We start from the raw sequence: 72,089 nt of genomic DNA, 5'->3' as shown, positions 1-72,089 counted from the left end.
GAATCCAAATACAATCAAGACTTTAGAGCTAACCTTCAATTTACAGGAAAACTGTGGGATAGAGGAACATGTTAAATGACATCATAAATAAGGAAAAAAGACAAATCTAAACCTTTTTTCCCCCCAGTAAAACTGTTGATGAAAAAAAAAAAATTAGAACAACCAAGAAGTATAACAATTGAATGTAATATGTGAGCATTGTTTAGATTCTGATTTCAACCACTATAAAAAGACATTTTGAGACAACTACAGAAATCTAAATACCAGATGGGTATTAGATAACACCAAAGAATTACTAATAATTTTGTTAGGTATGATTATAGTGTGGTAGTTTTGTCAAAAAAAAATCCCTATTTTTAAAAGATGCATTTTTTTAGGTGTGCAATGATAAAATTCTGTGGTTTGCTTTATAATATTATATAAAATTTTTAAGCAAAGAGAAAAGTGATAGAGGAATCAAGTGTGGCAAAACCTAAGTGGTAGAATCTGAGAGTATGTATGTTCTCTACTTTTGTGTATGTTTAAACTTTTAAAATGAAAATATAAAAATATTTAAGCCGATTATGTCACTTGTCTGATTAAAACCTTACAATGGCTCCCCATTGCCTTCCTTGGATGAAATCCAAATTCCTTACAAAGATCTCTAGGTTTAGCACTTGCTTATCTCACTGGCCTCCTCTTTCATCCCCACCCCTTTCAGGATTTTTAAGCACCTGATGTTTTTCAGTACCATTGTCATAGAATTAATTCCAAATGGAAACCTTGGTGATGTAGTGATTAAGTTCTATGGCTGCTAACCAAAAGGTCAGCAGTTTGAATCCACCAGGCAGTCCTTGGAAACCTTATGGGGCAGTTCTACTCCGTCCTATAGGGCCACTAAGAGTTGGAATCGGCTCGACGGCAACGGGTTTGGTTTTTTTTTTCTTTTTAGGATGTTTTTCAGAGGTAGCAAGTTCTCTCTCTTCTTCAGCCCTTCCTGCATGTTGCCCCTCCCCCTTTTTCCTGGCTAATTTCGACTTGTCCTTCAGATCTTAACTCTGATGTCATTTCTGGGAAGCCTTTGCTGAGCTCCCAGGAAAATGTTATCATCATCATCTTCTTCATTGATAATATTTTTTATTGAGCACTTACCACGTATGAGGGACTGGGTTAAGCATTTTGCCTGCTTTATTGTTTTTAATCATCACAATAACCAATTTGTTTGCCATCTTCTCTTTGCAAATGAAGAAACAAGTACAGGGAAGTTGAATAAACATATCCGTGATCCCACAACTAGTAGACTGGAAAACTGAGATTTGAACCCAAGGAGGCCGATTCCAACATTCATCCCTTTAACCCCTTGGTATTGCTTTCTCTCGTATACTCTGAAATAAATACGGTGAGTAGTACGTGGTAGGTGCTGAGGAACTTTTGCAACATGGATGTTGATAACTGGGTTTTCATTATCTTTTCATAGTTTCTTCATCTTCTCACTAATTCTCTTGTAAATAGTCACTCTCCCGTTGGTATTCCAGTGCTATCATGATGACCATAAGTATGCTCTGAAAAGGAGCATTACAAACACAGAGGAAAGATGACGTGCAATGCCAAGTTCTCTCTTCAGCACAGCCTTTCTTTGTGACTACTTGGTTCTCTCACTTATTACTGCTCTTAACATTCTGTAATGTAATTCTTCGTTTATACAATTGCCTCATGTCTAGTCTATGAGCTATGAGAGGTCAGGGACTCTATCTTACGTATCTCTCAACCTCTGGTACTGAATACAGTGATTGACAAGCCTTGGGTGTCAAATGAATAAATGCACAATGGATACCATAGAACTCCTGTTTGTCCTTCAAAGGCTAGCTCAGATGTTGCCTCTGGAAAAAGCTTTTCTGCTGCCTTCCAAAGCGAATCACTCCCCTGTCTGTGCCATTCCTGTACCTGAGTACACACATTTCTAACCCCACTTATTTTGCACTGTACATCTTTTTGCTCATTTGCATCCCCTGCCAGACTGTGAGCTTTATGAATCAGAGACTGCACTTCATCCTCTTCTGTCTTACTTAGCAACATACCTGGCCCAGAGTAGGGGTGCAATACATTTTTGTTCAACATTTTTTAAAATGATCAAAATGCAAAGCTATCGTATTCTTGTATTGTCTTTAGCAGATATTGCAAATAAAGAAACGTATTACATTCTGGGCCTGAGGAAAGGATTTATGATGTGACTTCTCATGTGACTTAGGGAACGGGGACACTTGTTAGTAGGATAATGCTACCACCACCATTTCAAGTCTTCCTGTCACCTTCTGGCACTTGCTTTTGAGACACAAGCTAGTCATTGTCTCTTTGATCTTAACTGTTGCTTTTTAGATCTTAACTTAGATGTCATTTCATTTGCATTTATACTGCCTCTTTTCTGCTAAGGTTGCAGTATGCCACACAGCCATTAGTTTATCAGTTATTCTTTGAAAGATTTCTGCATGGGAAGTTTGATCACCATAACTGAGGAGATAATGTTGGAGAAAAGAAAAAAGCAAATGAATGTGGCATTGTGGAAACACTGGCAGCCCACATTTCCCTCCGAAACACAGACAAGCCATTTTCCTCTTTTGAGCCTCAATTTCCCTTTATATAAAATCATATCTCACTAGATGATCCCAAAAGACTTGCTATGCTCCAGAGTCTGCGATATCTTTACCTTAAAGAAGTCAGAGAAAAGGCAATAATAGGCTTCTGCAGCATGACTGGTCTTGTGCGTTATGAAGGGTATGCTTGGCAAAGGGTTCAACCCCTGGGAGAGATGGAACAGACAAGGAGCTGGCCCAGGACCTGATGCTGCAATTCATCCTCTTATCTCATGTAAGATGGACAGTAGTCTGGAGCAATGATTCCTAGTCATCCTAATACCATGGCCACCATGTAAAATAGAATACATGATGGGATAAATATAAATACAGCATAAATATAGGATCTGGATAGATAAAACAGAAATTTCCCTGGGTGGTGCAAGCAGGTTTTAATCAGCTGCTAACCTGAAGGTTGGCGGTTTGAAGCCACCTCATAGCACCATGGAAGAAAGGCCTGGCAATTGCTTTCATAAAGATTGTTGTTATGTGCCATCGGACCAATTCCAATCCATTGTAGCCCTATAGGACAGAGTAGAACTACCCCATAGGGTTTCCTAGGCTGTAAGCTTTATGGAAGCAGGTCTTTTCTTCCACAGAGTGGCTGGTGGTTTCAAACCACAGACCTTTTGATTAGCAGCCAAATGCTTAACCGCTGTGCCACTAGGCCCCTCCATAAAGATTAAAGCCATTCAAAACCCTGTGGAGAAAGGGCAATATGAACCAGGGACAATATCAGCCTGACACCAGAAAAACTAGATGGTGCCCGGCTACAACCGATGACTACTCTGACAGGGAACACAATAGAGAACCCCTGAGGGAGTAGGAGCGCAGTGGTATGCAGACCTCAAATTCTCTTAGGAAGACCAGACTTAATGGTCTGACCGAGACTAGAAGGACCCCGGTGGTCATGGTCCCCAGACCTTCTGTTAGCCCAAGACAGGAACCATTCCCAAAGTCAACTCTTCAGACAGGGATTGGACTGGACTATGGGATAGTAAATGATACTGGTGAAGAACAAGCTTCTTGGATTAAGTAGACACATGAGGCTATGTGGGCATCTTCTGTCTGGAGGGGAGATGAGAGGGCAGAGGGGGTCAGAAGCTGGCCGAATGGACACGAAAATAGAGAGAGACGGAAGAAGTGTGCTCTTTTATTAAGGAGGGAGCAACTAGGAGTATATAGCAAGGTGTATATAAATGTTTTGTATGAGAAACTGACTTGATTTGTAAAGTTAAAGCACAATAAAAATTAAAACAAAAAAACTCTATGGAGCAGTTCTACTCTGTAAGAGATGTGGTTGCCATGAGTCAGGATCAACTTGGCAGCAACGGGTTTGGTTTCGGGGTTTTTTAGATAGCAGGACAGTGAGTACAAGAGGCAATCTAAAATTCTACCCACCTATCCCGCCGCTGCTACAACCACCTTGTTGGCCCAGCATTCGAGGTCAGCCAACATGTGGCAGACAAGCCTCCCACTCCTGACACTCTTGTCCATAACAGACATGGCTAATGGATTACAGCACTCTTTTCATCTAAGGCCAGACTTGAAGTGTTTCTCAATACAGTGGTGCTCCAAACAGCAACCATTGATTGGAGTTGGCATGCAAGATGAAATCTATTTGCCATCCTGGGCTCAAATTTCTTCCTGATTCAAGCAAAAAAAGTAATAAAAAGAGTTTGTAATATAAACTGGACAAGGGATCTTGGGCAAATTACCTACTTTGGGTACTGATTTGTAGAAGGAGACTTCCTGGGGCCCCTTCATTAAAATATTCGGTGCTTTTCAAATTCTAGAGGTCTGCATCTCCTTTCGGGAAATGGGGCATGCCTACGCGAAACTACTACCCATAGCTCTAACTTCTTCATTACATATTAGTGTTCGGGGAACCTAGAGTATATCTAGGGACACATCCGACATGTCAAGTTAGGTGTCCATGTGGCTGCAGGCATCTTTTACTAGCCCTCCTAAACTTCCAGACAAGTTCTCCAGGGTCGGAACAATCAGATTAGGTTTAAGCGATGCTTGGTTGACAGTGTCAGAGAAAACCCGCAGGGCTGACATCTGTTAAGCAGTCATTGCTAGCATCATCCTTGGCAAGAGACTACTTTTTCTTGTCTTGTTTCAGCCTTAAATTGCTTTTGTTTGTCCTGGAGTCTAGATCAATAATCTCAATCTCAATCTCTCTCTCTAGTAGATATGAAATAAATCATTATTTATGGGGAGAGGAAAGTAGGGCAAATGGCAGAGCAGCAGACGGTAACAAACGAGGTGTGTTAGAATGCTAATAAAAAGAATAACGGCTAATGTTTATCAAATACTTTCTGTGTTTTGAGCAGGGTGTTATCATATTGAATCCTGACATATAAGATATGTACGATGATTAATCTCCATTTTTGAGATGAGAAAATTTAAATCTGGAGGGAGGGGTTAAATAATTTTTTTTTTTTCTGAAGTCATAAAGTGAGTCTACAGCAAAGCCAAGCCTACATGTAGCTTCTCTGGCATCTTTCACCACGACACACTATGTCTCCCAATCCAACACTTGTATGACTTATCTCAAACCACCTGTGATGGCTAATGTTATGTGTCAGCTTGGCTAGGCTATGGTTCTCAGTGGTTCGGAAGACATGATCTAATCACTTCCCATTTTGTTAGCTGATCTGAGCAGCCATTCCGTTGACAGCAGAGTTTCCTTGGGGGCAAGCCCTGCCTCCATTATATAAATGGATGTTCTGTAAAAGCTTGCTCTCTATTCTCAGCCCTAAACCCTTCTCATCACCTGACCTCTGGGACCATAAGTCTGCAGAAGCTCCTAGCCTCCTGCCTGACTTGCAGATTTTGGATTCGCCAACCTTTGCAGCCCCATGAGCCAGCAGAGGCCTCTAGCCTGCCACCTGACCTGCAGATTTTAGGTTCATCAACTCCTGCAACTGTGTGAGCCAGGAGAGGTCTTCAGCCTGTAGTCTGATTCATGGTTTTGGGACTTGACAGCCCCCACAATTGTGTGTGCCATTTCCTCACAATTGTGTGATCCATTTCCTGAAAGTAAATTTCTCTGTATATATCTATATATGCTTCACTGGTTTTGTGCTGCTAGAGAACTCAGACTAAGGCACCACCCTGAGTGCATTTGTCAAGTCTCTTACAGTATAAATAACAGATTGTCCATCATCAGGAAATAGCCCCTCTCCATCTATTGGCTCTGCTTTCGGCTCCCTTCCCCGGCAGTCTCTCCCTTCATGGGCAAGACAGCTACCACCAGTGCCAGGCTTACATCCTATTCCTTCAGAACCCCAATAGCAGAAGTGAGTCTCTATTTCCACAGTTCTGGTACAAACCTGGAGTTGTATCCTTTTGGTCTGGATTGCATCCAGTGCCCAACCCCAAGCCATCACCAAGGTCAACAAGAAGGAAATGACTTGATTGATCAGGCCTGGGTTAACTGCTCATTCCTGGAGTTAGTGGGAGAAAAACCCAACCAAACCACAGGGTCTGAGAGGTAGGAGAGGACATTCCTCAAACAAAACCCAAGTGCGGTATCCTGAAAAAAAGTAATAGATGTCCACTCACTAAACTTTTGTCTATGCAACATCCACAATATTTCTGAAGATCTAGCCATCTGGGCATGCTTGATATAGCAGTTGGAGTATTTGTCGTGGAACTTTTCCTGGTGTCTGAGCCTGGGCCCAGGTCCAGTGTGGTAATATTGTCATCCTGGGCAGCCTCTCCATTGTGCATCCTGTTGCGCCTCTAGCCAATGCTTCACAAAGGCTCCACAGCTTTCACAGGCAGAAGTAAGGGCAGCTTCTTTCCTCATTTTGTAAAAAATGCTGGACCTTTGCTCTCAGAAGTATTTAAGTAAAGTCTGGTCACTAGGCTAAGTGGTAGGAGGGGCTTTGACTTCCCCTGGGATCACTCACCCTTCAGATAAATTTCATCGTTCTTCAAATCCTGTTTTTAATTCAAAGCCGGCCTCCATTCACCTTCTCCACGAAGTCTTTTCTAGTCCTTTCGCATACTCAGAATCTCTTTTGCTGCTGGACTTTCTTTAAAAATGGTTTTTGGATGCTGACCCCAAATTCTCATAAAAAGACCAGACTTAATGGTCTGACTGAGACTGAAAGGACCCCATGGTCATGGCCCCCAGATCTTCTGCTGGCCCAAGACAGGAACCGTTCCTGAAGCCAACTCTTCAGACATGGATTGGACTGGACGATGGTTTGGAGAGGGATGCTGGTGAGGAGTGAGCTTCTTGGATCAGGTGGACACTTGAGACTATGTTGGTATCTCCTGCCTGGAGGGGAGATGAGAGGGTGGAGGGGGTTAGAAGCAGGTGAAATGGACACGAAAAGAGAGAGTGGAGGGAGAGAGCAGGCTGTCTCATTAGGGGGAGAGTAAATGGGAGTATGTAGCAAGGTGTATATAAGTTTTTATGTGAGAGACTGACTTGATTTGTAAACTTTCACTTAAAGCACAATAAAAATTAAAAAAAATGGTTTTCAAAATTTCAAAATGCTTGATATATGTAAAAGAGTACTAAGAGTGTATGTGCCGCTACCTATCATTTTGTTGTATTGTGGTGGCCTGCGCGTTGCTGTGACACTGAAAGCTATGCCACCAGTACCTCAAATACCAGTAGGGTCACCCATGATGGAAAGGTTTCAGCAGAGCTTCCAGACTAAGACAGGCTAGGAAGAAAGTCCTGGAGATCTACTTATGAAAATTAGCCAATGAAAACCCTATGGATCACAGCAGAACATTTTTCGACCCTCTTGCTTCAGATACATCATCAGAAATGATCAATTGATGGAGGGGAACATCACGTTTAGTTAAGTAGAGGGCCAGCTATGGTGTGGGAGATCTTCGGTGAGATGCATCAGCATAACAGCCACAATGATGAACTTGAACCCAACAGCAACTGCGAAGATGATGTAGTACTGGGCAATGTTTCGCTCTGTTGTATATAAAGTTGCCATGAGTCAGAGTCAACTAGACAGCAGGTAACAACAGCAATGTAATATATGTGTAAATTATAAAGCAAAATTATAAAACAAATACCCGTTAACTCACCACCTGACATAAGAACTTCCACTCTTGAAATGAGTTGTGTGTTCTCCACCAATTGTATTCTCCTCCCTCCCTTGGGCAACTACTATCCTGAATTTTTTCCCTATATGTTTCTTGCTTCTTAAAAAATAGTTAATCATAAATATATGCCTAATTAAATTTATAGTTTAGTTTTGATTGTGTTACTTTTAAAAATGCTATACGACTCGATGGCACTGGGTTATACTCCATTAGTCTTCTACAATTTTTTTTTTTTGCTCAAAAGTGTGTTTCTCAAATTCATTCATATTATTTTATGTAGCTATATAGTTCATTTATTTTCCACTGCTGCAGAACATTTCATGTGTAGATTTACAGCAATTTGTTTACCTGTTCTCTGAGAATGGATGTTTGCACTGTTTCTAGTTGTTGTTGAGAACAACAGAATGAAACACTGCCTGGTCCTGCACCATCCTCACAATCGTTGTTATGTTTGAGCCCATTGTTGCAGCCACTTTATCAATCCATCTCATTGGATTGACCCTCACTTTACCAAGCACGATGTCCTTCTCCAGGGATTGATCCCTCCTGATGACATGTCCAAAGTTTATGAGACGAAATCTCACCATTCTCACTTCTAAAGAGCATTCTGGTTGTACTTCTTCCAAGACAGATCTGTTCCTTCTTCTGACCATCTATGGTATGTTCAATATTCTTCACCAAGACCATAATTAGAAAGCATCAATTCGTCTTTGGTCTTCCTTATTCATTGTCCAGCTTTCCCATGCATATAAGGCTATTGAAAACACCATGGCTTGGGTCAAGTGCACCTTAGTCCTCAAAGTGACATCTTTGCTTTTCGACACTTTAAAGAAGTCTTTTGTGGCAGAATTGCCCAATGCAATGTGTCTTTTGATTTCTCGACTACTGCTTCCATGAGTGTTGATTGTGAATCCAAGTAAAACAAAATCCTTGACAATATCAATCTTTTCTCTGTTTATCATGATGTTGCTTATTAGTCCAGTTGTGAGAATTTTTTTTTTTATGTTGAGATGTAATTCTTTGATCTTCATCAGTAAGTGTTTCAAGTCTTCACTTTCAGTAAGCAAGGTTGTGTCATCTGCATAACACAGGTCGTTAATGAATCTTCCTCCAATCCTGATGCCCTGTTCTTCATATAGTCCAGTTTCTCAGATTATTTTCTCAGCATACAGATTGAATAAGTATGGTGAAAGATACAACCCTGACACACACCTTTCCTGACTTTAAACCCACAGTATCTTCTTGTTCCATTCGAACAACTGCCTCTTGGTCTATGTATAGGTTCCTCATGAGCACAATTAAGTATTCTGGAATCTCCATTCTTTGCAACGGTATCCGTAATTTGTTATGATCCACACTGTCCAATTCCTTTGCATAACCAATAAAACACAGGTAAACATCTTTCCAGTATTCTCTGCTTTCAGCCAGGATCCATCTGACATCAGCAATGATACCCCTGGCTTCACGTCCTCTTCTGAATCTAGCTAGAACTTCTGGTAGATTCATGTCGATGTACTGCTGCAACTGCTTTTGAAAGATCTTCAGAAAAATTTTACTGTGTGTGATATTAATGATGTTGTTTGATAATTTTCACATTCTGTTGGATCATCTTTCTTTGGAATAGGCATAAATATGGATCCCTTCCAGCTGATTGGCTAGGTAGCTGTCTTCCAAATTTCTTGGCATTGACCAGTGAGTCCTTCCAGTACAGCATCCTTTTGTTGAAACATCTCAATTGGTATTCCGTCAGTTCCTGGAGCCTTATTTTTTGCCAGCGTTTTCAGTGCAGCTTGGACCTCTTTCTCCAGTACCACAGGTTCTTGATAATATGCTACCTCCTGAAATGTTTGAACGTCAACCAATTCTTTTTGGTACAGTAGCTCTGTGTATTCTTTCTGTCTTCTTTTGATGCTTCCTGCATTTTTTAGTATTTTGCCTATAGAATCCTTCAGTATCGAAACTTGAGGCTTGAATTTTTCTTCAGTTCTTTCACCTTGAAAAATGCCCAGCTTGTTCTCCCTTTTTGGTTTTCTAACTCCAGGTCTTTGCACATGTCATTATAAAACTTTACTTTGTCTTCTTGAGCCACCCTTTGAAATCTTATCTTTTTAATAACCTCTTGCTTTCTTCATGTATGATGTCCTTGATGTCATTCCACAACTCATCTGGTCTTGGGTCATAAGTGTTCAATTCATCAAATCTATTCTTGAGATGGTCTCTAAATTCAGGTGGGACTCGTACTTTGGCTTTAACGGACTTGTTCTAATTTTCTTCCGCTTCAGCTTGAACTTGCATACGAGCAATTGATGGTCTGTTCCACAGTCAGCCTTGGCCTTGTTCTGATTGATGATATCGAGCTTTTCCATCATCTCTTTCCACAGATGTCGATTTGATTCTTGTGTATTCCACCTGGAAAGATCCAAGTGCACAGTCATCATTTATGTTGTTGAAAAAAGGTATTTGCAATGAAGAAGTCATTGATCTTTCAAAATTCTATCATAGGTTTCTTCGGCACCATTTCTATCACTAAGGCCACATTTTCAAACTATGGATCTTTCTTCATTTCCAGCTTTCCTGTTTCGATCACCAGTAATGATCATTGCATCCTAATTGCATGTTCAATTAATTTCAGACAGCAGAAGCTGGTAAAAATCTTCAATTTCTTCATATTTGGCCTTAGTGTTTGGTGCATAAGTTTGAATAATAGTCATATTAACTGGTCTTCCTTGTATGTGTATGGATATTATCCTATCACTGAGAGGGTTGTACTTCAGGATAGTTGTTGAAATGTTCTTTTTGACAAAGAATGCAATGCCATTCCTCTTCAATTTATCATTCCTGGCATAGTAGACCATATGATTGTTTGATTCAAAATGGCCAATACCAGTCCATTTCATCTCACTAATCCCTAAGATATTGATGTTTATGCCTTCTGTTTCATTTTTTTTAGAATTTCCAATTTTCCGAAAGTCATACTTTGTACAATTCTACATTCCAATTATTAATGGATGTTAGCAGCTGTTTCTTCTGATTTTGAATAGTGCCATAACAGCAAATGGCCCCGAAAGCTTGACTCCATTCGTGTCATTAAGGTCGATTCTACTTTGAGGAGGCAGCCCTTTCCCAGTGGTATTTTGAGTACATTCCAACCTGAGGTACCCATTTTCCAGTACTATATCTAGCAATGTTCCATTGCTATTCACAAGATTTTCACTGGCTAATTTTTTTTCAGAAGTAGACTGCCAGGTCCTTCTTCCTAGTCTGCCTTATTTGTAGTGTTTTGTTATTATAAACAGACGTGATGAACATTCCTGTACATGTCTTCTGGTGCACATGCGCAAGTGTTTCTCCAGCAGTGGAATCCCACGGTCATAGGCGATGTGAATATTCTTATTTACAAGATAATGCCAATGTGTTTTCGAAAGTAGTTATATCAATATTATTATTCCAGCACCAAGGATATAAGTGTTATCATTACTCTTATCATCACAAACATTTGATATTGTCATAAAACTTAATGTTTGCCCATCAAATGACTGTCAAATAGTATCTTACTCTGATCTTAATTTGGTATCTCTGATTACTAGACAGGTGGATCATTTTTTCATGTGTTTCTCCACCATTAATGTCTCTGCAAAATGCCTGCTCATATCTCTTAGCTATTTTTCTCTTAGCTTATTTGTTTGCTTGATGGTTTTCAAATAACTTGCAGGAGTTTTTTTATATTCAGGATACTAATCCTTTGTCAGATTATGTATTTGCAAATATCTTCTCCGAGTTTGTGTTTTATCTTTTCACTTTATAGTGAACATAAGTTAATTCTTGATTTTAATATACCAAATTTTGTGAATCATCTTGTTTATAATCAGTCCTTTTTGTAATTTTAAAATAAATCCTTTCCTACACTTTGATCATAAAGATAGTCTCTTGTAGAGCTTGTAAAGGTTTGCTTTTTCATATTTAAGTCTTTAATCTATTGGGGAACAGTTTTTGTATACAGTGTTAGGTAGGGGTCCAATTTCATTTTTCTCTGAGCTCAGTACAACTTATTTCTCATAGCTTCATTTCCTTAGTGGCATGCAATGCCAACTCTGACTTATAGTGGATATATAAATGCATGAGTTTGTGTGTATCACTAAGAATAGGATTGCAGTAGAGCTTTTAAAAGATATCCTTTATTTGATTAAGGAGATTTCCTTTCTATCTCTCATATGCTAAAAGCTTTTACTATGTGTGTGTGTGTATGGCTATGTCTCCATCTGTCTGTCTGTCTGTCTATCTACCTATCAGTCACCTATCTATCATCTACCTACCTACCTACCTGCCTACCTACCTATCTACCTACCTACCTATCTATATCCATCCATCCATCCATCCATCCATCCATCCATCCATCCATCCATCCATCCATCCATCCATCCATCCATCCATCCTATCTATCCATCCATCTATCTACCATCTATCTACCTATCATCTATATCCATGTTCAAGAGCTCTGTTTTCTTTTCCATTGGCCTAATTGTCTATCCCTGACATTTCCACCCTGTCAGAATAAGTAGAGTTTTAAAATAAATCTTGGTTATCTGCTGGCACAAATTATTTCTCTCTTCCTCTTTTTTCTTTCCTCTTTCACAACCTCCTCTTTCTTCAGGGTGGGCTATTCTTGATTCATTGTTCCTTCATACAAAATTTAAAAGCAGCTTGTCAAGCTCTTTAAAAAAAAAAAAAAGCCATTTACATTTTTATTGGAACTCTATTGAAATGAAAAACTAAGTTTTGGAGAACAGACATTTTTTATGATATTGATTCTTTCTATCCATTAACATGGCCTATCTTTCCATTTATTTAGTTCTTCTTTAATGTATTTTACCATTTATTTATTTTTCTTTAATATCTTTTAGTAGAGTTTATAATTTTCTCCACAAGATCTTGTAAATATTATTCGTGTGTGTATGTATCTATTTTGTATAATAAACACCATCTGTTTTTACTGGTGTTTAGAAATGCAATTGATTTTTACCTTTTGAACTCATGTCCAGCCACTTTTTAATCAAGTTTTATTCATGCTAGTAATTTTTTCTATAGATTATTTTGAGTCTTTTAGGTAATTGTATCATCTGTAAATAATAGTGATTTTTCTTTCTAATCCATATAACTCTTACGTTCTTTCTTTCCTTGTTTTACTGCATTGGTTAGACGTCCAGTCAACGTTGAATAGAAATTGTGATAATGGCAATCTGTGATGGATGCTATAATGTACCGCCCAGATACCTTTTCAAGAATGAAGAAGTCATTCCCACAGCCTCTGGGAGTGCTGCTGGAAGATGGTCCTTAGTTGTAAGGTTTTCTTCCTTCTCTTCTTCTTCTGTTTTTGAGACCACCTTTGTTGAAGAAAGCTTTTTTAAAATTTTTATTGTGCTTTAAGTGAAAGTTTACAAATCAAGTTAGTCTCTCATACAAAACATTTATATACACCTTGCTATATACTCCTAGTTGCTCTCCCCTTAATGAAAGAGCACACTCCTTCCCTCTCTATTTTCGTGTCCATTCGGCCAGCTTCTGACCCCCACTACCCTCTCATCTCCCCTCCAGACAGGAGATGCCTACATAGTCTCATGTGTCTACTTAATCCAAGAAGCTTACTCTTCACCAGTATCATTTCTTATCCCATAGTCCAGTCCAATCTCTGTCTGAAGAGTTGACTTTGGGAATGGTTCCTGTCTTGGGCTAACAGAAGGTCTGGGGACCATGACCTGTGGGGTCCTTCTAGTCTCAGTCAGACCATTGCTCTCCTCCTCCCTCAGAGGTTCTCTATTGTATTCCCTGTCAGAGCACTCATCGGTTATAGCCAGGCACCATTTAGTTCTTCTGGTCTCAGGCTGATGTAGACTCTGGTTTATGTGGCCCTTTCTGTCTCTTGGGTTCATAATTACCTTGTGTCTTTGGTGTTCTTCATTCTCCTTTGATCCAGGTGGGTTGAGACCAATTGATGCATCTTAGGTGGCTGCTTGCTAGTGTTTAAGACCCCAGACACCACTCTCCAAAGTGGGATGCAGAATGTTTTACCTTCCCACCAGCTGTGTATAAGTGTTCCTGTCTCTGCACAACCTCTCTAACTTTTATTATTTTGTATTTTTGGGATTAATGCCAGTCTCGTTGGAGTGAGATGGAATCTATCGTAGTTTTGATTTGCATTTCTCTAGTGGCTAATGATCCTGAGCATTTCCTCATGTATCTGTTAGCAGCCTGAATGTCTTCTTTAGTGAAGTTCCTGTTCCTATCCTTTGCCCATTTTTGAATGGGGTTATTTGTCTTTTTGTAGTTGAGTTTTGCAGTATCTTGTAGATTTTAGAGATCAGACATTGATCGGAAATGTCATAGCTAAAAACTTTTTCCCAGTCTGTAGGTAATCTTTTTACTATTTCGGTGAAGTTTTTGCATGAGCATAGGTGTTTGATTTTTAGGAGCTCCCAGTTATCTAGTTTCTTGAAGAAAACTTTTTCATTCAAGGTCTGCTCCTTCCAGGACCCATTCATATCCACTGACTGATCAGCATGAAGGTATAAAGATCTAGTCTCTTTGCTTCAATTGGTTACAGCTCTAAAGGTTCATCCTAGCTCCAGAGCTGTCTGTGAGATCGAATGAGGTCTTTGTTGGGATGGCTTCCCAGATCAAGTTCTCCATCTGCCCAAGACAGCTTTCTTCCACTTCCTTCCACATATGTTGGTCCCAAGAGCACTCCATAGTCAACATCTTGTACGCTAATCTCTATCTCAGAATGTGCTTCCTGTGGATAACAACCCAAGGCAGCATCTTTACTTGGACCTGATTTTCAAAAGAATGCTTTTAATGTCTCATAACTAAGAATAGGATTGCAGTAGAGTTTTTAATAGATATCTTTTATTTTATTAAGGAAATTTCCTTTCTATTTCTCATATGCTAAAAGTTTTTACTACGAGAGAGATTATTTTGTCCCCCTGAGATACATTTAGAAATTCTTTAAAGAGGATATGCTGGAGGTCAACTCTCTCAATTGATCTGAAATTTTTTAAATTTTACCTTCATTCTTGAAAGACAGTTTTTACACAATTTTAGGTTCATAGTTATTTTCTCTCAGCACTTTGAAGATATTTCCCATGTCATTTGACAGTCATTGTAGCTACTGAGAAATCAGCAACAGTCTATGTTGTGGATGACATGTATTTTCCCTCTGGTTGCTTTTAAGATATTTCCTTTGTCTTTTACTGTTCTTCTGTTTCATTATGGTGCATCTAGACTTGGGTTTATTTTTATCTTTCCTACTTAATATATGTCATGTTTTTTGTAGCCATGGATTCAGGTTGCTTATTAGTTCAGGAAAATTTTCAGCCATTATATCTATGAATAATCCTCTCCTCTCCTCTGTTATCTCTATTAGACAATGGAAACAATGACACTTTCTCATTCTATCCTCCATGTCTTTTAATCTCTTATATTTTCCATCTCCTTGTTTCTCTGTGTTGTGTTCTGGGTTATTTCCTCATCTCCATCCTCCAGTTTACTTATTCTCTTAAAGTCTATGTTTACTATGTTATTTAACTTTTATTTTGGATTAATAGCAATATTCATATTTATTATTTATAAAATTTTCTGAATTTTTCATATCAGTTGGCTCATTTTGAGGATTTTTAAAATATTTTATACATGTTGTTGTTGTTAGTTGTCACTGAGTTAGCTCTGACTCATGGCAACCTTATGTGTAACAGAATGAAACATTGCCTGACCCTGAACCATCTTCATGATCATTGGTATGCTCGAGTCCATTGTCGTAGCTATTATGTAGTGCCTTCCAACCTGGGTGGCTCAACTTTTAGCACTGTATCAGACAATATTCTGTTGTGATCCATAAAGTTTTCGTTGGCTAATTTTTGGAACTGTAAAAAAAAAAAAAAAATTTTTTTTTTTTTTTATCACCAGGCCTTTCTTTCTAGTTCTTCTTAGTCTGGATGCTCTGCTGAAACCTGTACACCAGGGAAGACCCTGCTGATATTTGAAAAACTGGTGGCGTAGCTTCTGGCATCACAGCAACACGAAAGCCACCACAGTACTACAAATTGACAGATGGGTGGTGGATTTTATACATAGTTGTTTCATAACTTGTGCCTGACAATTTTAAAGTCTGAAATCATTGGAGATCTAATCACGTTGCTTCATGATTTTACTGCTTTTCACTCATGGTGGCTTATTTCCTTGTGATTTTGGTAAGTTTTTTTTTAAATTGTGAGCTCATATTTGGTTAAACTTAATCAATGAGAATCCTGATGGTCTAAATTGAGAGTGCTTTCCTCCAGAGAGAATTTGTGTCTGCTTCTTCAGAAAGACAGGGGACACTACTGACCTGGAATTACTCCTGCCCCTCTTAAGGTTGCAGCTCAATAAATATGTCTCAACTTCAGCCTTCCCACCTTATAGGCCCAAGGCTCAGTCTCCTCATACTAGCTTTGTTGGTGACAGTTGCCCTCCAGGGAAATCCTTGCTTTTGAGGTCACTTACTACTCACCATTCCCTGAATTTCAGGTATCTCTTTTGTTTTATCTTGTTTTGCTTCTCTTGAATCAAAATGAATTTAAAAATGCATTAAGAAGTGCACTGGTAGCAATTTATCCAGAATTATTCTGGTTATTAAGTACTGCCACCTAACTTCAAACCCACCCTTTGTGAATGCTGGAGCAGAGACCCTGCAAACTCCATTTTGCTTTTCAGCTGCTCCCTATTAGGCTTTGCCAGTAGGTGGCACTGGAGGAAGACTGGAAGGGTAGAGCAGAGAGAAGGGACTTGATGCTTCTTGTTTACTTAACAAGGACTCCCTGTCAACAATACCTCAGCAACAGTCCTTCACCTTGGCAGCAGCAGGTAAATCTAATCTCCAGATTTTTTTCAGTAGTCCTATAACCAGCCTTATGGTTCTCTCCTGGAGGTCAGGGTACCAGCCCCACAAGGCTCCTCCTCCAAGTTCCTGAGCCACAGCCAGGCAGTACCCTCCTCATAGTTCTGACTCCCAGCTTCTGTTGCTCTTCCTTCATGCTTCTAAATCCTGATAAATCTGACCTTTGCCCTGTGATCTCCCAGCCCTATAGGTGATAGATACCTGCCTCCTATAGTTGCTCGCACTGTTACGTCAATGTTGCCTTTATTCTTTTTCAGTACTCCAACATCTGTTTAACTAATTCCTTATATGAAATTGTCTATTTTGAAATTTGCAGTGGGGTTTCTTTTTCCCCAACTGGACTCATTCTGATACATGGATCTGGCTGTAAACTAGTCAGAGGGCTGTGGTGGATTATCCATAGATGGATGCCAACAATTTCTCCCATTTCGATACACACATGACACTTGTCTCATCAAGAGGTGAACTGAATTTCTGCTTCCCTTCAATCCTGGCCAACTTCGTGAGTTGCTTTGACAAAAGGAATGCAGCAGAATTTACACCATGCCAGTTCCAGGTCTAGGCCCTAAGAAACCTGGAGCTTCTCTTTTTGCTGTCTTGTAAGCCCAGCTCCACCATTTAAGAAGTTTAGGTTAAATTGCTGGGGAGGCCGCCATGGTGAGAGGGAGAGGCCATTTTGGAAATTCTATACCCAGCTGAGCTCCCGGTTAAATGCAGCTGTATGAGTGACTCCAGACTACACCATGTGGAGCAGAAGAACTGCTCAGCTGAGCCCAGACAACCCATAAAATCATGGAAATAAAAAACTATTGCTGTTTCTCTTTGTTAAATTTTGAGATGGTGTGTTATGAAGCAATAGATTGCTGAGACAAGAGCCCTTCAGAGTATATTGCCCAAAATACTGCTGGAAGTGGAAAACCTATTTGCTGTTTCTACCTTGATTTATAGTTTCATTGTATTCATGTGTCTTAGCTTCTCTCCTTTAGGACAGAATTGTGTGGTGGTGAAGAGCATAGGTCATGTTCCTATCTTGGATTGCCACTTACTAAATGTGTGACCTTAACCTCTTTGGGCTTCAAAATTTCATTTATAAAATGAAGATGACAGTAGTATCTCAGCACCATAAAGTTGTTCTATAACAATATATGGAAAGCAGTTATCCAAAGTCTGGCACAGTTACATGCTTAGGAAACGTTTTCTGTTTTTCTTATTCATCCTGGCATTTTAAACAATGCCAAACAGTAGGTGCTCAATAAATGTTTTTTTAATCAATAGATCAGCGAAAGAATTTGTAGATGTTTCTGTGAGTCCTTGTCTGGTCCTTCATCAATGGCTTCTAGCTGTTTTTTCCTGCCCTGGGGCTTGCCCCTTCCCAGTCAAGAAGCTCCAGTATTTGGAATCAAAACATCATTCTTTTTTTTTTAATGATTGCTGCTAATTTCAGAGTTCAGTATATTTTAATCAGGGCCCAGATCTGCTCCATGTAGAGAGGAATTTCTATCATCTTCTTTCAAATGCACATCCAAGGGTGCATTTGTGCATTTAACATGCAGGGTTCACATTAAGACCCAGTTAAAAAAAATCTCCCCTGGCTTGCTCTCAGGTTGAGGAACTCATTCCAGGAAGAGCCCTATGTAAGTCTGAAATCTGATGCTACTCTTCAAAAAATGGCATTCGAATGTGGTGTTGTTTTAGCATGAGGCTTGCTGAAGTAGTGATTATATTGTCTGTTAAACACCAATTTTTATAGCTCTGTCATGGAAACCTAAAACTATGTATGTGTGTATATATATATGTGGAAACCTCGACAGCACTGGGTTATATATATATATATGTATATATATATATACACACACACACATATACATATATATATAAAACTCAGCAGAGTAAGGGAGGAACTAGCAAGAGATGATGTCCTCGTAGACAATGTTAATAGGGTTCAGCTGTTTTGAGGATGTCCCTGGGTGGGGCAAATGGTTATGTGCTCGGTTACTAACCGAAAGGTTTACAGTTCAAATTCACCAAAGGTACCTCAGAAGAAAGACCTGGCAATCTACTTCCAAAAGATTGCAGCCATTGAAAACCCTATGCAGCACAGTTCTACTCGGACACACATGGGTTGCCATGAGTCGAAACCAACTTGATGGCAACCGGTTTTGTTGTTTTTGCTGTTTAGCAATTGCTGCCTGGCTGTTCCTGCAGCTTTGAGTGAATGTGTTCCAGCACTGTCCTAATAGAAGGCAGCAAGAGAGCAGGGCCAAGCTGCTGACTCATTTTCCAATGGCCAACTGCTCTGCTGTGATGTACACTCAACAGATGCCTTCTCAGAATGGCCAGTAGGGGTAGAAAAGGGAACGACGTAGTGGCCTCTGGTTTTTACCCCATAAACCCCAACCATAATTTTTGCTCGAAGCTCACAGATAGACCTCTCTTTGCCTTTAACTCAACCATGTTAGCTGAACTTTTGACCTGATTAAAATAAATAATAAGAACTTGTGTCTCTCCATCTTCCCTTGGCTGGCCAGAATTTTTCGGTATTTGGCTAAGATTCTTGGTGTGCTTTCTGGTTCCATAGAGCTAATTGGCTCAAAATTAGTAAGCCTGGAAGTTTTGTTCATTTTATGCATCCCAGGTGAGGGAAGAGGAGGGGGACTTTATGTTTAGCTGGAAATGGAATTGCATCACCTGGGAGGGAGGGAGGAGAATGAAGGAGGAAGAAAAGGTGGCAGAAAACAAAAAAACAACAAAAGGCCCAAGGCCACAGTTGGGCTAAGGAAGGATCTGTAGAGTGTAGTGGTTAAGTTGAAAAAACCACATTCAAATTCTGCCTTTTCGAATTGGGAGAAGTTGCTTAAGCTGAGTCTCACCTTCCTCTTCTATAAAATGGAATAATTATACCCACCTTGGATTTTTGTTGTAAGAAAAGTCCAGTGTATAGCACATGATGGTCCTTCAGTAAATGACTACCATTGCTATTATTATCCCTTCCTCTAGACTGGGCTGCCTGTTTTTCTAAGAACATGTGCTATGTACACATCACAGACACCAGTATTGTTGCAGGTAATTTGGTATAATATAAGGAGACAGAAAGACCACAACTGCCACCAAATATCCCCCTGACCAGCTTGGTGAATGGGGCCTAAAATTCCCATTGTTGGAGTTAATCCCATAGGCTCAAAGCTTACTGCTCTGTTATCTGTCTCTCATTTAATGTAAACATATTATTCAAGAGTTCGTAACCTCTTAAGGCCATCAATTTTAAATGAGCGCATTAAACGCTCATGTTCTATTTCCTGCTTTCTCTTTCTTTGATGGATGGAGGGGGGTGCTATTCTGGGCACTCTAAGTTAGGAAGTGGGATCTTACTTGGTCCTAGGAAGACAAAACTTCACTCAGATTTGTCTCCCACCCCCACCCTGATTAGGGATGGGGGCCACCTTCTTTCTTTCCCCATCCTTCCCAACTACCCACTGGCCCTTCTCACTCGTGGCCCATGTCTGGTCCACAGGAAACGCTGGCCCTGAAAAATTTGGAGGTTCTAGCCAATCCTAGCCTACTGCTTCTCCTGCAGCTCGCCCACAGGCACTAAGCCTTTAGATTTCAGTCTCTGTGTGTCCGACAATAGCAGGTACATGGTCAAACCCTTGGCTGCCTTTTAAATTTCCTGTCACCAGGCTAGAGAGAGGCAGGGTAGTGAAGGGGGTGGGATTCATAGCACAGGTGTCTCCAGAAAAATACCCACCACAAACCTTCTCTTCCAACCCCTTTCTCCCCTCACTATGGGTGACTGGTTTAAGGGTCACCTAACTAATTCTCAAAGGTAATTTCTGCATTGTGGTGTTCCACAACTGACTTCAGTATTTGATATCTATTGTATCTTGGGACCTCAGTTAAAAGTTCCACTTTAACACCTTATTACATAAACTTATTCCCAAGGGCATGCTGCAAAATGTGCGCCATGATAAACATGGCAAATCTTCTTGGAGCATGAATTTCACTCACAAATTTGAGTGGGGAAAGTGAGTGTTAGAGGACATGTGTGCAGGGAAAAAATAAATAAATAAATAACCCACAAAAACTACTTGCCGTCAAGTCATGGTGATCCCATATGTATCAGAGCAGAACTGTGCTCCATAAGGTTTTCAATGGCTGTTTTTTGGAGGCAGATCTCCAGGCCTTCTTCGGAGGCAGCTCTGGGTAGACTCAAACCTACAACCTTTCGAGTACGTTGACTGTTTGCACCACCCAGGAACTCTACGTGAAGAGCAGGAGTTGTTGAACACATGAACTGATAAGTAATTCAAATTAAAAATTAAAAAAAGATTATATTGTGGAGTAGAAAGCAGAATTGAATACATTTGAAAGTAACGTTTGAGACGTTATAAAAATATCTTAATTTGTGGTGGCTGGAGCCCTGGTGGTGCAGTGGTTAAGCACTCAGCTGCTAACTGAAAGGTGGGTGTCTCAAACCCACCAGCTGCTCCTCAGTAGAAAGATGTGGCAGTCTGCTTCTGTAAAGATTCACAGCCTGGGAAACCCTTGGGAGTAGCTCTATTCTGTCCTCTACGAGTTAGAATCTACTAAGGCAGTGGGATTTTTTTTTTTTTTTTTTTTGAGCAAAGCCTCTAGCGCATCCCATCCTCCTCCACCACCAGGAGTAGAAGTTCACAGGCTTTTCCCATTAGGAGAGTGCTTGGAGGGGAGGGCAGTATTTGAAGCTCTGCATGAAGACATTATCAGCTATTCACTAATTGCTGTGGAGATAATAATCAAGTCACTCAGGAGCTGCGTTGACCTACCGACATTCATTATCACATTTTGCAGACTTATATGTTAAATTATCAGGGATGAGGAAACAGAACACTAGTGGTTTGCTTCCTTTTTTTTTTTTGGTAGGATGTGGGGAGTAGGTGTAGCGTTAGAAAGAACCTCTTGGAACTGCACTGTTCAGTTCAGTGGCCTCTAACCGCACGTGGCCACTGAGCCCTTGAAATGTGGCAAGTTCAAATTGAGATGCGTTCTTTGTGTAAAATACTCACTGAATTTTGAAGACATAGTATTAAAAAAAAAAAGAAAGGAAAACACTTTGTACATAAATTTCCATACTGTTACATGTTGAAATGATAATATTTTTGGAATATGGTGTTAAATAAAATATGTCATAAAAACTAATTTTGCCTTTTTTAAACTTTTATTTTTTAATAGAAAATTTAAAATTGTGTACATGGTAGCATCTGTGGCTTGCAGAGTATTTCCTTTGGACAGATCTGTCTTAGATTATCTAATCCAAATGTCAGTAAACAAATTCCTATTGGAAAAGAGCTATATCCATTCCCTTGCATATTGTCCATGGGTGGTTTCACGCTAAAAGGGCAGAACTGAGTCATTGCAAAAGAGACCTGTGGTTGGCAAAGCCTAAAATATACTGTTGTTGTTAGTTGCCTTTGACTTGATTCTGCCTCATGGTGACCCCAAGTGTGCAAAGTAGAACTGCTCCACAGGGTTTTCAAGGCTGTGACTTTCTGGAAGCAGATTGCCAGGCCTCACTTCTGAGGCACCTCTGGGTGGGTTTGAACTGCCAACCTTTTGGTTAGTAGTCCAGTGATTAACCATCTGTACCACCCAGGGAATCCTATCAGGCCCTTTATAGAAAAAGTCTGTGGATCCCTGATGATCTCTTTACATTTTCCAGGTGAAACAGCAAAGGCCAGAGGGGGAAAATGACTTGTCCGAGGTCATGTGAACAGCTGGAGATAAAGGCAGGAGGCTTGCTACACAGCCCTTGGCTTCAGTTTCCTCGATGGGGCTGAGATGGAGGAGGGTATTCCATGGATGACGAAGGGCTCAGCCGCCACCTTATGGTGGGAGACTTGGGCCCTGAAGAGAGGACAAGGCACAAAGCCAAGTCTTACAGAGAAGGCTGGAGCCCACTTCGGGTGAGGGTGAGGTGGGAGCTCCTACAGTAAATCCTCCTGCGGCACTGTTTTGTTACACATTATGTCAGAGATACCGTCCCTGAGTCACCATTTGACGCTTTCTCCACTATGTCTTAGAGGGTTGATTCAAGAAACTCCTTTTGAAGAACGTTGCTCAATCTTCTGCAAAACCCTTTCCAAAGATATTGACTGTTATATTACTCAATGGTCTTTAATAAGGATCCAGCCACATGAAACGTTTCTCTTAGGACTTAGAGCCAGGACAAATGTGGTCCCTCCAGACAGACTTGCATGGGCTTTTTAAGTCTATAATGGGAACTCTATGGCCCCATATGTTGCTCATTTTCATTGGTTTCCAGGATGAATGTAGCAGAAATCTATCAACCTAACTAAAACTAATTTTAGTTACTAGCTTATCCAAGGGCTCTGTTAATTTAAACTCTTCCTTTGGGCTCACCCAACTTTAAACTTTTATATTATTTGTTCTGTTTTAGTACCCATTCCTTTTCACACTTATGCTTCTTCCACTGTACTTTTCAGCAAATACGGCCTACTAAGACTGTCCGTCTGTCAGCTGGTCATACTGCGGTGGCTCGCGTGTTGCTATGGTGCTGGAAGTTATGACGCCGATATTTCAAATACCAGCAGGGTCACCCATGGTGGACAGGTTTCAGAGGAGCTTCCTGACCAAGACTACAAAGAAAGGCCTGGCGATCTACTTCTGAAAAATTAGCCAAGGAAAACCCTGTGGATCACAAGCCCCCTAAGTTGGAATGCACTCCAAAATATAGAGAAACTGCAATGATAACTAAATCATACAAGTGATTATGAAGACGGCATAGGACTGGAGAACATTTCGTTCTGTTGTATACGGAGTCACCGTGAGTCAGAGCCCACTCAAAGGAAATTAACAACAACAAGAGCTGTGCCCTTGAGGTAAGAAAAGAAATAGTTTCTATTCTCAAGGGATTTAGAGTATAAATGTTAAAGTGAAGACAAGCACTTACCTACTGGGCATACAATCAATAGTGGCAGCCAACTCTTTTGAGTAAAATAGGCAATATATTGAACAGTAAATCCTACTACTAATATTATTATTACTGACAGAATTTTATAAGGATTGACACAGTGGCTGTGACAATGGGCTCAAGCATAACAATTGTGAGGATGGCACAGGACCAGGCAGAGTTTCATTCTGTGGTACACAGGGTCGCTATGAGTCAGAACGAACTCGATGGCTCCTAACAACAACAACATAAAACATATAACATAACAAATAACATATAGGAATATTATATAACAAAAATAATAGCGATAAACCCATAAAAACTTTCTCTACTTTCCCCGATATTGCTGTCCTATAAGCCGCAGCAAGAACGTATGGTAGATACGTGATTTATATATGGCCAATCCCCATTTCTGTGCCCATGGAAGACATCACTAATGCATCACAGCACTATTTTTTACTAACTTTTTGTATACAGGCTATGACATGAAGCATGCAACCACTTACAATGAATCAGAAAGGGATCTTAAATGAAAGCTATATGCCAGCTCCTAAAATCCAGTAATGGAGGATCATTCGTTGGGATAAAATTTCACTTTCCTATTAAAGAGTAAATCATTATGGAAGGAGTAGAGTTAGACATAAAGTGATCTCAGTCATTACCACATTAGTGTAAATTAAATTATACCCTACCTCCTTTTTTTTTTGGCCCCCTTGTAGAAAGTTCTCATATGTATTTTGATTGACCTTAAAGCATTGGCAACCAGAGCCTAGTAAAGAAGCAAAAAGTGAGAGACTAGAGGAAGGTTCAGACAAACTGCCTGCTTCGCCATTTTGTGATAGTAATATTTTACCTGAACGATAAAAAATCCTCAAACTCTCTCCCTGGCCTTCACGGGTAGAAATTTGGCTTTCGATTGCCACTTTATTCCATTTCCCTCTGTTTTCTATCTTCTTTCTCATTATACATTCTTCCTAACTGTGAAACTTCTGAACGCATGTGTATTTAAAGGAGATTAATCATTCGAATGCCATAATTAGTTCAAGGATTGTGTCTTTTCGAGATGGAATGAGCTAATTTTTTTTTTCTCTCCCAGAGAAACCGCTCTGAGGTGTGAGCTAATTAGTGAGCTGTGCATCAAAAGGAATGAAGTATATCTTGTAAATAGGATTTCGTTTAAAACAGATCCAAGGCCGATTTGCCCAAATCACTCCTCCATCCTCTGATTTTGCAAGTGTCAGACAGACACTGAGGAGAACAAGTCAACAGCATGATAAACGTAGCTCTAAAAGAACAAGTGCAGTGCTCAAGTCAGCTGTGAATGAGGAGAGAGAAATATGTCCGGGTGGAACTGCACTTTTCGGACGTTTACCGTTGGGTTTTTGCTGTAGAGCAGAAGTGCAGCCACCCATATCTGTGATCTACTTAGTCTACTTCTAAAGCATTTTGTTGTTGTTGTTAGTTGCTGCAGAGTCGATTTCAACGCATGGCGACCCCGTGTGTGTAGAGTAGAACTACTCCATAGGATTTTCAGGTCTATGACCTTTCAGAAGCAGATTGTCAGGCCTTACTTCTGAGACTCCTCTTGGTGGGTTTGAACTGCCAATCTTTCGGTTAGTAGTCCAGTGCTTAACCATTCGCAGCACCCAGGGAATCCTCTTCTAAAGCTTGTGGTTGGAAATACGATCTCTAGACTTAGTTCTCTGACTGGTTGGCTGTGTAATCTTGGGCAAATTGCTTAACCTCTCTGGGACTCTCTTTCTTTATCTGCAATGTATGAATTCCAGTCCCTTCTTTACCCACATCCCAAGAGACTCATGAAGATCAAGTGAGATGATTAATGTGACAAGGGTTTGGAAAAAATCTAAAATGGCTATACAAATGTGAAGCATTTTTGGCATTATTAACAAGGTCACCATAGGCAGAAAAAATCAGAAGAGGAAATTTTCCCAGATAATTTTGGCCAAAATTCTAGGTCCTGAGGTAAAAGGCATCCCAGTAGGCTGCCTCTGTAGATCAGATTCACAGCCTAATTGCTCAAACCTCCTTTCTCCTGTGATTACATTTAGAATTGAGCTTCCAAAGAAGAAACAACCCGAGCCAAGGAAGGGGATGAAAAAGGCTTTTTGTTTTCCTTTGAAGTTCCTGATTTCTCAACATGACAGATTTCACAAGAACCATCTTCCTTGTCCTTCTAAATGTGTAGCCATGTGTCCGTCAGCCCAGAGGACAAATGTGGTCAAAACATCTGGTGATTGACAGCAAGAAAGGCCCTTTGCCTTGAATTTCAAATGCAAACTGATGTAAAGGAAATCGATAAATATGTTTTTGCTGCAAAAATACCATCATGTCATTTTTTGGTGGTGGTTGTTGAACACTAAGAATTTCAAGGTGGACGAGGAAGTGGGTAGAATATTACCTAAAGAAAAGTCCTACCCAGAGAAAATGGAGGGGGCCCTGGGTTACATAAACAGTTAAAAGGTTCAGCTTTTAACCAAAAGGTTGAAGGTTTGATTCTACCCAGAGGCTCTTTGAAAGAAAGTCCTGGCAGTCTACTTCCAAAAAATCTGCCATTGAAAACCATATAGAGTACAGTTCTACTCTGACACACGTGGGGTCTCGATGAGTCAGATGACTTGATGGCAACTGATTACCTAGAGAACCAAGGCCAACTCACACCTGCAAATGAGAGCATGGATGGAGAGGGGACTTTGAGTGGTGATGGGCAGTTACTCAGGGAGCAGCGGGCGAGGAAGAAGGTGGCTCTGGGCAGCACTGAAAAGGTCTCAGGTCCCTTTGCATGTATATTCAAACTAATGATAATGTAAACCCATGGACACAGAGACAAGAGAGGGCTCGTTTCTTCCCCAACCTCACCAGTCTGGGGAGGCACGGCTTCTCTCACAGGGAAGAGCAAATAGGAGGGAAAAGGAGTCCTAGAAGCTACTTACCTATTGCTCTGACCAGGCAAAAGTCTTGCTTAATAGGTCTAAGCAGAAACAGGGGTGGACCTGGGGGTGGGAAAGGATAGTTACTCCACCTTTGAAGAATAGCCTTTAGGCACTATGGCACCTGGCAGAGACTATATATATATATACATATATATTTTATTGAGGTGAAATTCACATAGTATAAAATTAACCATTTTAAAGTATATAATTTAGTGACATTCAGCACATTCATAGTGTTATGCAACCATTATCTCTATCTAGTTTCAAAACGTTTTCGTCACCCCCAGAGACCCTGTACCCATTAAGCAGTCACTCCCCATTGCCCTCTTCCCCAGAGGCAATATTTTATATGGGGACCTTCTGTTGTCCCCCAAATCATACTCAGGACTTACTAGGTGGCTTCTTTAATCCTGGTTGCATATTTCAGTCCAAGTGTCTGTGTAGACACAGCCTTTGCAGCTTTGGGCACAAAGGTGAGGTTGGCTCTGGCAATGGGGATTCCTAAGACCCCATGCCTAGCGCTGTCACAGTGTCTTTGCTTCATGGATCGTACATCTAATAGAGGCATGTCCAGTGAAGAAGAGTTTGGAGGTGTTCGGTGAGTTGCCTTCATAGCACGTCCCAGGCTGGCACTGGACCCAACTCAGGAGCGGGAACATTTCTTCTGACCACGCACATATTTTCAGAGGTATACAAGAACCTTGCTCTGAATCAGTGCTTGAAAGAGTGACTGGCAGCCTCTTGAGGGAATTGATGGTGTCACATCTCTCATTATGTTCCCACATGGGCAGCACAACATAGCAGGAGCTCAGCTGACATTTGCAGAATTACCCACTAGGAGGGAAAGGTGCAGAATGCTTGTGGATCAGTTAGCGTGGTGTTAAGAGTTTGCATCTGGAGTCAGCCAGGCCTGGGCTGGAGTCTCGCCCATGCACCGTTCTCTCGTTTCTTGGAGCTTCAATGTCACCCATTTCAAAATGAGGTTATAATACTACCTCTCTCTGAGGGTCATGATGAGTATTACATGAGCTAACAACAGATGTAAGGTGCTTAGCACTGCAACTCCAATACTCCAATACTGGGGAAGTCCATATACTGTTGGAAAAAAATCTCAGTTGTAGAACTGAGAAAGAGGGCTAGAAGTATATCCACAGTGTTGAAAAAGTAAGGAAGGGTCTTTGGCAGAGAAACAAGGCTACAGAGTCAGGTAGAAGATAATGGCATGGTTTTAGGCAACTAACAAGAAGCAAGACATCACTTCTGCTTCTTGCTTCTCTAGACCCAGCCATGACACTGGGGGACAACTCACAAGACAGATGAGCCCTTGGTCTCATGTGCTCTTGTACAACTAAAAAAATGACCTTTCTTGGTGAACCTCCTAAAATAGCAACGTAATGTCTCATGGAAGCCCTGTCCCTTGGCATTCCACAAGAAGCTCCTAGGCTGGGATGTGAGAACAGTGTACTATGTTAAGCGTAAAGAGGCAGATTCCCAAATATCAGGAGGAACTTGTATTAAGATGTGTTGTTATATTCCCTGCACTACATATCTGCATTCCCATGGGAGGCAGGATACATTTCTCCCGTTCCTTGTAGGCCCCTAAATTCTTTCTCTATTAAGTTAAACAAACTGTTGACATGAACCAGACTGTTTCTGCTTCATCCAAAAAGTTTGTATTCCAGGGCCATAGTGCTCCCCACAACTTGCCATGTTGGGGAAAGAAAAATGTTTTATATTGGAACTATGGTGGACTTAGTCAAGACAGGTCAAATTTCTTTCTCTTCTTTGTTAGAGAATTGCCTTTTGTCCTATTGAACCCTGACAAATACATTTAGATATGACCAAGCAATCAAAAACAAACAAAAAATAACAACAAAAAAATGGAGACGTATTAGCACTCAAATGTGTGTGTGTTTTGTGTGTGTGCATTTATATTTCACTTGGACATATTCCCATCCTAGAATATCAACCAACTTTGTCATTAATAATCCAACTGAAGTCAACTGGAAAGGGACTTTTTGAGGTGTCCCAGGGGCTCAGTCCTTGGCCCCTCCAGTCAACATTGACCAAAATACATCTGACCTGTGCTCGTACATGGCAATAGACTTGGAGTATAACTGAAACTTGGATGACAGAGTCAAAATTGAAGATGATCTCAAGAGACCAGGACAACTGGCCAAATGCAGCAAGGTAAAATGTAATAGGGGAAAATATCATGCTCTGAATATAGGTTAAAAAAAACAGCTAGAAAATGTAGAGGAAACAACATGGTTTACTAGTTAACTTGAAAATGATCTAGAGACAGAAAATAGTTTCATCTTCCATGGCAACTTCCATTGAGTCGTCCCAGTTTCCAGGACAGTGGCATCCCTAATGTGGTCTGCACCCCATGACACTGCCAGAGAGGGAGAAATACCAAAATGACCCCAGGGTCAGGGATGTTGGTGGGCAGGCACCCTGGGGAGGGGCCGCCAAGGGAGTGGCTTCACTAGGATTGTGTCACCCATCATCCAGTGCTGTAACTGGTCACTCTCCCCCCACCCACCAGTCAGGGAGTAGGTGACAGGGCAGCAGCGCCTGCCCTTGGGTGAAGAGGAGGGTCTCTGCCTTCACCAATGAGAGAGGGGAGGAGCTGTGGAGAGCCGTTGGGGTGGGACAAGGAAAGGCTGGCCGAGCAGCGTTCCACCCTGCAGGGAGGTGGGGTGGGGTCAGGCAGGCCCCTCCCATGAGTTACTGCACTGGGTGTCATGAACTGTAGTGATGCCACTGGTCCAGGAACATTGGGTTGAGAAAGATTTTGTAGTATTTTCTGAGCTCAATGGACAAGAAGGCTGTGATTGATTAGCAATGTTGACTTTGGGTGAGGGATAAAAGAATATCCATATGAATATGCATCAGGATCAACTCTATGGGAATGAGTTATTTATCATAAATCCATGATGGGACATTGCTGCTTCAAGATTTGTGTGTATCCAGAAAACGTGGACTAGTCACCTGTTTGTTGAAACATCTCGATTGATATTCCATCAATTCCTGGAGCCTTATTTTTCGCCAGTACCTCCAGAGCAGCATGGACTTCTTCCTTCAGTACCATCGATTCCTTGTCATATGCCACCACTTGAAATGGTTGAACATCGACTAATTCTTTTTGGTATAATGACTCTGTGTATTCCTTCCATCTTCTTTTGATGCTTCCTGCATCGTTTAATATTTTCCCCATGGAATCCTTCACTATTGCAACTTGAGGCTTGAATTTTTTCTTCAATTCCTTTAGCTTGAGAAACACCGAGCATGTTCTTCCCTTTTAGTTTTCCATCTCCAGCTCTTTGCACATGTCATTATAATACTTTACTTTGTCTTCTTGAGAGGCCCTTTGAAATCTTCTGTTCAGTTCTTTTACTTCATCAATTCTTCCTTTTGCTTTAGTGGCTCGACGCTCAAGAGCAAGTTTCAGAGTCTCCTCTGACATCCATCTTGGCCTTTTCTTTCTTTCCTGTCTTTTCAGTGACCTCTTGCTATCAACTGAGATGTTTCAACAAACAGATGCAGTGCTGGAGGTGCCCACTCGTCTCTGCCAAGAAATATGGAAGACAGCTTCCTGGCCAACTGCCTAGAAGAGATCCATATTTATGCCTATTCCCAAGAAAGGTGATCCAACTGAATGTGGAAATTATAGAACAATATCATTAATATCACACGCAAGCAAAATTTTCCTGAAGATCTTTCAAAAACGGCTGCAGCAGTATATCGACAGGGAACTGCCAGAAATTCAGGCTGCTTTCAGAAGAGGACGTGGAACCAGGGATATCATGGCTGATGTCAGATGGATCCTGGCTGAAAGCAGAGAATACCAGAAGGATGTTTACCTGTGTTTTATTGACTATGCAAAGGCATTCGACTGTGTGGATCATAACAAACTTTGGATAACACTGCGAAGAATGGGAATTCCAGAACACTTAATTGTGTTCATGAGGAATCTGTACATAGATCAAGAGGCAGTTGTTCAGACAGAATAAGGGGATACTGCATGGTTTAAAGTCAGGAAAGGTGTGTGTCAGGGTTGTATTCTTTCACCATACCTATTTAATCTGTATGCTGAACATATAGTCCGAGAAGCTGGACTACATGAAGAAGACCGGGGCATCAGGATTGGAGGAAGACTCATTAACAACCTGCGTTATGCAGATGACACAACCTTGCTTTCTGAAAGTGAAGAGGACTTGAAGCACTTACTAATGAAGATCAAAGACCACAGCCTTCAGTATGGATTACACCTCAACATAAAGAAAACAAAAATCCTTAGAACTGGACCAATGAGCAACATCATGATAAACGGAGAAAAGACTGAAGTTGTCAAGGATTTCATTTTACTTGGATCCACAATCCACAGCCATGGAAGCAGCAGTCAAGAAATCAACAGACGCATTGCATTGGGCAAATCTGCTGCAAAGAACCTCTTCAACGTGTTGAAGAGCAAAGATGTCACCCTGAAGACTGAGGTGTGCCTGACCCAAGCCATGGTATTTTCAATCACATCATATGCATGTGAAAGCTGGACAATGAATAAGAAAGACCGAAGAAGAGTTGATGCCTTTGAATTGTGTTGGCGAAGAATATTGAATATACCATGGACTGCCAAAAGAATGAACAAATCTGTCTTGGAAGAAGTGCAGCCAGAATGCTCCTTAGAGGCAAGGAAGGGGAGACTGCATCTTACATACTTTGGACATGTTGTCAGGAGGGATCAGTCTCTGGAGAAGGACATCATGCTTGGCAGAGTACAGCGTCAGTGGAAAAGAGGAAGACCCTCAACAAGGTGGATTGACACAGTGGCTGCAACAAGAGCTCAAGCATAATAATGATTGTAAGGATGGCGCAGGACCAGGCAGTGTTTGGTTCTGTTGTGCATAGGGTCGCTATGAGTCAGAACTGATACGACGGCAACTAACAACAACAACAACAGTCACCTGTTGTTTTTACCTGCACAATATACATTCACCCTTCTTCTGATAAGTCAAAACTCTCTTTCCTTGGTTATTGTTATGGATTGACTTGTGCTGCTCAAAAATATGTGTTGGAATACTAATCCCTATACCTGTGGATGTAATCTTGTTTGAAAATAGGGTTTACAGTGTACCAGCATAGGGTGTGTCCTAAAACTAATCACTTCTGTGTTATAAAAAGAGCAGATTAGACCCAGACACATGCACAAACTAGGGAAGACAGATGCCATGTGAGATTGGCCAAGGAACCAGGGAATGTCTGGGGCTACCAATAAGGAAGGAATCTATACAGCCGAGACCCTGATTTAATTTTCAGCATCGAGCACTGTAAGAAAATAAATATATGTTCTTTAAAGCCATCCACCTGTGGTATTTCTTTTATAGCAGCACTAGATAAAAAAAAAAAAAAAAAAAAAACTAAGGTACATTTCCCTCCACCACTTGGCCCAGAGGTTAAAGCGATTGGCTGCTAACCAAAAGTCAACAGTTCAAATTCTAAGCTGCTCCTTGGAACCTCTATGGGACAGTTCTACTCTGTCCTATAGGGTCTTTATGAGTCAAAATTTACTCAACAGCAATGGGTTTACCAGTCTTAATACATATGATTCCAGTGGAGCTGACTCTGGTGACAACGAGATAGACGAGGCTTGCCCCATCCATGTATCACACTCTCCTGGCCATCATAATTGTTTCGAGGATGATCGGGTGATCCCATCAGAGCCAATGAAATGCAACTCTGGGATTTCGTTAGAAATATTGGGAAACGGAAAAAACTCTCTGTTCAGTATGGTTATTGAGAGAATAAGGCGTAACCCTGGAGCTGCTTGGCAGCTTTTTTTTACCACCATGAGGGGAAAGGTAGCCTAATAATGGAATAAAATTAAAAGAAATAAGACAAGAGATACAGAGTGAGCTCTGATGACGTGATTTGAGCAACTGAATCCAATAGCGCCTGAAGCCCAGCTATCTCTGATCTTTCATTTACATGAGCCAGATAATTTTGTTTTTCTTTTTGCTTAAGACATTAGAGTTTGGTTTTCTGATACTTTTAACCAAAGAGCCCCCAATTAACATGTGTGATATAATAAAAGTAAGGAGACCGCACCTAAGGAGGTGATGGTCCCACTGTCTCAGTGCTAGTTACAGCAACTGTAGGTTATGTGAGGGATTCCTAGATGGAAGAGGGGAAGAGCTTTACAGTAGGAGCCAGCATTCCCTGACTGTGGAGTCAATGTCGTCATTTGATCCTCACTACAACTCTCTGGGAAACCCTGGTGGTGTAGTGGTTAAGTGCTACGGCTGCTAACCAAAGGATTGGCAGTTCGAATCCGCCAGGTGCTCCTCGGAAACTCTATGGGGGAGTTCTATTCTGTCCTATAGGGTCACTATGAGTTGGAATCAACTTGAGGGCACTGGGTTTGGTTTTTTGTTTTTGGTACAACTCTATATGTAGTGATAGTCATTAATATTACTCCTCATTTTACACATTAGGAAACTGAGGTTTACAGAAGTTAGGGAATTTCCTTAAGGTTACACAATTGGTAAATAAAGGAGCCAAATTTGAATCCTTGACCATCTGGCCCCAGAGCCCATATTCTTGATTTCAGTGCTGAACTGCTTGCTCTTCTTAAGACATTTCCAACATAAAATTCAAGGAAATAACTCATTCTATCAAGTATTTATATATCTGAAAAAATGTTTTTCTTTTACTGCCTCCAACGTACACACACACACACACAGCCTTCTAAGGAAGTTGGGATGTAATAATTGGAGGTCCATTTATTAACTGAGGCCAATGATGAATTTGGTATGGAATTTTGGGAGTAAGAACACTGTAGTCCACAGTGGAATTGCTTTTCATGATACAAGAGTAGGAAATTTAGAGGCCAGGGAAAAATCTAGAAGGGTATAGAGACTAGGTTCGGCAAACATAATAGGGGTAGAAAAAGGATCCTCTCCATTCCTTATCTTACTCCCTGGTGTTCTCCAACCCACCTTGAGAAGACAGAGAAAAAGGACCTGGGAGATGAAAAGGATCTAAGGATTACGTGGTAGTCATTGTTGCTCCTCACCAAATATCCCGGCTTCCTCCCAGCCACATGCAGAATTACATTTCCCTACAGGAAACCCTGGTAGTGTAGTGGTTAAGAGCTATGGCTGCTAACCAAAAGGTCGGCAGTTCAAATCCACCAGGTGCTCCTTGGAAACCGTATGGGGGATTTCTACTCTGTCCCATAGGGTTGCTATGAGTCAGAATCGACTCAACGGCAATATTTGGTTTTTGGTACTTCCTTTGACGTTAGGCATAACCATGGGACAGGCTTTGGTCAATGAAATGTGAGCAAAAGTGGGGGAAAGAGACATGAATTTCTTCCTGGCCTGATTTTCTTCTCATTGCGGAGGTGACTGTGGGAAAAAAATGTCGAGATGGAGTCCCTAGCAGCCTGCCTTCCTGAGTAAACTCAACAAGCAGAACCTCTCTGTCAGCTGTTTGGGACATTCATTTAGAGTGATTGAGAAATAATCATTTGTTCTCAGGGCCAGATCAAGGTGTGTGAGGGTCCTAAACACTGATAATCTGTGGTACTCTCTCCTTTGTTTATTTAAGTATGCCAATGGGATATGTGAGTTATACATATATACATGTATACGTATGTATGTCTCTTAGATATCCATAATGTAACTTCTTTTCAAATGGGACTATAATATTTTTTATAATATTAGCACATTTATATTTATATTTAATGTCAGTAAAGGTGTGCATTAGGGTTATATTCTTTCACCATACTTATTCAATCTGTATGCTGAACAAATAATCCAAGAAGTTGGACTAAATGAAGAAGAACTGGGCATCAGAATTGGAGGAAAACTCATTAACAGCCTGCATTATGCAGATGACACAGCCTTGCTTGCTGAAAGTGAAGACAACTTGAAGCACTTACTGATGAAAATCAGACTATAGCCTTCAGTATGGATTATGCCTCAACATAAAGAAAACAAAAATCCTCATAACTGGACCAATAAGCGACATCATGATAAATGGAGAAAAGATTGAAGTTGTCAAGGATTTCATTTTACTTGGATCCACAATCAACAGCCATGGAAGCAGCAGTCAGGAAATCAAAAGACGCATTGCACTGGGCAAATCAGCTGCAAAGATCCCTTTAAAGTGTTAAAAAGCAAAAATGTCAACTTGAAGACTAAGGTGTGCCTGATCCAAGTCATGACGTTTTCAATGGCCTCACACTTATGCAAAAGTTGGACAATGAATAAGGAAGACCTTAGAAGAATTGACAACTTTGAATTATGCTGGTGGGGAAGTATATTGGATATACCATGGACTGCCAAAAGAACAAACAAATCTTTCTTGGAAGAATTATAGCCAGAATGCTCCTTAGAAGCAAGGATGGTGAGACTATGTCTCACATACTTTGGAAATGTTATCAGGAGGGATCAGTCCCTGGAGAAGGACATCATGCTTGTTAAAGCGGAGGGAGGGTCAGTGAAAAAGAGGAAGACCCTCAATGAGATGGATTGACATAGCGGCTGTGTCTCAAACGTAACAACAATTGTGAGGATGGCACAGAGCCAGGCAATGTTTTGTTCTGTTGTACATAGGATTGTTATGAGTCAGAACCAACTTGACAGCACCTAACAACAACAGCAATAATATTAGCAATTGACTGCAAAAGTGGCCTATGCCATTTTAGTGGAGTGAGATGAAGAGGATTATTAAATTTTTAGTGGATACGGGGTACTAAGATATTTACTATATATCACATTTTCTACAAAAAGAATATTCTACAACAAAGAAAATGAGTCAGTAAACTTAGTTGTTTCAACGATCAGTGTAAAATTCTGTTTATCTCCTTTTGCTTTAAATGGCTCATACATTAATTTTGATGCTTGTTTCATAATAAAGCTATAATTATAAATGAACAAATGAAAACATGTCATAAAAGAAAATTTCATGCTCAGAAAACAAATGTTACAACAAATTACTATTTTTTAATTTTAGATAGATTTTTCATCTTTAACATATTATAATTAAAAACGTTTCTTTCTATTCACTGCTCTTACAAATTCTTCAATGATTTCATCACAATTAAACTGCCAAAGAATATCTACTTTCACACATAATAAGGGTAATGAATTGACTCTTTTTTGAATCATTGTACGCTGAGGGTTTTTGAGTCTCTTTAAAGCCAAAAATGAGTGTTCCACGGTGCAGTTTGTGATCATTAAAGTTAGGAATACATGTAAAACAATTTAAACATTGGGAAACACGCTTTGTATTTTATCTTCTATTATAGAATCATACATGCCCACATGAGTAAAGTTTGTCTTTCCTGAATCTGTAAACTGAATTCTCAAATAAGAATGAAATTGCCACTCCTCGGTAAAGGTTTGTATTTAAGCCATTGGAATAACCCTGTGCTAATTGTTTGGATGCCTTCATGTAGTCTTCATCAGGTGTATCCCCACTGTTTAAAAAGTAAAATCTATTTGAAAGAACTTCATACACTTTCACCTTTGTTTTCATGCAAGAATCAAATACGTCGATGGTGTAGTATGTGGTGACACAAAATTGATCTCTGGCACTCAGTGATACTTCTGGAACATGTTTGTCATTTACTTGTTTCTTTTTTAATCTTTCTGTGACAGTGAACTGCTTCATAATCATTACTTGGCAGTATTTGTTTTGTTGTGTTTTCAAAATCTCTTAAGTTATGTAAGATTGTTAATGACTGGTAGAGATCCGTGCATTCTTTACATTTACTTCTGAATCTTGGAGAGCTTGACTAGCCTGATGGAAATGTTGCAGTGTATTATTCCACATAACCAACATGCGTACATACGTACATACTCTAGTGTTTGCATTTTGTTAGTGATGTTTTCAGCTTCTCTTTTGGTATCCTTTTTGTATCTGGTCTTCAGCAATGTTTTCGAAGGCATCTAAATCTAAGTGTATGATTCCAGGATTGCACTTGTTGCTACAGCATGTGCTTCCCAATATGTATTAGAAAGAAATTTTAATATTTGACCATTGCCTAAATATGTTTTAAGAACTGCCCATTGGTGAGTAGTGATGATAAAAACTGTGTACAGTAATTGAACAGTATTAAAAAAATCAACTGCTTCAGGACTATGCTCTACTGTGCTATGCCCTACAAGATTAAGTGAATGCACAGCCCATGGTATGAAAATGGCATATTTATCACATTCTAAAATTTTCTTTGCATGCCTTTGTAATGCCTCAATATATTGGCAGCATTGTCATAGGGCTGGCTTCTGTACTTAGAAAAATCAATTTTGCCAACTTCACGTAAATAGTGAAGTACTTGATTTGCAATTTCGTCATTGGTGACTTTTTAAGATGGTAAATGTGATAAATCGCTTAACAGATTTTCCATCTGTTGGAGAGATGCATCTTAAAACAATACTTAGCTGATCTGTATAAAAAAGATTAGGAGTGAAATCTACAGACAAACTGAAATATCGTGCTATACTTATTTCACTGAAAATAGTTGATCAAACTTTATCACATATTAAGTTTATTAATTCTTAATATGTTGTTTTAGACATATACGATGGGTTGCCCTTTCCTGTGTTACCATATTTTGAGATGTGACCTGCTAAAAAGGGATCAAACTGAGCCACAAGTTCAAGTAAGTCCCCAAAATTTCCATTTTGTGGGGACCACACACTTCATTTTTTCCTTGAAAAAATAGTCCACGTTCAGTGATTGTTATAATGACAGTAACAACGAGTTGGAAAACGGCTTTCCAACACTGACATTCTTTATTAACTTGTGTTTCCTGTTAGTGAGTTAAATCAAAGCCACGTCTTTGGTTTAAAACATGACAACATACGATCTCTGTGAACTGAACTGTTTTCATGTTTATCAATCATATTCCAGCTGCACCCATGGCTAAATTGAGAATTAAATGATTCTGGACTAAATAGCTTGCAAGCAAAACAATATACAGAGCCAACTGATGGAGAATACTGTAGCCACCCCCTCTTACAATTTTCACCATTAGGTTTGCACCCTAGAAATATATTCTGGCTACAGAACCTTGTTTGTTTACCATCCAGAAATTTTCAACATGAATTTTCAAATGGTCCACTGTGATGTTGACAATCACTTGGCCCTCTTTTGATCCCAAAATTTACATCATTAGAAGAAAAATTATTCTGCTTTTTATGGGATCTGCAGATATGACAATTTCAGATTCTAAAGTAGTTTTACTTTCTATACCTCCATTAATTTTTTTTAATACATCAAGGAATGGATGCACAAGTTTTTAAGTATTAATTCAAGATGAAAAACACTCACTTTTCATCCTTTGATGCTGTGTCTTCACAGTTTATTGGACTACTGCTAATACCTGACAGGGACAAGAGTGATCACAAACAGCATGATACAAATACAAGGGTATGCTCAATCTGAAGACCCATTTTGGTTCATTTTGCTAGGACCCGATATGTCATGAGTCACGTTATTATAGTGCTGCTGGTGCATTCTTATGTGGTTCACAAGAGAAAACTGAATGTGAGGTTATACCATACTTGTCTGAAATGAAAAGAAAAATATAATTGTTATCGTATACAAAATTTATAAAATGCTATCAATTTCATTTAGTGCCCTGCCAGTTCCCTTCCATTGCAGTGGTGGGTGCTCACTTTTCCTTGTGCCCTATCTGCTTGGCATGCATGGGTCTTTGCTTTGGAAAATTGGTGCCCCTGTTTTGCTGATGCCCTGAGCACATGTTTACCTTGCTTATTGGGTAATCCGTCCCTGCTGTGCTAAGGTCCTGAAATTTGGGAATTGTTTGTTATTGCAACATAACCTGACATGTCCTGACTGATATAGAATATTTGAAGTGTTTGCTGAAGGCTGGCATGGTAAATTCTCTCTGCCATCTTTTTAGTGAGATCCTAAAATTCATCAAAATTCAGCATTTTGATGCTAGGGGATTCCTTTGGAGAAGCTCAAGAAGATGAAGTGATTGTTGATGTCTGGGTTTCATACGTGTCTGTGTACATACCTACTTTTTTTTGTGATCCCTGTTTGATTTTATTTCTTTACTACTTAATATATAACCTGTAGGTCATTTTGTTCAATGTGTTCTCTAAGTATTTCAGCACCCTGGAGGATATTGTATTATTTATGAAGGTAGGAGAAAATGGCCATTGAATCTAAAAGCTTTTGCAAAAAAGAGAAAGAAAACAAAATGAAACAAAACAAACAAGAAAATCCAACAATTTGCCATAAACAGCAGAGAGAATTACTCGAGTGAAATTTACTATCTTTTTTAAAAGGCCTCAAAACCAGTGACACGATTGATAGATTTATTTCCTGGTTTTCTTTAAATATTACATTTCAGCTTTCTTTCTTTTCCCTGCTCATTTAATAATAAGCACTTTGATCAATCAAATCCATTAAGCATTTTTAAGTTCCTCCACATTTAACGTTACATTTACTCCTGTGGATAACTTTTCTCTGAGGTGATTGAGACAGACAATGTTTTCCTTTTTTTCAAGCATGAGGAACTTTTCTACAAGAAAGGCCGGGATAAAGACACACATCAAGCTCATGGTGTGGTTGGGAAGTGCCCAAGGTTCTGATTCCCTTTCCCCACATCAGGCTGCCTCCTGCTATAAGCCACCTAGAGAACTGTGTAGCACTAAAAAAAAAAAAAAAGCACTAAAGACGCGAATAATTGCTGAAAGGTAGACAGTTCGAAACCACTCAGAGGTACTTTGAAAAACCGGCCTAGTGATCTACTTCCCCAAAGAAAACCCTGTGGAGCAGTTTAGCTCTGCACACATGGGGTGATCATGATTTGGAATCGAATCAATGGCAACTAACAATGACAACAGAGAACTGTCACCTTCCTTACCCACAGGATGCCAAGTACCATTTGAATCTGTGGCATTTTTATTTTGCTCCATATTTTCAAGTCCATTTTCTCATCTTCTCCAACCATTGAGCAATAATGCATTATACCCCCATATATAATGTACAAACAACAACCAAAAAACCCCACGCTGTCCAGTCAATTCCAACTCAGCAACACTATAGGACAGAGAATTGCCCCGTAGGATTTCCAAGACGGTAAATCTTTACAGGAGCAGACTGCCACATTTTTCTCCCACATACGTAATGTATTATACCCCCCATTTGACAAATAGGGCCACTGAGCCCAAGAGAGACCAAGTGATCTAATTGCATGCGGCAACAAAATGATGCAGAAAGGCCTAGAAACTCAATCTGTGATTGAGTGATAAGGAAAGTCCCAGAAACTTAATTCCTGGCTCAGAGAATTAAAAGAAAAAAAGAAAAGGAAGACCAAGATTTTAATTATATAAAAAATGTCTACATTTGGGGAAAGACCGGAAAGGAACATGAAAAACAAAATGAGTTGTGGAAGAGGGCCGTGATTATGGGTAAGTGCTTATTGTTTAATACATTTTCTTTAATGTTTTGTAACAGCAGTTTAAATATGAATAAAACCTGGAAAAAGGGAACAGTCCACTTGCTGGGGTTGGGTGGAAATTGGCTTCATTCCAGATGTTTCTGATAGATTTTGGCAAAAATATTTCCAGAGTTCAAGATCAGTACCTGGTTAAGTTTATGCTTGCAAATCTGTCAATTTTGAAAACAAAATCAATAACTATTATTGATTTATCATTTACTGTATCCTAGGCATTGGGCTAAGTGTTCTTCCATCGTAATCTAATGACTTAAACAGGGTTATTAGGTCCATTTTACAAATGAAAACTCAGAGTGGTTAAGTAATTTGCTCACATCTACAAAGCTGTAACTCCAGGGCTGGATCCCAGCTAGCTTGACATCAATGTTCATGTTCATAATCACTGTGCTATATTGTCTTTCAGGATGCTTTGCTTGTCACTGTTGGGGAAGTCTAAAGACATGTAACTTACAATACCCCATTGGAATATGGATTTGTTCCTCCTTCCATATGCCTACTTATATTACTCCTTTCTCACATCTGCTTAGTTTTTTTTCATGCTCAGGATGAAAAGTGACTGTCATCTCTCATGCCAGCTCCTATCGATTAGCAGTGTCTGTCTGGAGTGTGCTGTTGACAAGGATTCTAAAGCTGCAGGAAAAATTGCCATGATTGATTTGTGATGTCTGCTATGGGCACGGAAGGGGGAAGTAGTGACCTAAGTTCAAACAATTTGCCTGCCAGCATTTGAAGTCTGGTGACAGGAAATTCGTGGATGACAGGCATAGGATGACTGCTTCTTAAGCTCCAATAGTCATTCAAGCAATTCTGACTCCAAACCACTTAAAATGAGTTTGAGGGAGATCATGAATCCCACGTGAGTGACCAGCACCCTGACCCATACCAAGAGTGCCATTGTTCCTGCCCCTCACAAGTACCAGGATCTTCCTTGTTTTGTCTGTTGGGTTCATTTATTTATTCAACAAATATCAAGGGTATACCAGTGCTAAGAGCTCTGGTGGCACAGTGGTTAAGAGCACATCAGCTAACCAAAAGTTCAGTAGTTCGAATCCACCAGCTGCTCCTTGGAAACCCTGTGGGGCAGTTGACTTTGTTCTATAGGGTCACTATGAGTCAGATCTGAATCAATGGCAATGGGTTTTGTTTTGGGTACCAGTGCCAAACATTGTTCTAAGTACTGAGGAAAGATTAGAGAACAAACTGGATGAAATCTCTTCTATCATAGAGCCTACATTCTAGTGGGAAGAAAGACAATATACTAACACATAAGCAAATAATTCAATATAATATTTCAGTGATAAGCTCTGTGAAAAAGCAAAGCAAATAAGGGAATACAGTGTGATGGGCTAGGGGTGGTGGGGTGGATATTTTAAGAAGGGGATGGTAAAGAGGGCTTGGTTGTCTAATTATCAATTCTACAAAGGCACTTGATCTGTTTGTATCTTCAGGCTGTCAGCTGCGGCAAGTTGTATGGAACAGCTGGGTATAGTCCCAAGTCCTCTCACTTCTGCTTTGTGGTCCTTGAAGTGTTTGTTATATCCCCAAAATGCCATATTCCTTCATGTCTCCCTATCTTTGCTTATGGTGGTCCCCCCACTTAGAGCATATTTTCCTCCTTTCTATCTCATGAACACAACTCATTCTTTAAGACCCAGGCTCAGCTATCCCAGCCTGCCCACCCAAACAGAATTAGGTATCCTTTCCTGAAAGTACCATAACCTACGGACTCTGCATTTTGGGAGTTCCAGTGATAATCACTGGGACCACCAGGCTTCTGGCTCTAAGACCTTATTTGGTTAATTCTAGCTTCACTTACTCAGGAATCAGTGTTTCGCAGGATATACCTAAGGTTCCCTGGTAGCCCTAATGCCTAATCCAAAGCTTGGTGCATGGCAAGAATGTAACAGCTACAAAACAAAGGAGAGAATGGCTGGACTGATAGGTCTGCAGGGCTGATACATGATCTTTGCTTGATCTTCCAGGGGTCATTTAAGTTCTCTGGGATTCAGTTTTCTCATTAAAAGGTAGAGATAAAAACACCCAATTCAAAAGATAGTTATGAAGATTAAATGAGATGATTCATGTAAAACACTTTATGTAATACCTAAGACAAAGCTAGTCCTCAATAAACGATAGGAATTGATAGTTGTAAAGCAGATAGTATAGCTGATACAAAAAACCAAAACCAAGCCCCTTGCCATCAAGCTGATTCCGACTTATAGAGACCCTATAGGACAGAGTAGAACTGCCCCATAGAGTTTCCAAGGAGCACCTGATGGATTCGAACTGCTGAATCCACCAGGCATTACTTTTGGTTAGCAGAGGTAGCTTTTAACCACTATACTACCAGGGTTTCCAAGCTGATACATAATGAACTATGAATGGATGAATGGATGAGTGGATGGGTGGATGGGTGTGTGGGTGGATGGGTGGATGGGTTGGTAGATGGGTGGATGCAGGAATGGGTGGATGATGCTTTTGCTCTTAATTGTACTTGACTTTGAACAACTGCACCATTCTGAACTCCTCTGGCTTCATATTTTCATTGGCTATGAACTACCTACTGCCCCTTCTGTTGCTAGCCTTTGCTTTAGATACCCTGGTGGGGCTTAAAGGCTTATCATCTTAATCTACCATTGCCCATGGCTTGGAATGACATCCAGAGATTTGTCAAATATAGGACTGACATCTGTATCATATATAGTTGTAGTATTTTTACTGCTTCCTTTTGTGTTCTTTTTTTCCTCGTCTACATGTCAATAACTAGTCATTTAGGTGGCATTTAGTGCTTCATAAGTGTTATGAACCTTTATACAGCACTAACTGGGAGGGACAGAGTGAAAGGCATTTATTTGGTATTTTAAATCTAATTTCTCAACGTCATCCTTGTGTTTCCTCCTGGTGGTTTGCATATTTAGGTCCAGCACCCAGAGTTTTGCCAGGCAAATTGTTATTGATATGTGGAGTTAAAAAGGCAGGAATCAGAGGTTTCTTACTGTGCTAACTGGCAACTCGGCAAGCCTTAGAATACATCATGCTGGGAGCTGCTGGGCCATCCTGGCTTTATGTTTGCTGATCTGTGACAGGGGCTTGGACCTTTCCCAGAGCTTGTCTTATTCCCAAACCACTGGCTGCAAGTCCTCCTGGTTGTGTTCACAGACAGAGGGGCAAGGAGTGGCAAGAGAGCCTCTGCTTCTGACATGGTCACCCTTCTGGCTGGGGGCCATGCTGTGGCACGGGTTGGTAGGGGCTGTCAAACTGGCCAGCAGGGCCCTGAACAATGAGACAGAGATTAAGGACCACAGGCTGAAGCCAAGCCTGACCCTAAAAGCCTTTGATATCCTTCCTGTGTGCAGAGAAGAAGGCTAAATCAGGAAAGAGGTCAAGCAGTAGAAAGCACATAGAAATTGGATAGAAGGACACACACAAACACACACACACACACACATACACACATACACAAATTATGCTGCCATTAAGACTATATTTAAAAATATTTAACTTGGGAGAATACTTATTATATAATGTTAAGTAAAAAAAAGAAAGATAAGAAACAAATATACACACACCCTACAGGTACCTATAAGAGTCCCTGGTGGCCCAAATGTTTAAACACTGACTACTTAACAAAAGGTTGGTGGTTCAAACTCACCCAGAGGTGCCTTGGAAGAAAGAAAGGCCTGGCAATCTGCTTCCAAAAGGTCGCAGTGAAAACCCTGTGGAGCAGTTTTACTCTGCACACATGGGGTTTCCATGTGTCGGAAACAACTTGATGGCAACTTCTCTTTCTTTCTTTCTCTTTAAATGTATATATGGAGTCCCTGGTTGGTGCAAACGATTAATGCCCTGGACTACTAACCGAAAGGTTGGAGGCCTGAGTCTACCCAGACTCCTCAAAAGAAAGACCTGGAAATCTACTTCCCAAAACTGTGGAGCTACAGTTCTACTCTGACACACAAGAGGTCACCATGAGTCAGAACTGATTGAACAGCAACTTGTTTATATGTATATATGCATAAAATTAGAAAAAAGACTAGAAGAAAACATAAAAATATTAACCATTATTATCATGAGTTGGTTGTATTACATGCAAATTTTATTCTACTTCATGATGTCTTTTTTGTGTTTTCCGAATTTCTATAATGTACTGATATTAATTTTTTAATTATTATTTTTTAGGGCAAGGCAGTAAGAAAAGGGACAGTCAGAATGAGTGATGATGGGAGGCAGAGTGTTTTAGTTGAGTTGCAAGGGCTAGGAACCCAACTCGAACTGGCTTGAGTAAAAAAGGAAATGTACTGAGTTCCTTAACTGGGAATCCAGCAGCCGTGGTTTGAGGCATGGCTAGATTTAAGGGCCCCAGCAATGGCCTAGGGCCTGCATCTCCCTCCTCCTACTCCTTCTCCTCTGACTCTCATTCCTTCTCCTCCTCTTCCTCGGTCGGTAATGCCAGAGGCTGCAGAGCAAAATGTCTTGGAGCACGGGCTCAGGAGCCAGGCTGCCTGAGTTCAAATAGTGCTTCCCCTACTTAATAGCTTTTTTAACATGAGTTACTTAACCCCTCGGTGTCTCAGTTTTCTCATCTGTGGAAATACGAATAATAATAGCAATAATAATTACAATGATGACAATAATCATAATGATGAGGTTTACAAAGATAACATCAGTTAATACTTACAAAGCACTTAGAAGAGTTCTTGGCATAAGGCCAGCAGTCAATAAATGTTGTCTGTTATAAACTGCCACCATTATTATCACCTGTCTTGGTTGACTTCACTTTGCAGGTAAGATCTTACCAGTGTTGAGATGGCCACTCAAAGGAAAGAGAATTTTACTTTCCTTGTGTTCGAACATCACTCCCAGAGGGACTTTGATTACCCTTGCTTGGTTGCATGCCCAGACTTGAATCAGCCACTGTGGGCACAGAAAAGGGGTGCATGGACTGGCCAGTGTAGGTCCCAGGCCTTCCCCATGGTGGGGTGGGGCACCATGATTGACAGCCCCATCACAGCCACAGGGACTGAAAGAGGAGTTTCCCCAAAGAAAAAAAAAAAAAAAAGATTGAGAATAGGCAATCAAAAGACTATTGCTACCAAATAGGGCCTGTCTCAAACTGAGTTTTCTAAACCTCTTGCTGTCACAGAAACAAGCGACTGAATCCTCAGGGCATGGGCTCAGCTTGGATGCTCCAGGTCCATAACTTGCAGCACAGACATGGACTGGATGAATTATGAAATGCAGGCTGGGGCAGAATGAACAAGTATGTGAAACACTACCCACCCCACCCTGTGCACATTAGGTAGATAGGCACTTGGCATCTAGATATCTGGAAAGGATACGGGCACTTGTTTATCAGAGCTAGGCTGTTACAGGTTCGACAAAGGCACTACAAATAAAAGAATGAACAGAAATTGTCTGCTATTTTAAGACCTCCTTATTTTGGCCTTAGTTTAAGAGCAGGAAATATTTGGCAGATGAGGTGTGTTGAATTATTCCCTCCAGCCCTCGATGAATGTGAATTTCTGGTGTCTTGTGTCAGAGTTGTTTTGAAGCTAATGTAATAGCCTTAGGCATGCGTGTATCAATTTGCGACTAGGATAATCGCACAATATCACCTTCCCTCTACAGTGTGAAGAACCTCACTCTAATCTCAGATATACCACCAACTGGTGGCCTTGGCCCCTTCATTTTTCCTAGATAAAGTATATCATTGTCGGTTGAATGCAAGGAGTCAGAATCAGAAGACAAAGAGAAAAGCCCCAGATGTACCCTTCACTACTATTTGGGATTGAAGGAGAAGCATTTTGTACTAAAAATTAGTTGAATATACACGAGAATTAGTAAACATCAGAAAAGAAGTGCACACAGCATCTCAGCCCCATCAGTGGATGTTGCTTTAGTTGTAAGAAATGTGTATTTTCATTATCTGTGTTGCCATTAAAGAGTAGTCTTAGTTGTCTTCAAGTTGTATATCATTTATTTATTCATTCAATATGTAATGATTAGTTATCATATGCCAGGCAGTCTGGTAGAAAATCACCGTAACTGTAAACAAGACCCAGCTCTTCTCTCCCAGAGTTCACGTGCTGGTAAGGAGACCAACAAGCAAGCAGGCAGTTACCAAACAGAGTGATGGCCTATGGAGACCAGGTCTGGCCAGACCCATGGGCATTCTGCTGGCTAATAGTCTGACTCTTCTTAAAACTGGTACTTGTTCAACACTGATTTAGGGGAGATGCTGAACTCTGTGTAGAGTAGGGTTGGGAAAAGAGCACACTAGAGGAAAGGAAAAACATGACCTGTTTTGTCCTTTGAGAGATCTCCTTGAACTGGAGTAGGGGCAAGACTGGAGTCAGGGAACCCAGTTAGGAAGCTACTGCTGTCATCCGGACAAGAGACTGTGTGGTGTCCTGAACCAAAGGCAGAAGACAGATTTGAGAAGATAAGGGGGTCGACTCAACAGGACTTGGGAGTAGGTAATGAGGAGCGAGAGTATTCAAAATGGTACCATGTTTTCCTCTTTGGTCAAATGGATCAATGGGCATCATTCAATGGGATGGAAACACACCAGGAAGAACAGGTTGGGCACAACAGGTAATGAAAAAGAGATGATGACTGATGACCAGGGTTTCAGCCACCAAGGACATACCCACCATTATGTGGTACCTTGTGTCCTTTTTCCAGCAGACCCTGGTGGCAGCGCTGCTCAAAGGGTGTTAAATGAACCCTAGCCATTTCTACTTGTTGACACAGAAGACTGAAGACAACTGTTTTGTAAGCAAAACATGCTCACTCTGGCTTTCAGATCACCAAGAATTTTGTAAAGCTCATTTGCATGCTGGTGAGTCGGTAATAAAGGCCTTGTGCCTCACAATGCATTTACAATATTTCCAAACCCAGGAGAAAATCTGCACAGTGTTTTAGTGATCAACACGATCAGCTCAAACAGCCAATTTGTCACGGAGTAATCTGTGTAAATTACCATAGCGGGAATATTTTCTAGCATCTGCATGGTTTAGTGAAAAGTGTTTTCTTCTATTTTTTAATCCCTTTGGCCTTAGGGAATTGTTTTACAGTGATCTAATACAGCAAAAAGAAAAAAAATTTTTTTTTTTTTAATACAGCAGAAGCTGAATTTATTTACAGGGCTTATTAGAAATGATACTGCTTTGCTGTCTGCTTGGCTTGCAGGCTAAAACAATCAGTGAAGGAAGCAAGTTTAGAGATTTTTAAGATCAGAGGACACGGGGGTCAACATATAGCATTGACATCATTCACATTCCCAAGGCATTTTAAGATTCATGTGTTAACTTTAAAGATGGGCACTAAGAAAATAACAAAAGATGGCACATCAATATATTTTAAATTAGTGGGTTCTAATTCTTATGGATCACAGGCCCATTTGTGAATCTTTTAAAAGCTATAGAACCTAGCCTCAGAAAAAACCACAGGCATAGGCAGACATTTATACAATGTGCTGAGGACCCACAGATCCCTAAAGACCATCTGTGGACTTGGGTTAAGGGCACCGACTGTGAATTTTCATGGCCTCTCATCCTCTTTGTGCTCCATTTTAATTTTGGGGAACAAAGACAATGAACAATGTGTCTCTACTTCGTGTGTAATTAATACACACCCCTTGTTTGTTCAGAGATCAGTTTGCAACATTACAAGAAAGCAACTGGGAATCCAGCAGGAAGCAAGGTAAGAGACTTCTAGAAGGCCATTCACTAAAGCTAATGCATTTAACTCAAAGGAGAGCCACTCTGGTCCCTCTAGGACCCATCATCTCTTATATTTCACAAAATTCTAATAAGCCCAGTTATCTGTTTTCCTAGCCACCAGCAAATTAGAAGCAGTAAGTCACAGGCTGGAAGATGGGCTTCTAGGGACAGGCACACTGATGGCCTCAAGAACTCAGTTTGTTGAGAAGCTGGCGGCAAAGAAAAAGGAAAAAAAAAATCCCCAAATGTATTTATGGAGGGCTTACTCTAAGCCTGGGAGTCCCTGAGTGGTGCACTGTTAGCACACTTGATTGCTGACCAGAAGGTTGGAGGTTTGAGTCCACCCAGAGCGCCTCAGAAGAAAGGCCTGGCAATGCACTTCTGAAAAATCAGCCATTGCAAACCCTGTGGAGCACAGTTCCACTCTGACACACATGGGGTCCCCATGAGTCAGAGTTGACTCCATGGCAACTGGTGGTTTACTCTAAACCTGGCATTGAGTTAGGTGCTATGGACAGAAAGCTGAATCATCCCAGTTTGATTTGGAAATTGGGGATTGGAGAGAAAGAGACAAGTAATTACAATGCAGCATGGTAAATGTTTCAGTAAAGAGATGTGCGAATTGCTACATTGAGCACAAAGGAAAAAAAAAAAAAACATCAGGCTCTGCCTTTGGAGCTGAGGAAGACTATAGCATGAAGGGAACATTTGCATTAGATCTTGCAGAATGAGTAAGAGTTAACCAGACAGTTATAGGACTGAATGAATTTCAGACAAACACATGGAAGTATTTATGGAGGTGTGTATGGGCAGGCATGAATGGGCGTATTCGGTATTGGGAATGGAGGAACCCTTGCTGACAAAGATCCGTGTACCACTGTAACAGTCATTGAATACTATGCCAAGGGGGTTGAACTTTTCCCAGCAGGCAATGAGAAACTAATGGAGGGTTTTCTTACAGGGCAGGAGCCTGAGGGAATCAGATTTGGATCATGAAAGTTAACCCAGCAGCAACTTGGAGGATGGATGTAAAAATGGCAGGGGGCAGTATCTGACCTCCTCCAACCCCACAAGGGAGATGGAGAACTAAGATTAACAGCCTAAGGCTGACTCCTATGAGGCAGATGTCAGACAAGCCTTCTCTCTCTGCCTTCTCTACCAGTTCCGGCACTAACCATCCCTCCCACAGCACTCTCTACTGGGTCCAATAATTCATTGTAATGGCCACACAGAACTCACAGGCCATACTCACAATTATGGGGTTTACTAGGGAAGTAGCAGTTACAATCCAGGCTCAGGAACACTCAGGATACAGTTCTTCCATCAGGATACCCTCTTCCCAGCTGTGCTCACAGGCATGCTTCTCCCTGGCCCTAAGTCTCTGCCCAAAGGCTCTCAGCTTTCTCTCTCCATGGGCCCAGAAGCTCACCAGGCCATCTCCTGCTGCCAGGTCTCTCCTGCTGGTCTCTCCTTCCTTGGTGGTAGGCTCCTCTGCTCTGCTCTACTCTGCTCTGGAATTGGCTCTCTTTTAAGGCAAAACCGACCAATCCCCTTGGAAGGCCACGATTACCCTGTCACAAGAGAGTTATAAGACCATGTCTAGGAAGGCCACACAAAGAAGTAAATGTCTCACTGCAATAGATTAAGCTAATATTGACTTAACTGGTAAAAGGGGTGGTTAGGAAACTATTACAATAGGTTGAGTGAAAGATGATGGGGACCTGAACCAAGGCAGTGTCAACGAAGATAAATAGAGAGGAGTGTGTATGTGTGTGTGTGTGCATGAGTGCATATGTGTAAGAGGGAGAGAGATGGAAAGAGAGAGAGTTTATGTGTGTATGTGTGAGGATGGTTGATTGAAAGACTTCTATGGAGTATGATTATCAGGTCTTGGCAAGGGAAGGAAGAAGGAAGCAAGCATGTAATAACTCGATAATTCCACTTCATGGATAAGCACAATATTTATATCTTACCCCAAGCTCACAAATTTAGATCTTCCCAGTTTAGAAGGTGTGGTGTTTGGTTGGGGCAGATCTCAAGTTTGCCTTTGATACATGCAGGAAAACTGTGGTTACCAAGTGCCAAACAATGGGATTTCCCATATCAGGCTCTCTTCGGGTCTTGGTTAAAATCATCGAATCCTGGAACCTTCCCCCAGACCAATGAAATTTCTCTGGGTGGAGCTCAAGGAATAGCTGTAATTTTAACCAGCCGGCCCATTGACTCTGCTGGACAGCTGTGATTAGGAACCACCACGTTAGACAATTCAACCATCAGCCAACTTGAAGAGGGATGTACGAAAGCTCATTCATGCCTCATTCAAGCACCCATTGCTGTCGAGTCAATCCCGACTCATAGCGACCCTATGACAGAGTAGAACTGCTTCATAGAGTCTCCAAGGAGCAGCTGGTGGATTCAAGCTGTGGACCTTTTGGTTAGCCCCGGACCCGTGCCATCGAGTCGATTCCGACTCATAGCGACCCCATAAGACAGAGTAGAACTGCCCCACAGAGTTTCCAAGGAGCGCCTGGCGGATTCAAACTGCTGACCCTTTGGTTAGCAGCTGTAGCCCTTAACCACTACGCTACCAGGGTTTCCATTTTTGGTCAGCAGTTGTAGCTTTTAACCACTACGGTCACCATGGTTTCCATGAATACACCGTTTATGCTTTACTTTATAAAGAGACACAAGGCTTTCTGCTTGATACCACTTTTGGGAGGCCATCTCAGAGTAATTGCAGACGCTTAAGAGTAACTCATTGCATTTCTTTAAGCATATTCCTTAATTAAGTTTCTTCAGTAATTTACCCTCAGCCTGATGTTTTGATAAATAGCAATAAGTAACAACAGGCCATACTGAGACTAAGCCGTCTGCAGAAAATCATCAGCTGCCGGTCCTGTTTCCTTTTCTCTTTACCTCCTGCCTTAAGTGAGCTCACCCAGTCTCATTGCTTAATACCATGACTTACAAATTCTTATCACAGCCTGGGTCTCTCATCTGTACTTCAGGGTCATGCACCCAACTGTTGCCCTGTCATCTCTACTTAGAATCTCACACGAATAGCAAATTTAACGAGAAGGAAAAGTATTGAACTCTTAAATTATCCACCCAACCTTCTCTCCTTCTCCAACCCCAGGCTTTCTAACCTGAGCAAATAGTGCCACCATTTACCCAGTGGCTCCAGCCAAAGTCCTAAGCGATGTCATTCTTGACTGCTTCCTCCTTGTCATTGCACCCTCCTCTCCAACATTCAATCTGTTTCTAAATCCTGTCAATTTTACTTTCCAAATACACCTAAATTTTCCCACCACTCTCCACCTCTACTGACACGATGTTGATCCAAGCCACCACCGTCTCTTGCTTTGTCTAAGAGGAGAATGCACTGTGACTCCTCCAAGCCACGCTCACCAGAGTGACCAGAAGGCTCTTTGAAAATCATTCTCCTACTTAAAATCTTTCAGTGCACTCTGAATTATACACAAATCTCTCTCAGGGTCTGAATTACAAGGTTCTGAGTCAAATGACCCTCCTTCTACCTCCAACTCATCCAGGCACTGTGTTCTTCCATCCCAATCTCCAAACAAATGGAACTTCTTCTAGGTGCTTGCCCACCAAACTCATCCCCATTGAAGGGCCATCCGTCCTGCTTGTCCTTGTGTATGTTACTCCTCCCTGGCTAAATTTACTCCTCTGCCAGGTCTGAACTATACCTCATCTTCTCAGAGATGCCTTCTTTGATCATCTAAACCAGGGGTTGCACGCTTTTTCTATAAGGAGCCAGAAGATAAATATTTTAGGCTTTATGGGCCATGAAATGTCTACTGTAACTACTCTGCCATTGTAGCTAAAGCAGTCATAGAAAATATATAAATAAATAGGTGTGTCTCTCTTTCAGTAAAGCTTTATTAACAAAAAAAGGCAATGGGCCGGATTTGGCCTGTAGGCTACAGTTTGCCAACCCCTGATCTAGGCCAAAACTTGACCTCTGTAATTCCTTCCCAGAGCTTCTCACTATTCATAAATATCTGTGGACTGCCTGTCTCTCTGTTAGCTCCATGAGGGGAAAAAAAACAGACCAGTTTCTTTTGAGTCGATTTCAACTCATGACGGCCGTATGTGTTTCACAGCAGAACTGTACACCATAGGGTTTTCAAGGCTGTGACCTTTAGGAAGCAGGTTCCCAGGCCTTTCTTCCGGTGCACCTCTGGGTAAATTCAAATGGCCAGTGCTTAATCCTTTGGCCACTCAGGGACTCTAGGGCAGGAAACTAAACTCTTTATTCACCATAGAATATCTAGTGCCCAGTACAGGGTTTGCCACAAGTGAGGCCTCAGGAAATATTTGTTGGCTAAAAGAAGAAATGGAGAGATAAGGGAAAATTCATTTTTTAAGCTGGCTCATGCTTTTTGACTCTTTATCAGGAGAGTTCCAGGGTTACTCACTCACTGACTATTTTATTCACTCCTCCATCCTTTCAGTAATCCAGTGTTTACTGGTCTCCCTTGGGTATTGCAGGAACCTTGGTGACGCAGCGGTTAAGCGCTCTGCTGCTAACCTAAAAGTCAGTGGTTCGAACCTACCAGTGGCTCCATGGAACTTTCACAAGGGTTACAGCCTTGGAAACCCTATGCGCAGTTCTACTTTGCCCTCTAGGGTCCCTGGAACCGCAGCTGTATTGTGCCTTGTGCTAGGGAAACAGTCGAACTCAGCCCGCCCTCCTGAGCATCCTGTCCTGCAGGCTAAGGGCCCTTCCCAGACCTCTGTTTCCCCGAGGCCTTTTTTGTTTGTTTTTCTGTTGGGAAACCAAGGGAAGGTTCAAGTTTTGTGGAAGTGAAATTGAAAGGCAAGAAGCCGTTACCAAAGAAGGCTGGCGGAGGCGCCTCTCAGTCGGCCGGGAGCCCCCCTCTCTCCCCTAACTCATTACTAGAAAACAGCCCCTCAACGTAATCCTTCACTCTTTCTCCACTTTGGCAGATGAAAAGCTAGTAAGCGGGTACCCCAAAAGTTAAGCACCAGCTTTCCTTTGAAAGAGACGCCTTCCCGCAGATGCATGTTGCGCTTCTCTCCGCCCTCCCGCCTCTCCGCTCCCCCCACCCCTCTCTAAGCAAACCCGGGGGAGTTGAGAGCTGGGCAGTCATTAAAGATCATCAAGTAAAGAGCTCTTCACCAGGCAGGATTATGTTCAATAGACAGCGAGAGTATTCCTGCCGAGTCCCCTTAAGTTTCATCAAAACTGTGCCTAATTAAAAAAAAAAAAAAAAATCTTTAATTTAATTATGCTCCTCTGCATTACGAATTTTGATCAAATTGGCTTAATTTGGTGCAAGGAGGGATGTTCCTTTCACATGCAAAGCAAACTCATCCTAGGGCTAGAGTCTGTGTCCCTCAGCCTCTAGGGACCCTCCTGTACAACCCCGATTGCCCCCACCCTGCCCCATCCCTCCAGTTGGTGAATCGCCTGAGGCTCAGCAAATTGGCAGTTGTTGCTCTGCCCACAGCTGCAAGAGCTGTCCTGAAGCCACATTGAAGCTGACAGTTGTCTTCCCCCACCCCCCTCCCCTCTTCCAGCCTCCCTTTCCTCCTCTGCTTTTGGAACACCCCTATCTCAGGAGAAACGCACCCAATCTGTCAGTGAAATATGCTGTAGGCTTGAAGTTTTGGCAATCTGTTCTCACTTTGCAGAGAATTCTCAGCCTGTTGGTGGCCCTGCAGAGAACTTTTGAAAGCCACTGTTTCACACAGCCGCAAAGCAAACAGTACCCTGATCACCCAGTTCAGGGGATTTTCTCCTTCTTCCACCGGTGGTCACCCTGGCACTGCCAAGCCAGGCTTGCCTACACTTCTTTATGCTTCCGGGGTCCTTGCCTCCATCCTATATGGCCCCAAGACCTACCGTCACTGAGACAACCCCCTGTGCCACCACCACCATCATATACAGTCCTGGCAATCAGACTCTTCCTGACAGGCCTAACCTCGTCAAAGCTTCCTACTCTCACTACCACATCCTCTGCCAGACTGAGTCCAGTACAACTAGACGGTACCCTGCTACCACCACTGACTGCTCTGACAGAGTTCACAATAGAGGGTCCCGGACAGAGCTGGAGAAAAATGTAGAACAAAATTCTAACTCACAAAAAAAGACCAGACTTATTGGTCTGACACAGACTGGAGAAACCCCGAGAGTATGGCCCCCGGATACCCTTTTAGCTCAGTAATGAAGTCACTCCTGAGGTTCACCCTTCATCTAAAGATTAGACAGACCCATAAAGCAAAACGAGACTAAAGGTACACACCAGCCCAGGGGCAAGGACTAGAAGGCAGGAGGGGACAGGAAAGCTGGTAACAGAGAACCCAAGGGAGAGCGTTGATGTGTTGTGGGGTTCTTAACCAATGTCTTAAAACAGTATGTGTACTAACCGTTTAATGAGGAAGCTAGTTCATTCTGTAAACCTTCAGCTAAAGTACGGAAAAAAAAGACTTCTAGTTCTGGGGTCCCCTCACTCCCTAAGACTTCTCTTGTTAGTTCACCACAATCCAATGATCAAATTCCTGCCAAAAAGGAAAAAAAAGTTCCTTGCTGAACATCTCGCTTCTCAAGCTAAAGTGTGAGCTCCCTTGCGTGGGGGTGTGTCTGGGAAAACTTATCCTCTGTGATGCCACAGGCTAAAGGCAGCCTGTCATCTTGCAAAGTCAATTTTAGTCAAAGGTAATTTAAAATCTTATTTGTATATTATTTATAGAATGTAAAATTCACATGACTTTTTAAGATGAAACAGGAGGCTTCAAAGGTAAGTGACTTTGAGTTGGTATCTTATTCACCTAGTGCTGCTATAACAGAAATACCACAAGTGGATGGCTTTAACAAAGAGAAATATATTCTCTCACAGTCTAGGAAGATGGACGTTCAAATTCAGGGGGTCATCTCTAGGGGGAGGCTTTCTCTCTCTGTCAGCTCTAGGGGAAGGTCCTTGTCATCAGTCTTCCCTGGTCAAGGAGCTTCTTAGCTCAGGTCCAAAGGATGCATTATGCTCCCTGTGCTTCTTTCTTGTGGTATGAAGTCCCCATGTCTCTCTGCTCACTTCTCTCTTTTAAATCTCAAAGGAGTTTGACTTAAGACATAACCTAATCTTGTAGATTGAGTTCTGGCTCATTTACATAACTGCCTGTAATCTTGCCTCATTAACATCATAAAGGCAGAATTTACAACACATAGGAAAATCACATCAGATGACAAAATGATGGACAATCACACAACGCTGGGAATCATGCCCTAGCCAAGTTGACAGATATTTTGGGGGGACACGATTCAATCCATGACAGCTGGTGTATGTTTTGTCATTATATTTTTACCTCAATTAAAAAAAAGAAGGTAAGCTGCTAGGGCTGCAGCCCCCGGATCCTTGAGTCTCAGTGAATCTTCTCTATCTCAGGTAGAGAAGTCCAAGAAGCGCTGATGATGTTTTACTCACCGTGGTGAAAGTTTGCCTCTTCACCCAGACTTCTGATGCTGGAAGACTTTTATTTAAGGTGTGACCATCCACTGGGAAGGATACCTACATCTACTTCTGTTCTATCCTCTCTCTTCAACTCCATTCCCAAATTGCCAAGTGCTTGATGAGACATTTTCACATGTATGTCCTACCATGGCCTTGAAGGAATTCATCATCAGACTGAAGCCGACTAACACTCCTAGGGAGTGGTCGGACTCCAGAGTGGGAAGTTTTGAGAAGGGTCAGCCGCCTACAGTAGGACTGGTTACCTGGAGGACATATGCTGGTGGTGTGTGGGCACCATGTAGTGCCTTCCAACCTCTGGTTGTGGACGGATTTACCTTGGTTATAGTAGGTCTTGGGGCTATATAAGATGAAGGGAAGGCTCCCGAAAGGTATAAAGAAGTGTAGGGGAACCAGAGCTTGGCAGTGCCTGTGGACCACCGTGGAAGGAGGGAGAGAATGCCTGGTGCTGGCTGATAAGAACACTGTTTGCTTTGGGGTTTTGTGAACTTGTCCACAACCCCAAACCTACCATTTCCCACCAGCACCATCAAGTCTGCTCTGCCTCCTCATTTCCCAGCTTCTCTTAACGGTGCTCCAAGTTTCTCAGGGCACTGAGTTTGGAAACGTTAAGAGACATCCTTGACAACTTCTTTAAATAAATAAGTTCCTGTTAATGTTATTTTGAAACTATTGCATAACATGTCCTTCTTGTTGTTGTATACTGTTGAGTCCATTCTGACTCACAGCAACCCTGTAGGACAGAGTAGAGCTGCCCCTATAGGGTTTCCCGGGCTGTAACCTTTACTGAAGCAGAGTGCCACATCTTTCTCCCACGGAGCAGCTGGTGGGTTTGAACAGTTAGGAGCTGAGAGCTTAAACACTGTGCCACCAGGACTCCTCAACATGTCCTTACTTGTCCTTTAATGGGTAAAGTTGACTAGATCTTATTTATTTTTTTCTCTCTCTTTTAACAAATATGCTTTCAGTTACTGATTTTATTTGAGCATATACTCCATAGAAACCTAATGGTTTAGGGCTAGATTAACAATGCTCTATCCCCAGACAAGTCCATTGCCAAGTCCTACCAGCACGTCATATGTACTCAGTAAATGTTAGATACCAATAGAACTAATCCACCACCCATCTGTAAGTTTGCACAAGTATTTTAAATACCACCAGGGTTACCCATGATGGACAGGTTCAGTGGAGCCTTCAAACTAAGGCAGACTAGGAAGAAAGGCCTGGCAATCATATTTGCAAAAAATTAGCAAATGAAAACTATATGGAACACAATCGAATATTGTCTGATATAGCACTGGAGGAGCCCTGGCGGACAGTGTTTAAGAGTTTGGCTGCTAACAAAAAGATCAGCAGTTTGAATGAACCAGCCACTCACTGGAAACCATATGGGGCAGTTCTACTCTGTCCTGAAGGGTTGATATGAGTCAGAATCAACTGGACGGCAACAGGTTTGGTTTCTTTTTTTTTTTTTTGGTATAGCACTGGAAGATGAGCTTCTAGGTTGGAAGGTACTACACGGTGGCTGCAACAATGGACTCAGACATAGCAATGATTGTGAAGATGGCGCAGGACCAGGCAACATTTTGCTCCATTATACATGAGGCCCTGGAGCCCTGGTGGCACAGGGTTTAAGAGCTTGGCTGCTAACCAAAAGGCTGGAAGTTCGAGTGCACCAGCTCCTCCTTGGTAACCCTATGGGGCATGTTTTACACTCGGGGACTCTATGGGGCAGTTCTATTCTGTCTTCTATGCTCACTATGAGTCGGAATTGACTCAATGGCAAACTATCCATCGATACATAAGGTTGCCATGAGTTGGAGCTGACATGATGGCAAATAGCAACAACAACAATAGAATTAATAGTAAATAAAAGTATATTATTGCAGTATGTAAAAAGTAAAAGCTGTCACTGGATGGTATGCAATTGACTGCCAAGTAAATGAGAACAGAAGGCCTCAGGTGGTAAGGAGAGAAGAGAGAGGTCCCTCCCATGTGGTGAGACAAACCATCCAGGGAGATGCAGAAAGATGCCAAGAAAATCTGAGGCCTGCTTATTAGAGGAGGCGAACCAGCTTCACCAGAGCGCCTAGATCGTGCTTCTTCACCAAGACGATGCTGGCTTGAGAATAGAATCCAATGGAGGAAGGAGAGTCAGCAGCTAGGGCAAAGGCTGGTGTGGCATGAAGCCAGAGGGTCTGAAATAAAAAGTATGAAAGAAATCATGGAGCAAGCACTCAATATTTATGGAACGAATTAATTATAATAGTGTCATAATGGCTAAAACATTTATTGAGAGCTTGCTCTCTGCTGAGCATCATGCTAAGTGCTGTACATGCATTACCTGTTTAATCCTTGCACTGGTCCTGGAAGGGACCCTTAATTATTCCAGTTGTAGAAAATGGGGAACTGAGCCACAGAAATGGTAAGTAACCTGAGCAAGTTTGCATAGCAAGTAAGTGGTGGAGTTAAAGTCTGACTCCAGAGCCTGAGGGTTTCATCGTTCCACTTATCTTCTTCCTATTGAAATGCCTGCATTATTATTTAACCTTTCTTTGAGTATGTTCTGACTCCACACTTAGTAAACCCTTTGAAGGTAGAGGCAGGGTCTCAAGAGTTCTTTGAATTCGTTTCAATGCCTCAACCAATGCCTTCCAACTAGTAAACAATAAATTTTATTGTATTTATTGATGAAAATATTTGTTTCAACCAATCTTAGTGATTTATTAATGAAACTGTTTGTTGAGAAAAGCAGACCCTACAGCAGGCAGGGGAGAACTTTTCAAAAAGGACCACTTAGTGTTAGGCTTTCCTCAGCTATACAGCCACTCTGTGTTGATTCTGCTTCTATCTGGGACACCCTCTCCTGCTTCCCCGGTTCTCCTAGTTTACTCCCCCTGTCCTATAGGCCTCAGTGTAGATGTCTTGTCCTTCAGGAAGTATCCCCTGATCACCCCCAAATTTGGGCTAGAAATTCCTACAGAATTCTGTGGTTGTCTTATCACAGCACTTTCCTCCACTGTATCGTGATCGTCTGTTGACTCTTCTGCCCTGCTAAGCTAAAGCATAAGCTCCTTGAGAACCAGCAGTGCCCTCAGCACCCAGCACGTGACAAACTCTCAATATGTAATTGCTGAATGAATGAAACAGATGTAATGAGAATCCTTCCACCGCACCCCAAACCAATATCAATTCTCTCCAAATCTACAAGGAGCAATGGTGGGACCAAATCAAAACCATTGCTGTCAGTTGATTCTGACTCTTGCAAGCCAAGCCCAGTGCCACAGGACAGAGTAAAACTGTCCCAGAGGGTTTCCGAGGCTGTAATCTTTATGGAAGCAGGCTGCCACATCTTTCTCCCCTGGAGTGGCTGGTAGGTTCAAACCACTGACCTTTTGGCTAACAGCTAAGTGCTTAACCACTGTGTCACCAGGGCTTCTTAATTCAGGCACCAAAAAACCAAAAACCCACTGCTCTTGAGTCGACTCCACTCACAGTGACCCTATAGGACAGAGTAGAACTACCCCATAGGGTTTCCAAGGCTATAAGTCTTTAAAGAAGCAGACTGCCACATCTTTTTCCAGTGGAGCCACTGGTGGTTTCAAACCACCAACCTTTCAGTTCACAGCCTAGGGCTTTAACCACTGTGCCACCAGGGATCCTTAAATGGAAGGACAGTGAACACAAAATTCCCCTACCTTACAGTTTCCCTAAGCAGGACTGGTATTATCTCAGGATAGTAAGAGAGAGATTGATGGAGAGGAGTTGGAAGAGGTAAACAAGGCTACTGAGCTTGTCTACAGGTCAGCCCCAGTTATGTAGGCATTGTGGCCTTGGGCATGTTCTGTATCCTGCCCCAGTTTACCAGAGGAAGTGGGAATCCACTCTGCCTCCTTCATGGGGTCGTTGTAAAGGCTCAATGAGATGCAAAACAGTTAGCACAGTGCCTGGCATATTGTACATTCTCAGTAAATGTCAGATACTGTTATTATTATTAGCATCTAGTGTTGGAGTCTGAGATTTCCCATTTCTACTCACATAGAGTAACTCTGCCAGGCCACTTCAGTGTCATTCACATGTGATTGTGCAACTAATTAAATGTACTGAGATGCTGAGGGCTTGGAAGCAAACTCAGACTCTGGTTGGCAAACCCAGCTGAGCGTAACTGACCACAAGTGTGGCAAGAAGCATCTGGGCTTTGACTCATCTAGAGCCTCAGGTCTCTGGCTCTGGTGTATTTTCTGTCTCCTCAGTACCTCTCCAATTCAATCCACATGGCAGAAAATTAAAATAGTGATAAAGAACCATAAAATTTAGATATCCTTGAAATATTCTCCAATTTTACTCAGCTATAAAGCTTTTCATGATACGAGAGTGGTGAGTAAATTTCCCTCTAATTTTTTCAAGCTGTGAGCAGCAACATGAACAACAAACAACCAAGGTTTGTATATTTAAGAACAAAGTTTGGAATTGTGATCAAATAAATGAACAACAAAGCGCATCTGACGTATTTAATGATAAATCTTATTACTGCACGGTATGGTAATTAGACAAAATGAGAAGTTCACATAATGGCTGCAATTATTTATTCATATTACTAGCATATTGTCAAACCAAACTTTTATGGTTTTTCTCTTTTTATTTTGTTAGCTCTTCTGCATTTATAAAGAGCCTCTGTGCTGACTGCTTTCTCTGATGCTGCTTAAGATTTAAATTGAGTCCTCACTTCACAAAGGCACAATTAGACACAAGTACACTCACACATCAGAAGATAGAGATCTGCATTATTGGGGCTCCTTCTCTGGCTCCGGGCTTCAGCTCCTGAGGCTGCCTGTTTCCCAGCCTGTGATGGCTGAAGCTCCTCCTGCGCTTCTCACTCTCTTCTGAGAGAAGAGGTTCTGAATGAGAAGTTTGTCTAGTCCCAGTTCCCTTTTTTACCCTCATTGCCATTGAGTCAATTCCAACTCATGGCAACCCCATATGGTACAGAGTAGAACTGCTCCATAGGGTTTTCTTGGCTATAATCTTTATAGAAACAGATTACCAGGCCTTTCTTCTGTGATGCCATTACCCAAAACCAAACCCACTGCCATCAAGTTGATTCTGACTCATAGCGACCATATTGGACAGAGTAGAGCTGCCCCATAGAGTTCCCAAGCAGTGCCTGGTGGATTCAAACTGCCAACCTTTTGGTTAGCAGCTGTAGCACTTAAGCACTACACCACCAGGGTTTCCATTAGGTGGGTTCAAACAGCCAACCTTTTGATTAGCAGCTTAGCACAAACTATTTGCACCACTCAGGGACTTCCCTTTTCCATAGTTGGACCTTTAAGTTCATTTGGTTCTGTTAGCTGCTGTAACAAATAGAGCCCCCAAATGGGTAATGGCTCAAACATAATCAAAGCCTATCTTTTGTTCACCTACCAACCAAGGCTGGCATGAGACTTTCCTCCTATCGAGTGATTTGACAACCCGAGGTTCCTTCTATCTTGTGGCTCCACCGTCTGCTTTAGCTTTGTCTTCATGTCTACGTCCAGCAGGAAGAAGGGAAGTGTGTGGAAGTGATCCACAAGCCTCTTAAAAACCTTGGCCTAGAAATTGTACCCATCGCTGTCCTTAAAATTCGGCTACATGCCCACACTCAACTTCAAGGGAGGCTCAGAAAGGAAGTCAAACTGTGCGCTCAGGAAGAAGAGGAAGCAGGTTTTGGGGTACAGCTCCCAGCTTCTCGCCTATTCCCAAATCAAAGAGAATAGGAGGAGGTAGGGTTGAGAAGCCACATGCAGAACAGGGGGCAGGACAGAAGAGAATGAGATGAGATATTGGAGGAAATATCAAAACCAAAACCAAAACCGAAGCTGTATAGTTCATTATTGGGACAATTAGGGAAATAAGAATATGGTATAACAGCATTACATTAATGCTTAATTTCCTAAGCATGATAATTGTGGTTTTAGAGAGGATGGCCTTATTTTTAGGAGATGCCAAAATATTTGGGGATGAAATGCCATGATGGTTGCAACTTACTCTCAAATGCTCCCCCAAGTGTACATATACCCACAGGTACACATATATGGAGAGAGAAAGAAAGTGTGAGAGAACATGCAAATGTGGCAAAAATGTTAACCATCAGTGAATTCTCATGAAAAAAAAAAATTTTTTTTTTTAATTTTTTTATACATAAGGAGCAAAGGTCTCTAAGTGTGACATAGCCTGGTGTGTGCTGAAAACAAGAAGCCGGTCTGGGCATCAAATGACCAAGAGAGAGAAGGAAATCAAGCCAGAGGGCATAAAGATCAGAACAGGCTTGTGTGGCCCAAGGCTGGACTTCCTGCAGACTGCAGAGAGCCCTGTAAGGGCAGTGCAGGGACAAGGTCTGATGAGTCCTTTCAGTAACATGTGTTCAGGGCAGATTTGAGGGGAACAAGGCTGGAGGAAAGGGAAACAGTTTCATTCATTCAACAATTATTTGTACTTCTAAGTGTGAACCTGTGCTAGAGGCTAGAAATACTCAGCACCTGGAAGAGAGTGGAGATATACATCAAGTAACAGTTCCATGAACAAACTCAACATTATAGCGGTGACAAGAGCTAGGAGAGATTCACGGTGCCCACTAGGAGCCCATGATGGCCATATTTGATCTGGTCAGAGAAGGCATCCCAGGAAAAACAGGGTTTGGGCTAAGATTCAAATGATGAATAAGTTATTTAGGGAAGACCACGCCAGGCAGGAGTCCCTGGGTGGCACAAATGATTAAGCACTCAACTACTAATTGAAAGGTTGGCGGTTCGAACCCACCCAGGTGTGCCTCAGAAGAAAGACCCGACGATCTGCTTCCAAAAGGTCACAGCCTTGAAAGCCCTATGGAGCCGTTCTACTCTGCACACACGGGGTCGCCATGAGTTGGAATAGACTTAACAGCAACTAACAACAATAACAATGTGCCAGATAGAGAGACAGTTAAAGGCTCTTTGGTCAGAAGAAATGTGCATGTTTAAGTAATACAGACAGACCAGCGTAGCTGGGCAGCAGAAAGTGAAGAAAAGTATGCAAGATGATATCAGAGATACAAACAAGGACCAACCCTCATAGGGTTCATAAGCCATGTTTGTGGATTTTGGCCTTTATCCCACATACACTGGGGAGCTACAGATAGCTCACAAATATGTGAGTGTTGGGAAGCTGGTGAGTGGCATAATCCCTCTGGCTGTACAGTGGAGAGTGGATTATGGTATAAAGTTTGGGAGGCTAGTTAAGAGGCTGCTGCAGTCATCCCAAGAGAGATGAAAAAAAGGGAATAGCATCAAGAAATATTTAGATCATAAAATTAGCAAAATTTGGTATTTGATTTAAGTAGTTAAGAACCATTTACTGCTAACCAAAGTGCTGGCAGTTCGAATCCACCAGGTGCTCCTTGGAAACTCTATGGGCGAGTTCTACTCTGTCCTATAGGCTCTCTATGAGTCAGAATCAACTTGACGGCAACGGATTTGTTTTTTTTTAGCCAGATGAGTAATGCTGTCAAGTGAGACAGAGAATATCAAAGAGGAACAGCTCATGGGGAACGTGGCAAATTCGGTTTGGGACAAGTTGAGTTTGGGGATTGGGTAGAGTTGTCTGGCAAGGGGTCAGATAAATGAGTCTAAAACTTAGGACGAAGGCTGGAATTAAAAAAAAAATTGTGAGCACTCAACGTTTAGATGGGATTTTATGCAATGTCAATGCTTAAAGTACACCATCATTTGAAGAGGGGTTGGAGAAAGCAGGGTCTACCTCAGAGGAAGGAAAACAAAAATCAGAGAGAGATGAAAATAACCATGAGACTATGGTGTAATGAGAAGTCAAGGAGGTGGTTGGATTCAGGAACTGTCATATGCTCAAAGCATCATCTGAAGGTTGTTGCTGTTAGCTGCCTTTGAGTTGGCTCCCGATTCATGGCAAACCCTGCACGACAAAACAAACTGCTGCCTGGTCCTGTGCCACCCCCGTGATGAGTTGTGGAGCAGACCATTGTGATTCACAGGATTTTCACTTGGCTGATTTCTGGAAGTGGATCCTCAGGTCTTTCTTCCCAGTCTTTTTTAGCCCAGAAGCTCCACTGAAGCCTGTTCAGTATCACAGGAAACACCCAAGCCTCTGCTGACAGACACGTGAGGTGCATTGACCAGGAATTGAATCTGGTCTCCTGCATGAAAGGCAAGAATTCCACCACTCCCCTCACCTCCCCCCCCAACACACATGAAGATAAGAACTGAAAAACATCCATGGACTGTGGTAGTTAAGGATATCACTGATGAGAACAGCTCCAGAAAAACAATGGAATGAAGTCAGAATTCAGTGATGGTAGGGTGTTGGAGGAGGAGACAGTGGGTGTAAGTAACTCTTGTGAGGAGTTTGGATTATAGAGAGCAAAGAGAGAGATTCGGCACTGGCTACAGGGAATTGAGGTCTTGACTGGGGGCACTTCATTTCATTACAGGTAGTCCCTGACGTATGATGGGATTCAGTTCCGATGACTTCGTCGTAAGTCAGTTCTGATGCAAGTTGAATGCCTCTTTTTTTTTTTTGGTTTTCATTATTATTGCCTTTTTTACTATTAATGTCTTTATAAATCTGATCCTTATTTGTCCTTGGGGGTTGGAAACATTACATATAAACTTGCAGATATATTTTAATACATACATACATAAAAAAATACTTAAACCATAAAAATTTACTCCAATGATGAAGAGTTGGATGACATTGGCAATATGTCAGTTGAGGTAATAATAACTCCACTTGTGGAAAGTTCTGGATCATCTGGATTATCCCTGGGAATGCGGATGGCATTCTTAGTCAGAAAATTAGTAAGAGATGTCTGTGTGGTCCTTTTCTTTTTTTCTTCATATATTTTGCTGTAACATCTCATTGTTTCCCCAATCTGCCTATTGACTTTAACAAAGCAACCAGAGTTTGGGTCTAGGTTTTCAAACAGCTTAAGACTTTGACTTAGTTTAGGAAAAACTCTAGCTAATCCCTTCACTGTAAAATTTTTTGACGACTTCTCTCCTTCCTCTTCCTCATTATTTCTTTCTTCTTTAGCAGTTCTTCCCTCCTCAAAATTCACTAAGTCCTGACCTGTCAATACCCCTTCTTCATGATCTACGAGCAGTTCCACATTGGTGATGTCAAGTTGCAAATTCAATGCTCTTGCTATGCGGACGATTTTCCCACTGATTTCCTCCATCATACGATTCTAATCAAATGCTTGGAGTGTGTTCACATAACTCAGCAATTTTTTCCATATCCCCTGCATGCATTTTCCCATAACTTCCTCCCAAGAAGATGCACTAAACAATAAGATATATATATATATATATATGGACGGTCATAACTTGAATACATCATAAGTTAGGGGCTACCTGTCCTTATCCATCATACATGTTGTAGTGGGTTGAATGGTGTCTCCCCATCCACCCAAAATCTCAGAATGCGAGCTTCTTTGGAATAAAGGCCTTTGCAGATGTAATTAACATAAGGATTTTAAGAAGAAATCATCCTGGTTTAGGGTGGGCCCTAAATCCAATGATCATGTCCTTATAAGAGACGGAAAAGGAGAGAAAACACATAAAAACACACGGAGGATAAGGCCAGGCAAAGATGGAGCAGAGATGGGAGTGATAAGTCTACAAGCAAAGGAACACCAAGGCTTGCTGGCAACCACCAGAAGCTAGGAGAGAGATATGGGACAATTTCTCCTTCATAGCCTCCAAAAGAAACTAACCCTGCCAACACCTTGATTTCAGAATTACGATCTCCAGAATTGTGAGAGAATAAATTTCTGTTGTTTTAAGCCACAGCTCATAGTAATTTGTTACAACTGCCCTAGGAAACTAATATGCATGTTTTGAGAGCATTTTATGTGCTAGTCACTGAAAGAGACACCTAAAAAATCAATGCAGTGCCCTGTCCCCAAGAAGCATGTGCTCTGAAGAGATTTTCAAATTATATTCCATGGAACCCTGGGCTCTAGAGATGCCACTGGGAGGGAAGCCAAAGGGAAGGCTAAGCTGGTGAGCTGTATGACATCTATCCCTCCCCATATCACCTGCCACAAAGAGACCTCTCAGCTTATCTATCTCATGCACTCCCACATTTAAAATATTCTTTAAAAAAAATTCGCGACTAAAGAAAAAACTCTGTAAACTAGTGCTCCAGAGAGCACAGCATTCTAGACCAGACAGCAAATATTTTTGGCTTTGAGTGACATATTGTCTCTATCATAACTCCTCTGCCATTGTAGGGTGAAAACAGCCACAAACAATATGAAAAGATGTGGGTCTGTTCCAATAAAACTTTATTTAAAAAAAAAAATAAGAGGAGGACTGTAGTTTGCTGACCCCTGTTCTAGATGTTGATGAGATAGAGCAGGACATTTTCAGCCTATTATTCCTGAAAGTTTTTCCTGTAAGATGCAAAATATCATAAAAGAGTAACTATGTTCTGGGCCACCTCAGTCCTGCTTATTCCCCAGTATTCTCTTACCCTTAGCGGCCTGACTTTGATATTTTTCCAAATGGAGTGCCTGTCATCTTCCATCCCCTGTTGGTGACCGCTAAATTTAGTCTTTCCTCTCCCCCACCCCTATTTATCTTTTAACCTACTGCTCATTTTACATTTTCCATCAATTTAAAATAAAGAAGTTAAGAAAAAAAAAAAAAAAAATCATCCTTCAGACCAAGCCAAAAAAACCCTTAAAAATGTTGGCTGAAGACACACTGCCCTCATCAAAACAGTTCTCATGGAATGAGTTCTCATTAATGTTACTTTGGGGGAGCATTGTCCTTGAGAATTCTGATAAAACAAGCCCAAAGTCACATCAGACATCAGAAAACAGAAAAACAGAGCTTCATGGCCCAGGCCCTGCCCAATAGGGAGACCGCCAGCTTCCTGGAAAATGCATTGGAGACATCAGGAAATCAACGGTTGCCATCTCAGCTCAAGGCTTACTTGAAGCTCTCTGGGGCTTGGTGACAAGATGATGAAAGGCCAAGGAAAAGAGATCTTCCATATGCAGAGGCAGGAAATACCCTGCTGCCTTGTTTGGAAAGTAGAGAAAGGAAGGAACAGGGGAGAGAACTACTGAGACCCAGAATCAGCTTTTGGAACCAAACTGACAGGTATGGAGACCTGCTGGCCTGGCTTGTGAAGGTTTACACAAGCTGAGGGACACCAAGTCCTGGCCCAAAATATCATCCCCACTGACCTGTACTGATGGCTGGTATCCCTCTACTGAGATTTCATCTCTTTCCTTAAGGTTTTGCTCTCAAGAAATGCCTTGAGTGGGGCAGAGCCTACATGGCACTATAGACAGAAGCACTATGCTGTCTCTCCACAGCAAAGATCCAAAAAACTAAGTAAAACATCAATCCTGGGGCCCTAAGCAACAAATGAAGAGATGAAGAACTCAACCCAGGATTCAACGGCATAAGAAACTGTCAGAGAACAGAGATTGAGGAGAGGTACAAGCAGAGATAGTATCGGCTAATGCAGCATGGATTCGCCATCTTGGACTCCTGTCAGAGATAGGTGGGCAGGGCATATGGGAAAGCAGCTTCACGGAGCTCCCAGCAGGAGACAGCACCTGGTAACCAGCAATGTATGCTTTTTCATCCTTCACCCTTCTTCCCCCTGCTAGGCCTCTGCCGCTTCCCCGCAGGCCAAGTGACCTAAGCCTGGAAGGTGCCAGCTCCATGCTGCTTGGATTCACCCTACCCACACTGGCCAGCTCCTTTCGTGCCATTTTGTTGTCACTGATGTTGCTTTTCTGGCTTCTTTTGGTTTCTTTCCTGCCTCTCACCTCTCCTCCCTCCTTTCTCTCAAACACCTGGATCCATGTGCCACCTTTGTTTCTATTCACAGACTGTGAAGCACTGCTCAGCTGGGGAACTGCTTCCCCAGTCTGCACTGCTATGTTGGTGGGATCCCTGGGGACTTTTTGTTTGTTTGTTTCTGTTTTATTTTGTTTGCTTGTTTGTTTTCTTTTTCATTTTGAGGCTTGGAATGCCCTTCTAGGTGTACTGTGTGACTTGGGAGCCACTTCCCTAGTCTGCACAGCCATACCAGTGGGATCCCTGGAGGCTTTTCTTTCTTTTTTATTTTTTTTCCTTTTTGTCTTTCTTCATTTCTCAGTTTCTCGTGTCTCTCTATTTACTTTCTTTTCTTGTCTCCTAAATACCTGGTGCTGTGTGCCATCTCTGCTACTTCTAGACAGGCTGTGCCTAGAGGCCTGGGACCCAGTTCCTCAGTTGCTGGTGGGATCCCTGGAGCATTTTTTTTTTTAATTTTTCATTAATTTTTTCTCCTTTTCTTTTTGGTTTTCTTCATTTCTCAGTTCCTCATCTCTCCACTCCAATGGCAAGTTAACTCAGCACTTTTTTTATTTGTTTTAGCTCCGGTTCTCTCTCCTCTCTCTCTTCTTTCCCATATTCAGCTCCACATATGGCAAACTCCCCCTTCCCTCCTGCTTACCTGCACAGTGCACTGAAGAAACCCTGAGAATGATACTGGATACAACCAAAAACAAAAATTTGTGAGTGATCAGAGTTCCAGAACAGGGGGTGAAAACGGAAAACACAGGGAGAATCATTGAAGAATTGCTGATAGAAAACTTCCTTAATATCATGAAAAGCTGACCATCCAAGAAGCTCAACAAACCCCATAGAGGACAGACCCCAAAATAAAATTGCCAAGGCATATCATAATCATACTTGCCAAAACCAAAGACAGAGTCCTCAGAGCAGCTCAAGAAAAAAGAAAAGTCACATACAGAGGGGGAAACAATAAGATTACTGATTACTCAGCAGAAACTACGTAGGCAAGAAGGTGATGGGATGACATATACAAAACCTTGAAAGAAAAAAATCACCAACCAAAACTAATATATCCTGCAAAATTCTCATTCAAATATGATGGTGAAATTAGGATGTTTCCAGATAAACAGAAATTAAAGGAATATGTAAAAACCAAACCAAACTTACAAGAATTACTAAAGGGAGTCCTTTGGTTGGAGAACAAACAACATCAGACCACAGCCTGAATCTAGGACACAAGATCGCACGAGCTAGATACCAACCTAGGATATGAACTCTCAAGGACTATTCAAAAACAAAAGATTTACAACAGGGAACCAGAGAGGTTAATCTGTAAGTGACAGCAATATCAGAACAATAAAAGAGGGAAAAAATGGTGTAAGTATAGAGCTTTCTAATGGAGAGAAAGGCAAGGCAATACCGAGTAATAATAGACTGTTTCAAACCTGGGAAGATAGAGGTAAATTTTAAGGTAATCACAAAGAAAGTTAACAAACCTACTATCAAAATAAAGAAAAACATAAACTCTCAATAAAACAAAATCTACAAAAAAAAGAAATGGAAAAAAATCTACAAGAAAAAGAATTCAGCACAGGAGAGTAAAATGAACAAAGAAAACATCTGAATCACGCAACACAAAAAAGCACTACAAAGTGACAGCCATATACTCACATCTATCAGTAATTATACTGAATGTAAATGACCTAATTTCACTCATAGAGACAGAGAGTGGCAGATTGAATTAAAAAAACAGGATCCATCAATATGTTGTCTACAAGAGACTCACCTTAAAAACAAAAGATGTAAATTTATTAAGAATCAAAGAATGGAAAAAATATATTAAGCAAACAGCTACCAAAAAAGAGCAGGAGTGGCAATGCCAATCTCAAATAAAATAGATGTCAAAAAAAAAAATTCACCATAAAAGACAAAGAGGGCATTATATAATGATTAAAGGGGTGATCCATCATGAAGACATAATCATAATAAATATCTACACACCCAATGACAAGGCTCCAAAATACATAAATTCTAAGAGCACTGAAAAGAGAAATTGACAGTTCTACAATAATAGTAGGAGACTTCAACACACCACTTCCAGTAAAGGACAAGCATCTAAAAAGAAACTCAACAAAGATACAGAAGATCTAAAGCACACAATCAGCCAACTTGACCTCACAGACATATATGGAACACTCCACCCAACAGCTGCATATAGAATGCCTTCATGCATTCTTTTCCAATGCACATGGAATGTTCTCCAGAATAGCCCACATCTTAGGCTGCAGAGCAACCCTTGACAAAATCCGAAGCATTGAGATAACAAAAAGTATATTCTCTGATCACAATGCCATCAAAGTAGAAATTAACAACAGGAAGAGCAAAGAAAAAAAAAAATCAGTTACATGGAAACTGTAATAACACCTGCTTAAAAACCACTGGGTAACAGAAGAAATCAGAGATGGAATAAAAAAAAATTCCTAGAATCAAACGAGAATGAGAACACATCATACCAAAACCTCTGGGACAAAGTAAAGGCAGTGCTCAGAGGTCAATTTATAGCAATAGAGGCACACATCATAAAAGAAGAAAGGGACAAAATCAAAACATTAGCTACACAACTCGAACAAATAGAAAGAGAATAGCAAAAGAAGCCCACAGCCACCAGAAGAAAGGAAATAATAAAGATCAGAGCAGAAATAAATGAAATAGAGAATAGAAAAACAATCAACAAAAGCAAAAGTTGGTTCTTTGAAAGGATCAACAAAATCGACAAATCGCTGGCCAAACCGACAAAAGAAAAACAGGAGAGGACACAAATAACCCAAATAAGAAATGAAATGGGGGACATTACAACAGACCCAACTGAAACAAAAAGGATCATAACAGAGTATTATGAAAAACTATACTCCAACAAATTAGAAAACCTAGAGGAAACAAATTTCTAGAGACACGCTACCTACCCAAACTAACACAAAATGCTCTTGAAAATCTCAGTAGACCCATAACAAGATGAGAGATTGAAAAGGTAAAAAAAAAAAAAAAAAAATTCTAACCAAAAAAAGCCCTGGCCCAGATGGCTTCACTGGATAATTCTACCAAATATTCAGAGAAGAGCTTACACCAGTACTACTCAAACTATTTTAGAACATACAAAAGGAAGAGATACTTTTGAATTCATTCTATGAAGCCAGCATAACCCTGATACTAAAACCAGGCAAAGGCACCACAGAAAAAGAAAATTACAGACCAATATCTCTCATAAATATAGGTGCAAAAATTCTTAACAAAATTCTAGCCAATAGAATTCAGCATCATATCAAAAAAACAATACACCATGACTAAGTAGAACTCATAGCAGGTATGCAAGGATGGTACAATGTTAGAAAATCAACATAATCTACAACACAAATAAAAGAATCACATGATCATCTCAACTGACACAGAAAAGGCATTTGACAGTCATTCCTGATAAAAACTCTCAATAAAATAGGTATGGAAAGGAAATTCCTCAACATGATAAAGGGCATCTACACAGAACCAACAGCCAACATCATTCTTAATGGAGAGAGGCTGAAAATATTCTCTTTGAGAACAGGAAAAAGACAAGTATGCCCTTTATCACCACTCCTATTTAACATTGTGCTGGAAGTCCTAGTTAGAGCAATAAAGGTAAGAAAAAGAAATAAAGCGCATCCAGATTAGTAATGAAGAAGTAAAACTGTCCCTATTTGTGGATGATATGATACTATACATAGAAAATCCAAAAGACTCCGTGAGAAAACTACTGGCACTAATAGAAAGATTCAGCAGTGTAGCAGGGTACAAGATATACATACCAATATCAGCTGGATTCCTATATATCAATAAAAAGAACCAGAAAAGGAAATCAGGAAAACAATACCACGTATAATGGCCCCTAAAAAAATAAAATACTTAGGAATAAATCTAACCTGGGATGTAAAAGACCTATACAAAGAAAACTACAAAACACTACTGCAAGAAACCAAAACAGAGCTACATAAATGGAAAAATGTAGCATGCTCATGGATAGGCAGACTAAACATTGTGAAAATTCTACCCAAAGCAATGTACAAATACAATGCAATCCCCATCCAAATACCAAGAACATTCTTTAAAGAGATGGAAAAACTAATAATTAACTTTATATGGAAAGGGAAAAAGCCCTGGATAAGTAAAGCGCTACTGTAGAAGAATAAAGTAGGACTCACACTACCTGACTGAGAACCTACCATACAGCTACAGTAGTGTCAAAACAGCCTGGTACTGGTACAACAACAGATACGGTGACCAATGGAATAGAATTGAGAAACCAGATGTAAATCCATCCACCTGTGGTCACCTGATCTTCATCAAAGGCCCAAAGTCCATCAAATGGGGGAAAAGACAGTCTTTTTTTACAAATGGTGCTGGCAAAACTGGATGTCCATCTGCAAAAAAATGAAACAGGACCCATATCTCACACCATACACAAAAACTAATTCAAAATGGAACAAAGACCTAAGTATAAAGCCAAAAGTATAAAGATCATAGAAGTAAACATAAGATCAGCACTAGAGGCCCTAATGCATGGCATTAACAGGATACAAACCATAACTAACAACACACAAACTCTGGAATATAGGCTAAATAACTGGGATTTTCTAAAAATTAAACACTATGCTCATCAAAAGACTTCACTAAAAGAGTAAAAACAGAACCTACAGACTGGGAAAAAATTTTGGCTACTACAAGTCTGACGAAAGTATAATTTCTAAAATCTACAAGAAAATCCAACATCTCTACAACAAAAACACAAATAATCCAATTAAAAAATGGGCAAAGGAAATGAACAGACACTTCACCAAAGAAGACATTCAAGCAGCTAACAGACACGTGAGGAAATGCTTGTGATCACTAGTCATTAAAAAAAAAAAAAAAAGAAATACAAATCAAAACCATAATGAGATAC

At 41.1% G+C, this 72,089-nt stretch overlaps 1 long non-coding RNA gene across 2 annotated transcripts; it reads right to left on the bottom strand.

Moving 5' to 3' along the window:
- Window positions 1–34,036: 34,036 nt before the first annotated feature.
- On the bottom strand, window positions 34,037–62,655 carry LOC111751292 (uncharacterized). Of its 2 annotated transcripts, XR_002786377.2 has the most exons (3): window positions 60,690–61,005; window positions 60,027–60,148; window positions 34,037–57,463 (listed from the first exon to the last, which is right to left on the bottom strand). It is a non-coding gene; the product is annotated as an uncharacterized LOC111751292 (long non-coding RNA). The 2 variants fall into 2 exon arrangements; XR_010320084.1 differs by having other exon boundaries at window positions 60,027–62,655.
- Window positions 62,656–72,089: the final 9,434 nt, after the last annotated feature.

This window comes from Loxodonta africana, chromosome 2, assembly GCF_030014295.1.
Source record: "Loxodonta africana isolate mLoxAfr1 chromosome 2, mLoxAfr1.hap2, whole genome shotgun sequence".
NCBI classification, from domain to species: Eukaryota; Metazoa; Chordata; class Mammalia; order Proboscidea; family Elephantidae; genus Loxodonta; species Loxodonta africana.
Note: the sequence above shows the minus strand (reverse complement) of the source record. Positions and strands in the feature narration are given on the sequence as shown.